This window comes from Pygocentrus nattereri, chromosome 22 (assembly GCF_015220715.1).
Source record: "Pygocentrus nattereri isolate fPygNat1 chromosome 22, fPygNat1.pri, whole genome shotgun sequence".
Classification (NCBI taxonomy): domain Eukaryota; kingdom Metazoa; phylum Chordata; class Actinopteri; order Characiformes; family Serrasalmidae; genus Pygocentrus; species Pygocentrus nattereri.
In genome coordinates this window covers 17,880,305-17,943,167 of record NC_051232.1, presented here as the reverse complement: position 1 = coordinate 17,943,167, position 62,863 = coordinate 17,880,305, and the positions used below count along the sequence as shown (strand labels likewise).

Below are 62,863 nucleotides of genomic sequence, written 5' to 3'. Positions count from 1 at the left end.
CGAAATCTGGGTGTAATTTTTGACACAACACTGTCGTTCGAACCCCACATAAAAAATGTCTGTAAAACAGCCTTTTTTCATTTAAAGAACATTTCCAGAATTCGCCCATTTCTGTCCTCTGCTGCTGCTGAGATCATTACTCATGCATTCGTGACCTCTAGATTAGACTATTGTAATGCAGTGTTGCATGGTCTCCCTACCCGGCTTTTAAACAGACTGCAGTATGTGCAAAACTCTGCTGCTAGGGTGTTGACCCATAAAAGATCTTGGGAACATATTACACCAGTATTGAGGGATCTCCACTGGCTTCCAGTCCAGTTTAGAATACAGTATAAAATACTGGTAACTGTTTTTAAATCTCTCCATGATCTTGCCCCCACTTATTTGGGTAATCTACTTCAGATGTATGTTCCAACTCGCACTTTACGCTCCTCTTACTCTCATCTCCTAATTGTGCCTTCTACAAAATTCCGTACTCTAGGTGATAGAGCGTTTGGTGTTGCTGGCCCAAAACTCTGGAATGGGCTTCCACTACAGCTCCGTACATCATCATCTCTATCATGTTTTAAAGCCGGTCTTAAAACCTATCTCTTCCAGCTAGCATTTGAGTGAGAATTTCTCTCGAACTTCTATTTATTTTAGTTAAGTCTTTTATTATTGTTTTATTTTTATTGTTGTTATTTTATTTATTATTTTTTTTCCTAGTTTATTTTATATATTGTTATAAATCTTAATTAATTATCTGTTTTACTTCTTTTGTATTGTACAGTGTCCTTGGGTCTCTTGAAAGGCGCTTTATAAAATAAAAGTATTATTATTATTATTATATTATTATAGAATGTGACTGTTTCATCCCCTGCATTGTAGCCATGTGCTTTTGTTTTGTTTTGGTTCCTTTGCTCTGCCCTTTTCTGATTAGTATTCCCACCTGTTTGTAGTTTCTGTCTCCTCCCTCTTACAGGCATTCCCTATTGTGTCTAGATATGTATAACCCTGTCAGTTCTTGGATGTCTAGTCTACATTATGTTGTATGCAGTTGTTATATGGCTGCCCTGTGTGCCTTGTAATTTGTTGTTTAGTTTTATTCTGTCTTTGCTCTAATTTTTTGTTTGTTAAAGTTTGCTCACAACTACATCCAGCCTTATCACTCTCCACACATGACATGTCCTTTTTACATCCTTCCTCAAATCCAACCCTTATAAAGTTATACTGCTTTGGCTATTATTTATTGTCTGTTTTACTTTATGTAGTATTTTTCTATCTCCAGCTCAGAGTGTGGAGAAAAAAAGTAGATTTTACAAGAGCTGATCTAATAGATTTTGCCATTCTTGAACTATAATAATATGACATAACAATGCCAGTCTTTGGTATTTAACTCTAAAACACTTTACTTGGACAACTCCAGCTTGTTTTTTGATTGATAGCAATGTGTGCTGCGTTCCAACTGTAAACTGAACACTAATTCTCCATACTACGTACTGATTTGTTATATTGTATCTAGTTTATTCACAAGTGCTAAAGTTGAGTGACCTCAAAAACAAACAAACAAAAAAAACCCTCAACCTGTATATCTGCACCAACCCAAAAAAACAACAACTTTTTTCTGTTTCATTTTAGTACATCTTCTAAACTCAACAGCTGCCCTAAATTGTGATGATGAATGGACCAATAGAAATGGTCCAAATGACTTTTAATAAAATTATTTTGTGTTATCTTTTATTAACAATTGTGGATATTTTTGCTTTTTCTTGTAAAGTTACTATTTTGGAGATTGTGGATTGTGTTTTTTTATTTTTTGAACAACAACAACAATATTTAGAACTGGCAGATATTTTTATTATGTGCCCTAGGGATATTAAATTTAATCACTAGCTGTTAAAAGGATGCAAAATGTTTATTTACATATAGATCCTGTATTGATGAAATTCCATACCTAGACCAAATATTAAATACTCCATCTGCTATTGAGGGGGTAAACATATGATTTTTAAATATTGGAGTATGAACTGAGGCACAAAAAAGAGCGAAAGCCTGTTTAAACTGGCTCCAAATTTTAATGGATTGTATAACAATGAGATTCTTGCTGTAATAGGAGATAGGCTTTTCCCATGGGAGCATGGAGCATAATGATGCTGACAAGGAGGTGGAGTTACAAGATGAATTTTCTAAGATTACCCACCTAGGGGTGTGAGAGACTATACTCTCCATCCATTAAAACAAATTTCTAATATTGGCTGCCCAGTAATAAATTTAAAAAATCGGGAGCGCCATACCACCCTGAGATCAAGGTTTTTGCAATATACACTAATGTATACGTGGAGTCTTTTTATTCCATATGAAGTCTGAAATTAGTGCATCCCAAGATCTAAGGAATTAACTGGTTAAGAAAATAGGAAGGCTCTGAAATAAATATAAAAATCTAGGTAGCACATTCATCTTAACTGTATTGATCCTTCCGCATAAAGAGAGGGGTAGCAAATCCCAACATTTGAAGTCCTGTTTTAAGCAGGATATCAGGGGAAGAAATTTTAGAGATCTTTGTAGTTGTGTGTAATCCATATTCCCAAGTACCTAAAGTTCTCTTTACTAATTTTGAAAGGGGTTAAACTTTAGTGAATGCCCTTGGCAGTGTCATTAACTTGCATCAGTTCAATTTTAGAAGGATTTATCTTGTAGCCCGATATTTTCAACCTAGGAAGGCTCGCCATATGATCAGAGATATAACGTAATAAGTCATCAGCATAAAGTGATAATTTATGCTCCTGGTCCCCACAATAAATACCTTTTATAAGAATATCCTGATGCAGGGCTAGTGCTAATGTTTCGAGAGCTGTATTGAACAATAAGGGGGATAATGGACAACCTTGTCGCGTGCCTCACTGTAAATGAAAGTAAGCAGACAGCTTACTCGAAAGCTTTTTTGGCATCGAGTGATAGTAAAATCTCTAGGGTGACGGATGGAGAGGGGTCATAAGAATATTAAGAAGACACCTAACGTTAAAGAAAGAGTATCTATTCTTCATAAAACCTGTTTGGTCTGTAGAGATAATGGAGGGTAGAGGCTGTTCAAGACGGAGGGCTAAAAGCTTTGCAAGAATCTTTATGTCTGTATTTAAGAGTGATATTAGACGATATGAACTGCATTGAAGAGGATTTTTGTCCTTCTTTAATATAAGCGAAATGGTTGCTTCACACATAGTAGGGGGCAGGGACTGAGAGGCAAGCGATTCCTGAAATACAGATAAAAGCAGTGGTGCAAGATGTTCTTAAAATGCTTTAAAGAATTCGGAGGGATAGCCATCTGGCCCAGGAGATCTACCGCTTTGCATACTCCTAATCGATTCTATAATTTCTTCAACCGAAATGTCTTCCTCTAAAATTTCAACTAATTCTGAGTCTATTTTGGGGATTTCTAGGTTCTGAAATGGGGTCTATGGTCTGAAATGGCTCCTTCTTGCCCTCCTTCCCTTCTCTACCCCGCTATTACCCTTTGGCCTCCTTTAAGGCCTGACTATGTTTGTTCTATGTACCACATTATGTAAATGTAATGTAATGTAATGTAATGTAATGTAAAATGACTATGGATTGATATTCACAGTCTCTTACCATAGGGAGAAGCGTTTTTTAAAACAGGAAAATAATCTATTCGTGAAAACACCTTATGAACTGGAGAAAAGAAAGAGTAAGCTCTAGAATTAGGATTGTGGAAACGTCATTTATCTGCTATACCATATGTATTAAGAATGAGTTTCACTGATCGAGCAGATTTTGACCTATATGTTACAACAGAAGAACAACGGTCTAAATTTGGAGAGAGTATGCAATTTAAATCCCCCCCTAGTATGAGAAGATGTGTATCCATATTTGGTAGTCGGGAAAAAATTGGTAAAAAAAGTATTATCACCAAAATTTGGGGCATAGATGTTAGCTAAAATAACTGGGAATCCATACAACTGACCAACTAAAACAACTTAACGCCCTGCGGAGTCCGGTTCTATGCTTGACACTACAAATGGTATATTCTTGTTGATCAATATAGCCACCCCTCTCGCCTTACAACCAAAATTTGAATGGTAGGTTTGCCCTATCCACCCTCCCCCCAACCTGACCTGATCGACAGTACGAAGATGAGTCTCTTTGAGAAAAGCAGTATGGGCTTTGAGATATTTAAGATCTCTGAGCACCTTCTTACGCTTCACTGGATGATTTAGAGATTTAACATTCCAGCTTATAAAGTTAACCAAACAACCTGTAGGTATTCTTAAGCTATTTGTATCTCCCATTGGGCATAATAAAGAATAACAGTAAAATATATGATAGTAAATTTGTAAAATAAACAGTTGTAAGTACAGGTCTGATAGGTAGGGAACGACTCAGTGTCCAGCCTGTTGGCTCCTGCCAAACCTTCTACAATCAAAGAGACAAGAAGAGCCCAGAGGTTGAAAGGCGCATTTTGGCATATTAGCGTTTGTTGGAGTCAATGAAATATGTAAGGGCTACATCATAGACACAGAGATTTGTACTACCTGAATGTAGTCCGTACGATCATCGCTGACTGAAATAGAAAACGCATGAATCGAGGCATTCAGAACAAAATGCGTCAAGTTGCAGTGATGCCTTTCACTTAAGTCATCACCTTTTCAGGATCCAGAAATTCCTTCACGTCACCGTTGAATGAAATGCGGAGCCGAGCTGGGAATATTATGCCATAGCGAACATCACGCTGGCCTCAAAGGAGATTCTGAACATCGTTGAATGCCTTGGCCTCGGCGACCTTTGTGGTGTAGTCTGGGAAGATCGGTTCTCCCTTGTAGCGAAGCGGCCCGCTCTCCCGAACTCGGCGCAGCACATGAACACAGTCCTGGTAGTAGTGGAGTTTGGTGATAACAACCCATGGTTTTCCATTTGGCTTTCTCAGAGTTAGGACCCTGTACGAGTGGTTAACAAGAATGTCTTTTTCCAGATGCAACACTTCTTTCAGAAGATTAGAGACGTAGTTAGCATGAGCTGGATTCTTCCACGATTCCCACGATACGGATATTGCATCTCCGCATTCTCCCCTCCAAATCCTCGCACTTCTCCTTCAGTTCAGCCATCTCAGTTTTGAGTCCCGCTGCTGTAGTCCGCAGCTCAATTACCTCACTGGACCATGAAGACAGGCCCTCTTCCATGTCGCTGACGGTGTGCTTCATGGCATCCATTTCAGTATGAATAGCCGCTGTGGTGTTTACAATTTCAGTCTTAACTTCTTTCAGCTCATTTTTCAGAGAGATGAGTTCTTCAGCGTGTGCACTGTTTAGCTCTGACTTGATAATGTCCATTTTCAGTGAGGCAAGGACGTCTGCTCTCAGGGCCACGGTGTCCATCGTTGACCCAGGCTGTGGACTAGGTGGCATTACCCCGCAGTCCGCAGCACTTTGTGGCTGGCGTTTTAGGCCTGCTACTTGCGGTCCTGTTATACTTGTATTTACGAAGACTGGTGGCCATAGGTGTAACATTTGTAACTCTGACTAGCTCCGAGGTGTTCTTACATGCAACGACGTACAGCTTATACCGTACTTATGAAAATAATGTGCAATAAAACAAAAGTAAGTGAAGTAAGGCAGGGGCCACGTTCTACGCATCCTACTGGATTGCTGGCTCCACTGCACCCCCGATCAAGCTGGAATTTGACTTAAAGTCAAACTGAAATCATATTTTTTGCCTTGTTATTTCCTGGTCATGTTAATCATGATTCATCATACCATTTAAAAAACAGCATTCTTGATTTTTTTGCATCATTTCTGATTGTAGTGTAGTGAATTTTGTCCTTGAAAATGTTTTCTGAGTTTTGATTATATCACCAAGAACAGAAAAAGAAAAAGAATGTTCGGTCTCAATGGTCATCATCCATCGACACACTCAGTGAGCTCAGAGCCCCTCCATGCCCAGGAACATGTCACTGTGAGAAAGAAAAATGGGTTTCTGATTCACATTGAATTTAATGACACAGCATTTGATACAATTGTCATCTGTAATAAGTACTATTAAAAGAACACTGCAAATCCGTGAAGCGCTCCATATTTATTAGGGGCAGTCGTGGGCTTGAGGTTAGGGAACCAGCACAACAAGGCACCTAACCCCCGGGTGCCGTGGATAGGGCTGCCCACTGTTCCAGGCAAGTGTGCTCACTGCCCACTAGTGTGTGTGTTCACTAGTGTGCATGTATGTGGGTGTTTCACTGCACGATTGGGTTAAATGCAGAGGTCTAATTTCACAGTGTGCAAACAAAGTTGGCAAAATGGTTCTAATTTTCAAAATTTTTTTATTGACTGCCTTCCTACCCTGACAAAACCTAGATGATCAAGATTAGTGCATAGGAAACACCTTATAGTGTACTTAATATACAACTGTGACACAGCAATAGACTTTTGGGACATGTGCACAGGACCTGAGTATCAGCTCAGCCATACAAACTACATTTTCAGGTTATTCCTTATGATTCATGTTCTCATGTTTTGGTCTCTTTGTTTCTTTTTTTGTCTCTTTCAAGGCCTCTTGGTGGATCCTCCAATCCATTGCTGAGCTCTATGGTTCTGGCACTGATGCTGTCCTTTCTGAGTCTGTATTACTGCACCATTACACATCCATCTGTATAAACACAAGCAACGACACCTGCAGAATCACTAAATTTACTAATGGTATCATGGGCTACATTAGTCATCTTTAGTTTTCCAGGGCAAACATGTTCTCTTGTTATGAGATCAAAGGAGGGGCAACATGTTCAACTTTTAGCGCTGGACTGTGAATTCCACCACTAATAAGGATATGCCCCCTCCAAAACCCACCTCCAAATTCCTCTAGTCTGTGCTTTGGAGATATTTTTGAAAATACATGCTTTTCTTTGTACAGCTATGATATGTGTCTTATGCCCTGTCAATGTTTATTTGAAGTTCCATCAACGAATTTTAAGGTGGCCTGACAACTAACTTTAAGTTACAATACCATTATTACAGTGCTTTTTTGAAAGAGAGGAAACCCACACCAGCAGGATCTCGCTGATCCATGCACGTGAATGTCAATGCATGAGTTCAATTAAATGTTTGCTGATAAAAATGAAACCTTACTCCTGGTATCTTATATAAAAAAAAAAACTTTGACACATTTTAGTTTTTTGCCACAGTATTTGAAAATAAGTATTTTTTCATAGGCTTCCTTTTTATGTTTTTTTTTTTGGAAAGGCCTTGCATAGTTTGTTACTGTTCACTGAATCCAATTTTAGTTGTTTGGCTACACTAATTACCTGAATGGCCAATGAAACAATCAGTATAATGCTTAACTACTGATAAAGTCAATAAATTGATAGTGAGCACTTTCCATGAACAGAGGTTTTTTTTGCCTTAAAACCCTTTAAAAGTTTAACTTTGTTCTTTGATGTATTAATTAAAGGAAGTGCTAAGCCTTCAGAAAATATCATTTTCCCATCTCAGGTTGTTAAAACAGGTATTACATCAGCTGTTTTTTGGGGTTTTTTTTTTTTAATATTGAACATTTTTTGCAGTGCTGCAACACAACTTTTAGCGATATGTAATTTAATAGGCTGTGTCTCCTGAACCCATTTCTTTTTAGCAAGAAATAAATAACTGTTTAAATTGCTTTTAGAACATTTCAAATAAATAATAAAAATTTAAAGTTTTCATGTTGTCTAAATTTGTTGTACACATTGCTTCAAAGCCTGCAGAAAAAAGTGCATTTTTCTGTATTAGGAATTTGAGCTCATGACTCTTAATTAATGACCAAATTGACACTTCTTGTAACGAACCCTAGAAAATGTTTTAAGATTATTTTCACCCAAGATAACTGAATACCAGGGTTGAATCCTGGGGAAACAGATTGAACATAGGTATGATATTCCACATTAACTTGATAGTAAGACAGTAAAAGATGTATATACAAATTATTCAAAATATATCCGATGGGAAACTTGTTTTTAATTTAAAAATTGTTTTAAGTCTTTCTTCAAGAAACACATCTGATGCACAAAGACGAGTTGAAAATAAAAAGAAGATGGAAAGGAAATATTTTTTCTGCCCCTTTTAACTCCCAGGCAAGAGGGGTCATGATATTGATTCATGAATCTATCCCACTGCAGGTGAATAAGCTCATTAAAGACAATTTGGGCGATATATTATCGCCCATGGAACTCTACTTAGGGAGGAATTAGTTTTGGTAAATATTTATGCCCCAAATGTAGATGATCCCATTTTTTTTCAGAATCTGTTTCTGACCTTATCTACGTTCTCTGGAAGTTATATAATAGCAGGTGACTTTAACTGTACCTTAGACCCAGTGAGAGACAAGAGCTCAGGTGTAGACCAATCACACGCACAAAGTAGGGGGGTAATACACCATTTTATGAAAGAATTAAATCTAATAGATATTTGGAGAGAAATCAACCCCAAAGATGTAAAATTTTCCTGTTACTCTAGCACTCACAAGTCCTATTCACGGATTGATTTCTTTCTATTGTCAACAAATTTAAAGTACAAAATTAAAGAATGCTCTTATGAAGCAATTTTAATTTCAGATCACGCCCCCAATTTTTTAGTATATCAAGAGATTAAATTGATGCGGCATACCTCAAGATGGCAATTCAAACGAAAATGGCTGGAAGAACCTGGCTTTGTCTCCTACCTGGATGAGCAAATAAAATTATATTTTGAAACAAACACAACAGAAACATCTGCTAGTATAAGATGGGAAGCCTTTAAAGCATTTATTAGGGGTCAGATAATTAGTATCACAAGTACGAAAGCTAACCAGACATATCAGAGGGTGAAAACACTGGAAGCAAAAATAAAACAGTTAGAACAGTATTATTACCAATCAGGTTCCCCTGACGTGCATCAAAATTTACTACTGTTGAGAGCACAGTATAATGAAATATCGGCATCCAAAGCAATGACAAGCCTATTACGACTCAAACAAACTTTTTATGATCAGGGGGAAAAAGCAGGAAAGGTACTTGCTTGGCATATTAAACAGTTACAGAATGGAAGGAGTATTACTTCTTTACAAAATAAACAAGGAGAGGAAATTGTAGACCCAGTGGAAATAAATGAAACATTCAGGATATTTTATGAAGAACTCTATAGGTCAGAAACTCCTCATGACAATCCAAAACTAAGAGAATTTCTAGATAAAATGCATTTACCCTCAATACCAGAAGTACTTAAAATGGATTTAGAGCAAGTTATAACCTTGGAGGAAATATCCTCAGCAATTGATAGTATAAGTGTAGGAAAAACACCAGGACCAGATGGTCTACCTATTGAAATCTATAAAAAGTTTAAGAAAAGATTGCAGACTCCTCTTTTAGAAATGTTTAAGGAATCATTTATTGAGGGAATTCTTCCACCCTCTCTAAGAGGAGCTTTGATTACCTTGTTGCCAAAACCTGGTAAACTAAATAATAAATGTGAGAATTTGAGGCCAATTAGCCTTCTGAATGCAGATGCAAAGGTGTTATGCAAGATTTTAGCTAGAAGGATTGAGGAAACAATACCAGTGGTAATAGGAAAGGATCAGAACGGGTTTGTTCAGGGCAGACAGGGCTTCCACAATGTCAGAAGAGTGTTAAACATACTTTATTACCAAAAGGATGCACCAGATACAGCTTTGCTTTCACTGGACGCTGAAAAAGCCTTTGACCGCGTGGAGTGGCCCTACTTATTTGAAATTCTTGAACGTTTTGGGCTGGGTGAAAATTTTTGCAAATGGATAAATTTGCTCTATACAGAACCATATGCAGAAATACTGACTAATGGAATTGTTTCAAAAGCTATTCAGGTGAAGCGGGGGTGTAGACAGGGGGATCCTCTGTCTCCACTATTGTTTATCATGGCAATAGAACCATTTGCAATTGCAGTAAGGAATCATATCAACATTTCTGGAATAAATATAGGAGATCAGGAACACCACCTAGCATTATATGCAGATGATGTCATTCTTTTTCTTAGGGATTTGGGGAAGTCTATCCCTGCCTTGTTGGATTTGATTAACACATTCGGGAAGATCTCGGGTTATAAAATAAATAAATCTAAAACTTCTATAATGCTATTAAATCATGCAGAAAGAAAAAATCCACCTGAGGTGACCCTCCAATTCAATAATGTGGTCTGTTTCACATATTTAGGCATTAAAATTGTACCAAATCTTGAGAATATTGTAGTAACTAACTACAAACCTTTGTTACAGGAAATTTCAAATTCACTAGACAGATGGATATCAATACCAATGTCACTAATAGGGAAAATTAATGTTATTAAAATGAATATACTGCCTAAACTGTTGTATTTGTTTCAAAATGTGCCATTACCACCACCAAATAACTTCTTTTCGTATTTAAAGACCCTTTTTACGCGTTTTCTATGGAACAACAGACGTTCCAGGTTGCGCATGTCATTGATGTACTTACCCTATGATAGAGGGGGGCTTAGGTGTCCCAATATCCTCTGGTACTATTGGGCAGCACAGCTAAGGGGATTGATGTTCTACTTTACAGAAAAAGATGCTCCCTTGTGGAGAGAGATGGAAGGCCATCATTTGGGCCTACGCCTTCCCATTTACCTTTACTCGGCTTCTGGCAAAAATCTTAAAAAAAGCACTAAGAATCCCATAGTTAGAAATACGATTGTTGTATGGCATCAAGTAAAAAAATATTTGGGAGAAAGTGACTCTCTCTCTTTGTTTAGTCCGATATGGGGCAATGAATCATTTCCATCAGGGAGGTATAATGGGGGGTTTAAAATCTGGGCTAAAAAAGGAATAGAAGCAATAGCAGATTTATATAATACCGACAGTGAATTGCTTATGTCATTTGAACAAATAGCCGATAAATATAGTATATCACGTAACCATTTTTTCAAATATTTACAAGTGAGAAACTTTATTAAAACACAACAAAATCAGTCACTTTCTATTCCTGTTTTGTCCAAAATAGAAAAATTAATGGTTAAGAATTGTTTGGGGAGAGGTATCATTTCCAACATATATAACCTTTTAATGGGTGAATCCTCAGAATCATCGATAGAGAGATTGGAGGCATGGAGAAGGGACCTACAGGAGGACATCTCCGTTGAGGATTGGAAGAAGGCATGCAATAGAGCTCACTCACAAACAATAAACTCGCGTCTTAAATTAATACAATATAATTGGCTGCTACGTACATATATAACTCCAGAAAGGCTCAATACATTCAATAGTGCTATACCTGATGTGTGTATCAAGTGTGGTAAAGAAAAAGGGACACTCTTTCACTGTCTGTGGCAGTGTGTCTATATAAGACGATACTGGGAAGCAGTGAGGGACTGTATCCAGGACATCCTGCGTATACAGATACCATGGGACCCAAAGCTCTTCCTATTGGGTATATATCCAATGAATTACAAAATCAGGAAAAGACATCAACAGTTTCTAGAAATTGATATATTATTAGCTAAAAGAGTTATTGCTGTATCATGGAAAAGAACAAGTGTGCCAGGTATAGATAAATGGTTAGGTGAATTATCTACAACTCTGCCCTTAGAAAAAATTTCTTATGCTATCAAAGGTAAATACTCGTCCTTTTATAGTATTTGGGGTCCATTCGTCAAATATCTAGAGAATACTGATTTAACTCAAATGTTGTAAGAACATAAAATATAAATAATCCTCTGCAACTTAAAATATATAACACCATTTGTTTTTCCCCATCCAATGCTCAGAAGTAATACAAGTAAACAATGATTTGATAACTTTAATACTCTTACAATACCCTCAACTTATCTACAATTATTTTAAATTTCATGTATATGTGCATGTATGTGTATGGGAATGCGTGCGGTATGTGTATGTATATGTATGTACATGCATATGTAGGTGAATTACGTTTTAATATTTTTTTTATTTATTAATTTACTCTTACTTTATTTTTTTATTATTTTATTTTTTAATCAAAACGTCTTCTTTAAAATCTTTAAATCAACCCATTTTCATTTCATTTTCATTTTAAAATAATTGGAGGTTGAAAATGAGTAACAGCGATGCAAATATAGCCTAAAATAAGGCCCATTGATGAGTAGTTAGCTTGCCAAACTAATAATTTGTAAATGAAAAAATAAATCTACTTTTGTTTAACAGTAATTCTGTTAATGGGGTTGAATGGTTTTATTCATGCAGCTAAATCAACTTTTTTGTGTTTTCATTGTGTTATGTGTATTTTGGGTTTTTTGTGTGTCTCTCTCTACTGGCCTCTCCTTTCACAGCTGCTTTGCCATCAGTCATGTGAGGAGGACCAATCAGAGGTCTGGCTGGTATAGTTGGGGAGGAGCATAAGCCTCAAAGGGAGGCCTTCAAGCTGGCTGAAGAGAGAGGGGCCTGATTGCATGCGTGATGTGTTTTAGCTTGTTTCTGGGGTGAAATCTCATGTTGGGTGTGTGCTTTTGTTTTAGGTATTTCACCAGTAGTTCCTTTAACTTTTTTTACAGGAGTTTGTCTTTTGTGCTGAGGGAAGTGCTTTAGTTTTGCCATTTACCTGCAAACTTTTGTTTTACAAGAGGTTACTTGATTATTTGTACCACCTGGGGTTTCATGTAGGAGGGGAGCACCTATACATTCTCACATCGCCACTTGCACTTTTGGTTACTGGCCAGGGAAATGTAGAGAAGTTAGCTCTTGTTTCCTTCTGTAGGTGAGCTAAGGACACAGTGTAGGTGAGCTAAGGACACAGTGTAGGTGAGCTAAGGACACAGTGTATGTGAGTGTGGTTAGGTTTTGTTTTGTTCTTTAGTGCCATCCACAGTTTGATTCTTCCACTGTGGTACTAGATATCATACTACAGCATTTTCACTGTTGTTTTTTTTCAATAAAATATTGGTTGGTTCCTTGAGACTTTAACCCATCGTTCAGTGTTTTAAGGCCACATGTTACTGCTCCCACAGCACCCTTGACAAAACGGCCAGAGGGGGTCAGAACATTTGAGAGAATAGAATAAGAATGTTTACTTGTCTGATGATCATTCTGCAGAACATGATGCAAATTCCAGTTTGTCATAAAAAAAAGTTTTCCATTTTTGATGAGGGAGTCAGGCTTCAGGGACACGTGCAAAACTGATATTTATTGTTGGCTTAAAATAAATGAATATGGAAAAGTCCTTTTAACATGAAAATGTTTGTAACTAAGCCAAATAAAATTGTAATTTAATTTCTTAGAGAAATTCAAGGTCAGTCAAATTGGATGGCCCAAAATCACCACAAAAAAGCGGAATACAGACATTTGTGTTTCTGTGATCATTTAAATGCTAATTTTAATCATCTTAATCTAAAGTAAGGTATGAATATCCTATAGCCTGATGGACATTTGATGCCACAGAATAACCCTTCAGGGTTTTACAGGATGTCTCCTCCCATCCCATGACTATCCCTAATACACAAAGATTCTTCTGCTCATCACCAAGCCTTGGCATGTTGCTAGGCTCTTTTCAATGGCAAAAGAGAGCAATACAATGAAAATAACTCATTTAAGATCACAGACCTCTCCCAGGCCAACATCACAGCGTCACTGGCCAGAAGGGATTATCAGCACCTCTACTTCCTCTGCAAACTGAGAAAAGCCAGATCCCCAGCCCCCGTCATGTGCACTGTGTCCTGCCGCAAGACACTCCAACGCATCGTGAGAGCAGCTGAGAAGATCGTTGGCACCTCCCCTCCCCTCTATCCAAGAGATATACAGCTCTCCCTACTTTGCTCTTGCTTACAGATTTGCAGAAAATTGTGGCACTTTAGGGTGACTGAGTCTCCAAAGCTACAATTAAGTTCCAAAAAGAGACTTTTCTTTCATTTAACCACAGTTGCCTGCATTTTGCTGCACAGGACTGGAATGTTCACTGAAACCTGATCCTATGGCCAGATGAAAATAGAGGTTTGTAGTGAAAATCACTCAAGGTGGAATTGAAGTAAAACTATAATGTTGCACACAACTAAAGTGAATGTATTTCTTTATTACATGCAGGCTAAACGAATGTGGTGGCTGTAAGTCCAAATAAAGCCTTTTTCTATGTAATACTGATATGGTAAACAACTTCCTTCCTATAATGTAAAACATTATAGTAGTAGCTTATCTACTACAGTTAAGGCTGCAATATTATTTGATCATTATTTTGGATCAGACCTTTTAAACATTGTATACACTTTCTTCGACACACCTGCTGTGTTGGTCCACCTTGTAGATGCAAAGTTAGAGGCGACAGCTCATCTTGACCAAAGGGCTGTTTGATTTTTGGGTGATGGACTACTCTCAAATTCTCTAAACAGTCTAAACACTGCTATGCATGAGACATTCAAACCAGCTCCACACACGTTTACATTCATTGCGTTTAGCAGACACTCTTTTTGAGAGCGAATATATAAAAGTGCTTTGCTGTCCACTCAAAGAATGTATCCTGGCTAGTACAAAGAGTTTAGAGTCCAAACTACCCTAGAGCTCAGACGCTGCCTGAAACAACAGCCAGCTAAATCAAATGACCTGACCCTTAAAAATGCACTGTTTTACACATTATTGCAAAGTAGCCCAGCCCTGTATCTTTTTTCATACACACTAGTCTAAATCCTCAGCTGTTTCTACTTGTTCCATCGAATGATCAGTGACGTGGATCATAACAGCTGTTCGATTGCCCTTTCTGAATTACCCCTTCATTGAGTATTGTGAGCAAGAGCAACATAAGATTTGACATGATTGTTGTGTAGTGGCTAGTTTCACATTACCAATTAAATATAAATGACAATTTGAAATTAAAAAAAACAGCATGATAGACAGAAAATGTTGATATATTTTATTCAGCTCATGGTATTTCCATGTATTTACATATACAAATGGTTAACTGGAGATACAAGTGTATGGCGTGGTTCATCCTCCCATCCTCCCTCATTTTGTCTCCAACCATAAGGGTTTCACATCAGAGTATGTCCAAGAGTTAATGACGACCCTCCCTCTAGTCAATAACAGCTAATTCTAATAGCTATTAACATCAAAACTGATTTTTATAGTAGATCCATGGATGGATTTATTGACTCAGACAGGACTTTTTCAGCCTTCTTCATGTTCCTATTCAACCTTTATAGATTGAGGTAATTCACATTTCCCACCATGTTGCACTCATTTCTTGATAAATCAACAGTAAGATCAAATCTTAAACTTGCATTTTAGACAGGATATATAATGAAAAGCATTTGACTGTACGCAACAGCAGAATAACCTAAAACCTTCCTCAAGTAAAATTACTCTTATTTCAATAACTTCCAAAACCTAACTTTCCCCCTACTGTTACATGAACCTGACCTTCCATGCAGCTGGCTTGGAGGAGGGGACAAAAATGCAGGATCTCACAAATGCACACATATTTGCAATCAAAAATATCATTTACATGAAGTAAATAGCCTGAAAACACAGTAAACATGCTTTTCGTAAAAGTGCAGCTTTAATAACCGACTTGGCAAACTGCTAAAAACAATGTAATTCATTTTTACATGGACATTTTCCAAACGTTCTCCCTTGGAATATTGTGTCTTTAAAACTGATATATGTAAGTGAGCTGTTCTGACTGGCAGCTTTGTATTGTTCCTGATTCCAAAGGCTAAAACACATGTAAAGGCACTGGTTTTCCTGACATCATAAAAACAACAAGTTAAAAATGAGCTGGTTTTGCAGCTTAGTTTGTTTATATGGCCTGTATGGACTGCGAAGAGAACTGTCCGTTTTTAAGCATAATTAATAATTAATTAATCAAAAATGTTGTTTTTCTACATTGTAGGCCCTTTGAAAGAAAAGTAACTAAAACTTCCCAGCACTGAGATTTCAGAGAAAGGGATATTTTTCAGCCTCTGTTCCATATCATCTCTAATAGAGTGACTCCATACTGGTGGCTTTAAAGACAAATAATAATGAGCCAGGATCAAATACAATTTTTCTACTAAAATTGTTCCTGAAACAGGAGAAATGAGGCAAATTTTGTGACTGGAAATCATTAAATGTGCTGTTTTTCTATAAAGAGTTTAATAACAATTTTGAGTGAGAACACACATTATTTGAAGTTATTTGAGCAACACCAAAATAATTTCATACAATCACTCTTGGACATTCATTTATACTAGGGTTCTAAACTACAGAGAGGTTATTTGTGGGGAAATAATTCCTAGAAAACAACAGCTTTACGTGTTCATACTATAACAGTGTTTAATGTCACTTAGGATGGTAGCTGAACCAAAATGTATTTTTGAAAGAAAAGTCGTTGCCAGCTTGTTGAGCGCCTCGTTGAGCGCCTCGTTGAGCGCCTCGTTGAGCGCCTCGTTGAGCGCCTCGTTGAGCGCCTCGTTGAGCACCTCGTTGAGCGCCTCGTTGAGCGCCTTGTTGAGCGCCACGAGATGCTGCGGGCACTTTCTTGATGTGCTCACATAGCTTCACATTTGAGCCATGAAAAACCCAAAATCCAGGGTAGACAGGCTCAGTGAATGTGGTCTGGACTCTGTAGAGCAGAGTCATCTCATCAGTAACATTATAAAAGGCCAGAATTCCTGCTTGTTTATCAAGATACACACCCACTCTGGAAGGGACTGGGTGTGGAATGACTGTCTTCTTATCGTCATGCCAGTAGGAACATTGAGAGGGTGTACAGCACAAACTCCATGAATAATCATGTGTCCAAAACCACCTTCAGGACTGCATGTTTCCAATGTCCATTCTTTAATGTAAGTGACTGCTATATACACCATTTGGCCGCCCCACTCAGCTTCCCAGTAGCACCTTCCTGTAACTTGTCCACAGACAGCCTGCAAGTGCTTTAAATATTTGTCAAAACCTGGATATCCTTGCTCTGTTTCACAGTATGTTATCTGGCTCTTGCCCTCTGAGAGCTGGAGGTTGTTGTGTATTGTTGAGTCATCCACAGTTAGCTGACATGAATCTGATGGGATTATCAACACAACAGATGAGTGTCTTTTAATGCTGCCTCCACAAATCAGGATATGTCATTGAATATAGTGAATCCAGGTTCATGTGAACCTGAACATGAAAATCATGTGAGTCATCAACATCCAGTAAGAGCTAGAGAAGCTTTTTCAAACACTACATGACAGTAACTTCGCAACTTTAATTTTCCATTTGTTGATTTTTCCATAGTTCACCCCTGAGCACTGAAGGCATGCTTTAGTGATAAAGATCGCATGACAGGATCTTGGAAAAAAAACCTTTTGATTTTATTATGAGAGCCGTCATTGTAACTACTTGTCAATTAAAAGCTGAGTTTGAACAAGTGGACTACAGTCCTAACAATCCTAACTCCAAGATAAACAAATGCTGTTAAATAGCTATTCAATTTGCATCATTTCTGCCAGCATGCAAGTCAAATCAAGTTACTCACATTGAAGAAAATCCTCTCTGATCACTGGAAAAGACGTCTGAACAACAGGACCTGTTTTCACTATGTAGAGAGAAAAGAGCAGTCAAACTATGACCGAGTGTGACAACAAGAGTAACAAATAAATAATAGTGAAATGATCCCAGTAAAGGACATTTTCTGTTCTAAACTCACCTGATCTGGATATTTTGCCTGACATTGTCATGCAGAATGTGCTGTTGTCTCGCTTTGATCCATTAATGTCTTTGCTGAAGACTATTAAGAAACAAAGATTTGATGTAAATGTCTAGAATTAATCTCACTGCATGGTGTAGAGCAGCATAGCATGGCAGCAATAGATTCTACCCTACACCTCAAAATATTAACCTTAAAGGAATGTTTCATCAAAAAAATCAGATGTTCTTAATTCTCCACTTACCTCTGACATGTTTGATGCCTGAAGGTTGTCTTATTTAGTTTTTCATATATAGAATAATTAAACAATAAAATATATATAAATATATATCCAAATAGATATCATCCAAAAAGTTTGGGGGAGCTACATCCTTCTTGTAGCTCCAGAGCAAAACTAAAAAAGTAAATATCTGACATCAGTCCTGTTTTTGAAATGACTGTTCAGGGTGAGTGAAAAATTGGGCAAATTATTATTGATGAAACATTACTTCAAACCAGGGGGACCCAATCCTAGTCCTGGAGATCTACCATCCTGCAGAGTGTAGCCCCAACCATAATCTAACACATCTGATAAATTAGAGCCACATGTGTTAGAACTTTCCATAATGGTAGCTCTTCAGGGCCAGGATTGAACACCCCTGCTTTATGGAAATGGTGATATGGTAAAATGAAAATGACATTAATTTCTGTAGTTTTGTGTTATATTATTTTGTGAATTGTGTCTTTCAGCTGTTATGTGGGTTCACCTTGATTGACTGTATTGCTTTCCTTAGGTCATTCTGTCTAGTCTCCATTTCTTGAGCTCTTTGGTGAAGCTGCGCCTGCATGATTCTAAGTCTTAACTGTGAATAACACATAGAAATATTCCAGTAAATTTCAGGTAAAGTTAAATAATTGCATTCAAATTCAAAGAGCTCATTAATCATCCCATAATATCTGTTAATACATTTATATAGTTTATTCACATCATACACCTATTTTATTCAGGGTCTTTTACCTGCACTGGCAGACATGGTAATTTACCTAATTATGAGACTAGTCAATTTACAACTACCAAATACAGACATGCAAACTCTTAAGCAGTTATTAATGGGACAGTTCAGAAACCAGCCCTTTGTACAGTGCTCAAAAGATTTGTCCCCAACAGAAAAATGTGCTGATTTTAAATGATGCGCAAACTCTGAGAATGAAACACAAGGAAACAAATAATTGTTGTACAACAGTTTTGCCCAATCCTGGTGCTGGACATTTACCACCCTGGAGAATTCAGATCCAACACACCTGCCTCTAATATTCCTGTGCCTCTGAAGGCCTTAATTAACTGTTTCATGCGGGGTTAGAGTGGGATGGAGCTAAACTATGCAGGGTGGTCGATCTCCTCGACCAGGATTGGGTACCCCTGTTGAAATGATGCAGTTTATGGAGTTCAACAACCATGCCAATACAAATCACGCCAAATAAAATGTCCAGGTATTTAAGATTAAAAGACCCTTCCCATAATAGAGAACTTTCGCTTCCACATTTAACCCATCTGTGCAGTAAAACCCCACATCCACACTAGTGAATGCACACACACTATGTGAGCACACTTGTCCAGAGCGGTGGGCGGCCCTATGTGCTGGGGAGTAACTGTGGATTAGGTGCCTTGCTCAAGGGCACTTCAGTCATGTACTCTCAGCTCAGGGGATTGAGCCAGCACCTTCTGGTCTCAGGGCTGGTTCTGTTACCTTGCCCATGACTGCCCCAACAATTAAAAATGCTATTGCTTACCACACCACGGCCAAAAGGTCAATGTGTGTAAAATTCATGACATTTAAGACAACTTTAAACTGTTTATTATTTATATGCTGACTTAATAAGGCGTGAGGTGCTTGGATCCCTATAATTGCTTCTTATGATCTAATTTGCAGATAATCACAGAGCTCTTATAGCAGTTTCAACGGTCTACAGAAATCACCGTGGTCTACACCTGTTTCAGACAAAAACAAATTGGCAGCTGATTGTCGTGGTTGCAAACCATGACAATGTACATATACACTAGTAACCTTTATGTACTTACTGTAATAAAGCTATTGAAGACAGATATCATGTGTGAAAATGAAACCAGCTGCTCAAGGACTTTCAGTTCTGTTAAAATTCCTTTTATCAATATCTTTAATATCAATATCGTTAATATTATCCAGTAGCACTACAGAAACTTTTTCAATCTACACGATGCATGTGAGTGACATATTCATCATTCAGAACTTTCACCGAAAGGCCACAATTTTGCTTATGAATCAATGATGCGCTTGGATTTGGTGAGTGAGGGGGGCACTTAAGGGGCCAAGATTTCTTCTGGGGCCTGTGCCTCAGTGGGCCCAACCCTGATCCACTCCTGCCACTTGAACTTGAGTAAACTGTCACAGTAAACTTTAATTCTGCCATGTAGAAGCAGTGCTGTATCTGGCTGTATCTATGGGGAAAAAACTGTCGCAGAGGAAGTTCATTGCCAGAATATTTAGACATATCATTTTTCTGCATTTAGTTTATTTCTTTTTATATAACCTATAATCATTTATTAACAAATGTATAGCAACAATAGCTTATAAAGCATGTTTCCATTTTTCTAGGTAGCATGCATTAGCAAAAACACTGAATCAAAGGAGGTTTCATATTAATTTTAATAGTTTTAGGAATATAGTTTCATGAAATTGACACACACTGGCACCAGAGGACATTTGTGTGTTAAAATTCAGTCCTACATTTGAAAGTGAAAGTAAATTGGTGCTTTCCTCTGTACATGTACACATCATATATGGTAGCGTTAGGACTCTTACCTGTCTTAATGATCTTTCCCTTTTAACTGTGCTGGTCTCATGGCCCTTACAATGAAACATTGCACACTCATGGCACAATAAACACTGCTCAGTGCGGCAAAAAACCTCCTTGAGTTTGTTATGATCCAGGCAAACCCTGTCTGTAAGTTTTCCTGCCGCATCGATCACTTTGTGTTTATTTCCTGGGTTCAGCTCATTGTGAAGTCTGAAGTGAGTCCCGCAGTAAGAGGCGAGGCACACCAGGCAGGTCTTGACTGCTTTGTGTTTCTGCCAAACGCAGACGTCACACTCCACATCTCCAGGGCCAGCGAGGCTTTCCTCAGCAACGTTTGCCTTCTTCAGCTTCTCCACCATTGCAGCCAACATGGGGTTTCGACCCAAAACTGGCCTTGGGGTGAAGTTCTCTCTGCACAAAGGACAGCTGTAGACTCCTCTCTGATCATCCTGATCCCACTTTGTCTTGATGCAGGACATGCAGAAACTGTGTCCACAGTTAACAGAGATCGGATCCCTCAGCAGATCCAGGCAGATAGGACAGTTAAACTGATCCAGATCCACAGATACTCTAGCCTCTGCCATTTCACTCCACTCTCTGATAGTGACTGCGCAGTACTGAGCTTTTACTTTCATTTCTTCGCAAGGAACTGTTTGCCAAACTGAGGTGGGGGTGAGGTGGAGGACTTTGACAGTGTTATTAATTCAGCCTGTGAGTCACTGATTGAAATGTTTAGAATATTTTAGTCAGGATTTGAAAAGTGTAGGTAGCAATATCACCTAGTATTAGAGTCAAAAATTGTAGTATTTGGGTCAAGGCAGAGACCTGGAGTGTCAAGACTGAGACCAGATCTGAGACCAGATTAAGATTTTCCTGAGTAGAAAATAAAACTGATACCAGCTTCCTTCTCTGATATTTCATTCCCACCATCAAGCAAAAATAAAAACACCTGATCAGACATATGATTTCATTCTGTTTGCATTTACATAATTTATTTGGTAAATGCGTTTTAAGCATAATTTATCACATTTCCTTTAATCTGCAACAATTTATCCACCTCTCCTTTGTTATTTGCATCAAGTCTTTTTAAAATTTGATATGCATTTAAACACTGATGAAGAGAATCTGTAAAATACAGGTAACACTTTCTATGAATGCTATGTTTGTAAGCATCTCTTAACACATTTATTATGTTATAATGCATTCATAAGGCATTATAAACATGGTTATAATCTTAATAAATAAAATTACACTGGATTACACTTTATAGCCATGTTCATTATACATTATGTATTGTTCATATAATGCATTATAAGTAGTGTTAATAACATGTTATACTGTCAGTGCCAAAGAAGTCAGTCCCAGCTTAGAGAGTGTAAAGACAAATACAAAGTTTATTTACAGCCTGAGATTTCCAGTATTATATTTCTCACCATTGTTGCTGTTAGTTCTCTTCAGGGCTTCAGTCCTGAACATTCAGATGCACCAAACAGGCTGTTCAGCCTAGAATTAATGCTACAGTGTGTTTTTCTTACCCAGCGCTCTCACTTTAAATAGTATATTACCTGACAGGAATATCTGTAAAATTACAGTAATTTCTTTGAAATACTGCCTTTTTCCTTAATGCAACAGTATCATAAGTTCAACTATTTATTCTGTCTTACAACATTTTACCATTTACCAATAGTAACAATAAACCCATATAAAGGTGATCATTTGATTTTGTGAATTTGCATTCTATTTCTGTAAATTAAAACCGGCAGTCTTAAAAAAAGTGCATGTATGCTTTTTTTTTTTTTTTTTGCAACTATTTTTAAAACGTATAAAATAGTGACTGTGCCCTACAGTGATTTTACTTAGAGTGTTGTTAAGCCTGACAATCTTGAAAAAACTGCACAGAGAAGCATAGCTGATCACCAGCATGGTATCCCAGCATAAACACTTTATAAACAACTTAGACTAGTGTGGATTTTTTTTCAGCAGGGAAGGTGGTGCAAAACACCCTTAATACAAGGCAGAGGTGTTAACCACTACACTAACCAACCACTATATATATATGACACTACTAATAAAACTTCACTTCAAATCAGCAAAATGGATGTTAATTGAAGTGCTCATGCCCTGCAATGGACTGGCAATCTGTCCAGAGTGTATCCTGCTTTCTGCCCGATGACCACTGGAATAGGCATCAGCAGCCCCCGTGGCCCAGAAGGAGAAGCGGCTTAGAAGATGTATGTATGTATGTATGTGTGTGTGTGTGTGTGTGTGTGTGTGTGTGTGTGTGTGTGTGTGTGTGTGTGAAGTGTTCATTCATTGGCCCGAAAAAGGGAAACACTAACCCTTTTTAATGTTTACTTCCTTATGTTATTTTTTGTTTTTGTTTGCTACTTTGTTTTTTCTTGAGTTACATTCCTCCTTCATGCTACTCCATGAGATTGAAATGGCTTTACAACTAAAACTGTAAATAAGTTTAGTGGATTTTTATGACCCTCAGTCAAAAAGGACTAATCTAATCCTATTTACTTCAAATCTTTTCCCTCACTAATGTCTTAATTTGCATATGTTTTTATTTAATTTTTAAAATTTGTTTATTTGACTAACAAGTAGTTACACAGTATGAAAAAAAGTAAAGCAGAAAACAGAAAAATGCTGCATTTTGTCCTTATAATAATTCTTGCATTCCTTGTTGTCAGGAAATGTATTGTGCACAGAATACCTTGGAGAGGTGCCCAACGTGTATCCGGACTTACTGGTCATCAGATTCTAGAATAGATCTCAACATTTCCCATCAAACTGGCCAGCAAATCTGCTTCTCTGGAATATGCTGCTTCTGCTGATTCTGTACAAATTCCTGGTTCTCTGTCACTGGTGTCGCTGATGGTTCCGACATCATGTTGTCATTTTGTTGTAACTTTCAAGGTTTTTCTTTCAGTTGGCATGCTGGTAAATCACTTTGACAGTCAGGATGCTTTTTCTCTCTTTTTTGTCCATCAAAGCACGACAACTGCATGACAAATGTGCATTTTAAACTGTTTGTGCACTGCACTGCTGCAACTTAAAGTGTGCTCCCGTATTAATAAAAATAACATTTTCCCCCAGCCATCCATAACAGCAGTAGCAGACCCACATGCACTAAGGGCAGTTTTATGTTTTGAGTATATTTTTTGCTGCCAGAAGTATGCGCAATACTCCTGAGGTATTCGTTATTCATGACTGGCATGAAAGGCATCACAGAAATGTTCTGTTTCGGTCTGTGCAGTGTTTTGTATTGTTTTCAATGTAATACAGGTCCAACAAAACTTACTAATCACTGCTTTTTGTTTTCATTAGCATGTCACATACTGTCCCTACATTTTTTAGAATTGGGTTTGTGTATTTACAGCATGCTATAGCCTACAAAGTTAGTCAAAAAAGTGTAAAAATGAATGTAAAAATGTAGTGTAAAAATGTAAAAACCCCCCAGCTGGCAAGCCAGGGGCAACAATGGCAAGGAAAAACTCCCTCAGAACTGAGGAAGAAACCTTGGGAGGAACCAGGCTCACCAGGGGGGACCCATCCTCCTCTGGTCAATCTACCTACAAGTGATTATATTACTAATATTAATAGTAGTAGTATTGGTATTAGGAATAACTAGGAGTCTATGAGAACATCAGCGTAGGGTGGGCAGCTCATCCAAGGTAGGTGGTGGTAGCTGGGGCGTGGGCAGCTGGTCTGAAGTGGGTAGCAGGAGGGCTCGACAGTCAGTCGTCCTTCAGTGTCCGGCTGGACATATGGGTGATTGTATACTCAGAAAAAAAAGCAGGGAGAGGGAATTAGTTTTATTCTATCCGTTTGTACATAAACAGGTGATGTAAACATTTACAGAGTGTGGCTAACGACTCCGGCAGATCTGACTATGACAGCTTAACTAAAAGGAGAGAACCAGAAGGAAACACAGACATGGCAGCACTCTGAAACAGTTCGGCATCCCTCCGCTCCACAGTCCACAAACCTGAGTGACCGCATGCGAGCATTGGGACGACAGCACCAGCGTCTCAGTTTACTATAATTCCCTGTGTCCATGGACCCCTGGATCTGCTGCCTTTATCTAAGGGGGAACATCACCTACCAAAAGCTAAACTGAACAAGTGAGTTTTCAGCCTAGCTTTAAAGATTGAGACTGTGTCTGAGTCCCGAACAGTTTCTGGAAGATCATTTCAGAGTTTGGGGGCTTTATAAGAAAAGGCTCTTCCCCCAGCTGCAGCCTTATGAATTCTGGGAACTATTAATAAGCGAGCACTCTGGGATCTGAGTAGTCGTGATGGCTCATAATGGGAAATAACGTCTTGTAAGTACTCAGGATTGAGCCCATGTAGGGCTTTATATGTCAATAAAATAATTTTATAATCAATATGGAATTTAACAGGCAGCCAATGAAGTGATGATAGCACTGGACTGATATCATCAAATTTTCTAGTTTTAGTGAGGACCCTGGCTGCGGCGTTTTGGACTAGTTGGAGTTTGCTTAAATTCCTGCTCGTACATCGTGACAGTAGTGCGTTACAGTAGTCTAGCCTAGAAGTAATAAAGGCATGTACTAGTGTTTCTGCATCACACAGGGACAGGGCATTTCTTATCTTGACAATGTTGTGAAGATGAAGAAAAGCTGTCCGAATGATAAATCTGAATCAATTATGACGGCAAGATTTTTTGCTGCTGATCCAGGTGTGGCTGGAAAGTCAGTGAGATTTAAGATTAAATCTGATCATTTATTTCTTGCCAATTTTGGACCCAGAAGGAGAACCTCTGTTTTGTTACTGTTTAGTGGGAGGAAGTTCCGTGACATCTAGCATTTCAAATCTTTTACACAGTCCTCTATTTACTTTAATCTGTATTTGTCATCAGGCTTGGCTGATATGTACAGTTGAGTATCGTCTGTGTAACAATGAAAGTTAATACCATGGTTACTTATAATTGTGCCTAACGGTAACATGTATAGAGTAAATAATAACGGTCCTAAAATAGAGCCTTGTGGAACTCCAAATCTTACTTTTGAATAATTGAAAGATAAATTGTTTACACTAACGAGCTGATAACGTTCTGATAGGTAAGATTGGAACCATGATAGGGCTGTCACTGTGACTCCAACCATGTTTTCTAACCTTTCTAGGAGAATATTGTGGTCTATTTTATCGAAAGCTGCGCTGAGGTCAAGTAGCACTAACAGGGATACATAGCCTTTATCAGAGGCAAGAAGAAGATCATTAGTTATCTTAACTAGAGCCGTCTCAGTGCTGTGATGTGGCCTGAATCCAGATTGAAATTTTATATATATATGGTTCTTGTGTAGATATGAACTAAGTTGTTGGGCCACAGCCTTTTCTAAGATCTTTGATATAAATGTTAAGTTAGAAACAGGCCTGTAATTAGACAAAACGGCAACATCAAGATTTGGTTTCTTGATCAGGGGTTTGATAACTGCTAGTTTAAAAGCTTTGGGTACATGGCCCCCAGACTAAGGGACGAGTTTACTATAGTTAAAATAGGGTTTATAATAACTGGCAGTACTTCTTTGAGTAACTTTGAGGGAATTGCATCGAGTGTGCAGGTTGTACAATTTACAAAAGAGATAATCTTCTCTAGTTCTAGCTGTGGGAGTGGGTAAAAAGTTTACAGCCTCTTTTTTACAACTGTGTTTTGTTTTATATCAGTCAGAAGACAGCCAAGTTGGATTTAATACTGTGGGTTGAATTTGTTGTCTAATATTTTCAATTTTATTATTAAAGAAGTCCATAAAAACTTCACTGGTGAGAGTTGCTGGGACTTCTGGTTCAGTACCTGCCTGATTTTTTGTGATTTGGGAAATCACACTAAACAGAACTCTAGGATTGTATTTATTATTCTCGATCAGCGAGGCCAGATACACTGAGTGAGCTGTAGTGAGAGCAATTCTATACTCTATAAGGCTGTCCTTCCAGGCAGAGTGGAACACTTCCAGCTTGGTTTGTCGCCATTTCCGCTCTAGTTGGTCACAGTCAGAGGCCTATATAGCAAATAGATAGCAATTTATTGCACAAACTCTAGAACCCAAACATAACAACTTTTAAAACAGGAATACTTTCAGAATGAAGCTCACAATGGTTGTGTAAAACCAAAACCATGTTTACAAGCCTTTCTGCGGTTCGTTTTGGTGCCATGGGCAACCTCTTTGGTTACTTGTTTTCTTCGCAATTATGTCATGTTGTTCACTGGAGCCAGTCAAACACTATTTCCACAAGAAATATTCTGAGGCCTGAACCGTGAGACACCATATTGTGCTTATATAGCCCAACCCTAGTCAGTTCACATCTTAAGCCCCACAAATTCCCAGTCAGTAAGAGATATTGAATTATCCTCTCATGTCTGCCTTTATAGGCTTGCTCAATTATTCTTATCATTTCAGGCATGAAAAAAAGCTCTTCTATATCATTCCTCTTCTGAAAGGATTGTAAACTGTAAGAAAAACTTAAGCTCAAAGATGTTGCTATCAGGAAGCTCAATCTGTGATGAACATATGACATGAAAATCAGTTCAGAGAAGCTCATACTCTATGCTATTTGTGCATGTTCTTTCTTGATATTAGCCCCACCTTAATTTACTCACATTTTTGGTCATTGATGAATCAGCCCAACAGAATGGCAGTGGCTGCCTGGGAAATTTCCTGTGTTATTTCCTTTAGCAGGTCAGAGGAAGACCCTTGCAGGGAGTTTCAGCTGATCTCCAGTCTCGATAAGAACAGAGCTTTCCCCTGAAGGGTGGGCACTCCTGCAGACGCTGTGCTGCACACATTGTAACCAGAGCTTTCTGTGAAGTTTGATCTTATAGGCTTGATCTGGTAAGTGTCTAAAAAAATACGATATTCTGTTTATAGTCTTTTACTGATACAGCAAGCTTGTGGCCAGTTCTGGTTGATAGTCCAAGTTGTTCTCCTATTGTTTCAGTTGTTTGGAAATCATTGAGTATTTTTTGCATTGTTTTTTCATAGAAACCTTTTTTTTAATCAAATTGACTTTGTAATAGAAACTATTAGTGACAGCATTTGTGCAAGAAAGCCATTCTCTGAGATACGTTTGACATGATTATGGTATATTCATAATGTTGTCTTATCTCACTTTCTGTGTTTAACAGCTCTTCTATGCAAGTATTTCCTGTGTTCATTTTGGCACGGCAAAGGCGAGCGGGATAACTGACAGAATGGAATGTTGGAGTGTGAATCCTTTTCTCCTGATACTCCTTGCTGGGCTCTTACATACTGTAAGCTTTTTATTTCCGCTTCACAAGTTTAAAGCTGCATTCATAACACTCCGCAGCTGTTTTTGTTAACTGAGGATTCCAGTGATGTTCTTCGTTGCTTCATTGTGATTTTGCTGTTACGCTCATTCAAAAAATGAAATTCTACGTTTATTTTAAAATTATACTTCAAGTAGTTCCCCAAAACTCTTAATAGCTTCTCAGATAACATGGTAGAGGCAGAGCCATGGCTAAACCTATACGTATTCATCACAGTCAAATGGGTAAAGAATATTTATTAGTTAGAAAGTAATTAGAATTTTAATTGGTTTTCTGTGAATGCTGTTATTGAATTGTGGCCAATCAAATTCTTATGCTCTCTCTGCCAAGATCTACTTTTCTCAGCCCTCCAAAAACTGCCCAACAACCACTGTTATTTTCTATTTCCTCAAACCTTTGGTTTATTATTAGCACACCAGTGTTTAAATTTGAAGTCCAGCTGTGGTTAAAAGATATAAATGGGATGTTTAAAAAGTGAGGTTTTTTCATGTTGAGTTTTGTCATTTTGTTACTTGCAATGCTCTTCTGCCACAAAAGCCAAAAGTAGCTTTGCGAAAATGTCAAAGAAAACATCTAATGTTACTTCAGTGTGTTAGAGGTAAGACGTGAATGGACCGCCTACGTATTTCTGCCTACACCACTGTAATATGTCCTCAGAGAATTCAAATAAATCACAAGAAAGTTATTTGAGTAAAGTTTAATGATCTAATTCTAGACATTACATATTGTAATATATACACTCACTGGCCACTTTATTAGGTACAACAATTACTTGTTAACACAAATAGCTAATTAGCCAATCACGTGGCTGCATTTTTCACGCACAACCATCTCTAGGGTTTACAGAGAACGGTCCGAAAAAGAGAAAATATCCAGTGAGCGGTCAGTTGTGTGGACTAAAATGCCTTGTTGGTGTGAGAGGTCAGAGGAGAATCGGCAGACTGGTTCCAGATGATAGAAAGGCATCAGTAACTCAAATAACCAACCAAAATCTCTGAGGAATGTTTCCAACACCTTCCTGAAAGAATGCCATGAAGATTTAAGGTAGTTCTGAAAGCAAAAGGGGGTGCACCTAATAATAGCAAGGTGTACCTAATAAAGTGGCCGGTGAGTATACATATATATTTAAATATCTAATTATCTAGACTTTTTATACCATTTTTATGTACTAGACCTACAATTAACGTAATCACTTATTTTGATTTACATAATGTAGCTATGCTGTCAGAAAAAGAGGGTTTTTTCTCACAAAATGTAAATACTCCCCTACAAAGATACCACATGGTTCTTAAGGCCCAATACATTATATTAAATTAGTTTACACTATATTCATTTTCCAAACAGAAATAGGAATTTTTGCACCTTTTCATAACTTTTAAAAAAGTTAGATTAGAGGATTTGTGGATAAGGTACAAATGTTTTGTTCCGTGCAGCATGCAGAAAAACATTTTGTAATGTAGGTTGTGATTTGTGTAAATCTTAAGTAGTGCAGCTTTAAGTAGAACAATAAAACTCCAATAACTTCCATGTTCCATGCATAAACTGCAGTGGAAAAATGGTACAATTGATGTTAAATAACTACCCTGTGACAGCCTCTAAACCCTGAAACACAGAAACATAGTTGGAAAAAGATTTACTTGGACGTAATAATTTAAAAAATCTAAGTCAAATGTTTCTAAATTATAACCAATATAAATATTAACAGAGCCTTATAAATGAAAACATCATAGTCGCAGGCTGGTTAAATACCATCAGTTTGAGACAACCAGAAATGGAGACATTCCTCAGGGCACTTTCTCCTTCCTGTGCGGGCCTATACAACTTTTTTCTTCAGTTCACTCTGTTTTAACATGTGTAAACATTCCTGTATTCGGGCCTACAACAAACAGCTGAAATGGTCCGGCAAACACAGGTCCGTTTCCAGCCGAACCCTGTTTTGTTCACTGCTGGTGGGATGCATTTTATGATGAATTGGGGCAATTTATCTGTCGAGCCTACTTTCTTCCTTCCTCTAGCAGCATGTTGGTGCTGTACTGTCAGTAAAATTTGCCTGTTTTAACGTCTAACGTCTAGCTGATAAAAACAACAGGCGAGCCATAAAACAATAGTGAAGATTTTCATGAACTGCTGTGCTTATAATTTAACCAGATGGGCCTTGGGTTCGAAAAGGTTGAGAACCCCTGATCTACACCACGGCAATGAATACTGCTTAAAATGAATAGCCTGTTTGTTTGATTAGAAATGATCTCACAAATATAATCATTTTAAAAATTTCATCACATTAGATTAAGGTAGGCTTCAGCTATTCCTATCCGTTTATTGTAGTAAAGATTCTTGGTAATGACTGTACTGCAGTTCCAGTTGAGATCTTTTCAATATTTTCTTCTGCATTGTTAAGCTTGTTGTCTGTTTCATAGGTCACAGCAGTAGAGATAAAGCTGGACATGGCTCCCGATGCTGTAGATGCCACCTTCTCAGAGTGTCGTGACAAAATGATGCAGAACGTTACAGCACCAGGCGGCCTGCTGCAGGAAGAGCTTGAGGCTTCTAAGGATTTTGCAGACATGTGGAGGAGTCACAGTGTAACTTGTGAGAAGCAAATTTATGGAGGGCGAGCACATCACTTGGCTGCACTGCAGGCTTATGGGAATTCTAGAGTTCAGTTCCGAAAAATGTTTAACAGACTTGTTCAGACCAAAGGCAGCAACTCCACAACATACATCAACGAATTTCCCTTCAAGTCTCTTCACTTCCTGCTAACAGATGCCTTACGACTTCTTAACCCTGGCAAAACATGCTCCACCGTGTACTTTGGCACAAAAAAACAATATACAGCAGAAAACGGGACAGAGGTGCGTTTTGGGAGGTTCATTGCTGCCAGTATCGATATGAGCCATGAAACTGAAGCTGCTGAGTCAGAAGAAGGCACACTGTTTAAAATCAGCTCCTGTTCTGTGGTAAATGTTGAGAACTACACGTGCAATTCTGAGGAAATTGAGCAGCTTATTTCCCCAACTGAGGTCTTCAGAGTGCAGAACATCGAGGCTGATTCAACTGAAGATGTTGACTATAAAATAATAACTTTAACACATTCACGCTTTCTGAGCAATCATGACTGCTACCTTTTTCCAAGGTAAGTCAAGGATATGAATTATTTAGTCAAATATACTTAATGAGTTAATTACAGTATTAGGTTATTTCATGTTACTACAGTGACCAAAATTCATTATTTTTTCATTTACAGCATATTTCAGTCAGTAATGTAGTTTAGAGATTGACTATAACTACCAGATTAACTGAAGGTTTAACATTAAACTCATAACTATGTGACTAACATAGTTTTATAGAGGTTTTAACAGATGGGTTATAATTAACAACAAAGTTCTAAGCTAGGGTTGAGGAGTTAACGGCAGTACTCGATTTGTTTAAAAAAGAGGGTGTTTGACAAGAAGAACTCCTTTGTTGTGTGGCATGGCAGTCAAACCCTGGTTAATTATATCATCTTCATGATTGTGTATTTTATTTTATATTACTATGCCATTTTACTCCAGCTCAAAGTGAGGGAATAGAAAAAAAAATTGACAAGAGCTACTTCACCAGAGTCAGTGGCAGTTTTTGAACTATAAAAATGTGACAATATAAAACAATAATGCCAGTCTTTTGTATTTAACTCTAAAACACATTCTTTCTCTGAATAATACATTTCAGCATTAATCTATGACTTTGACATGCAGTTGGACTTCAAATGCCTATTTTCTTTTTGTCTTGTTAACATCTTGTGCTGTGTTCAACTGTAAACTAAACACTAGCTCTCCAAGCTATGTACTGTACCAGCCTTTGAGTACATAGTCTAGTACATTCACAAGCGCTATAGCTGAGTAACCTCAAAAACAAACCCCCCAACAAAGCAACTGCCAAATCAGCATTGTCCAAAAAATTTTCAATAAAATTATTTTAGACATTTTTTGCTTTTTCCTGTAAAGTTAAGGTTTCAGACATTTTTTTGAGCATCACCAAATTGCTTGTGCAAAAAATATTGTACAACATTATGTTATAAAAATTATAGGAAGTTATGCCATGTACCCATCCCCTGGGCCCTGATGACAGCTGTGAGAGCTGGCAGGAAGGCTGGTCCTGAAATCACAATGGTTGTGAGTCGGTGGTGTTTGGGATTCAGGCCCCACCTTCCCATCCACTCTCGCGGCTGTCATCAGGGCCCAGGGGAGGGGTACAAGGCATAACTCCCTATAATTTTTTTTTATATAATGTTGTACAATATTTTTTTTGCTCAAGCAACTTGGTGACTCTCAGGAATATATGCAAAAAACACACTCTTTCCCCATGGGCTACACCCTCCCCCATCTAACTGAATTGGTTTTACAGTTCTCTTAGGGACAGTTTTGCCTAGAGCAATGTCTCTCTCTCTCTGAAGTTAATGTCAAAGCCCATTCACCTTTCAAATTCAGACTCAGATTCAGCAGTGACAAGAGGGCAGTCTTCTCCTTCCATCAAGCAGCTGCCTTTAATGCTGTCAGGTCTGAAGATCTCAACTTCTGTCTTATTTGAAACATCATTTGATGGTCTGTTTGCAATGCCCTTTGCAAGAGGTGCTGCCTGCACATCTTATATAATGTATACATTCTTTGACACTCCAGGTTTAAGAATGATTTTATGGACTCTTGGGATTCTTCACTTTGTAGTGTTCTGCTTAGCCTCTTGCTCTGGGTACATGTCTTCCTTTGCACAGAAGGCATCCAAACCATGTGGCCTTACAGACTGGCCAATAGGCAAAAGGTCCTCATGGGCAAAAGGCACCCTCTACCAGCTATGCCCCTCAGGTCTCATCCAGTATCCTGGCAAGTGAGGCAGTTTTCCATCAGTACAAGGGTTATAGGACCCTATCGACTCTAATGCTTGTACTTCACTTTCTGGCTCAAATTCTGCAGCAGAACATGGTCTCCCACATCCCAACCCTTCTAGGTGTTCCTGATACAAGACGGCTGTCTATCTGTCATGAGCCTATTTGTTCTGTTGATGTACCTTGTTGGCAGCCTCAGTAGCCAGCTGTTCTGCTCCCTGCAGATCCATTTTTAACGTCCTTACATATTGCATGTGATCTTTTACTGCAGCACCATTAGAGGACATTTCAAAACTAAGATTTATGGGAAGTCTGGCCTCTCATTCAAACATTAAATAATGCGTAGAGTAGCCAGTGGCCAGAGTTAATTTTTACAGGTAAGCCTTAGTGTATCGTGTGGGGCAGTCATGGGCTGGAGGTTAGGGAATCAGCCTTGTGACCGGAAGGTCGCCAGTTCGATCCCCAGAGCCGACAGCACGTGACTGAGGTGTCCTTGTGTCCTTGTGTCCTTGTGCAAGACACCTAACCCCCCAACTGCTCTCTGGGCACTGTGGATAGGGCTGCCCACCGCTCTGGGTAAGTGTGCTCACTTCCCCCTAGTGTGTGTGTGTGCACTCACTAGTGTGTATGTGGTGTTTCACTTCACAGATGGGTTAAATGTGGAGCTGAAATTTCCCTGTTGTGGGACTAATAAGGGTCTTTAAAAAAAGAAAGTACTACTCTCCCAGGGTCTTAGCTATAGTGAGGACTGTCTGACCCCAGGTCAAGAAGGCCTGGACATAACACATGATGTGATCTGTAACTGCTAATACACACAATGTATATCAGATCTCTCTGGTTATTGCTGATGAGCTGTTTTGCAAAGAGTTTTATGAACCACAGACTGCCCACAGTGTTCTGCAATTCTGCTGCCATTTTGGGACAGTAGAACATACTTCTCAGAAAGTCACTAGTTCTTCCCACTCCCACATGGCCCATCTTGTCATGCAAGGAGTGCAAGGCAGTCTTCTGAACTCAGCAGGCAACACAAGCAGATACACCTCTTCTCTTGAAGGTTTCTTACTAGTCCGGCACAGCAGTCCATCACTCATCCCATCTGTCACTTCATTAGCAGCATTTGAGGGTTTGACTTACCTTCTGGACATCCATCCCCCTTCATGAACTGCATTACTATGCCTTTAACCACATCCTCCTTCTGGGCTTGAATCAACTCTGCTTTTGACGTCAAATCCAATGAGTTCACTGCTTGGCGTGTTGGGTAGGTATAGACATGTGGAATACACATGGGTGTGGCACCTTGTTGCTTCACATACCTAATAGGCAAGTTATCTAGTCCTTCACTACCCAGATAGCTCTCATCCCTGTCGGCAGTATACTCTACCACTCTTTAATGTCTTTGTCCCCTGCCAGGTTACGCAAGAACAAATCAGAATCCATGTTGATCTTGCAGGGCCAATACTGTGTGTTAAAATCATAACTGGCTGGTGCTTCAAGCCAGCAATGCCCAGTGGCATTTAGCCTGGCGGTGGCCCATTAAGGAAGCCTGGAAACTGTTCATAACTGTCCACTTCCGTGCCAAAAACTGGAGCTTTAGGTAATGCTTTACTGAGTTACTCAGCTTCCTGTGGGAAAGGATTACAGATTGTAACCCTTCTAGGTGTTCCTGATATGGGATAGCCTCAAGCCTATTTAAGCATAACCAGGGGCGTTGCTTGGGTATGTAAAGATCCGGGGCTCTGCCCAATTAATTATATATATATATATATATATATATATATATATATATATATATATATATATATTTTTTTTTTTTTTTTTTTTTTTTAACAATACGTACCCTGATATATAATGTTTAACACTATAATATGGAGTTATATATTTTTATTCAACAGATTTAAAATTTAACAAAGGGTGCACAAATTCTGCAGAATGACTGTTGGTGACCTAAAGATACTGAGCTTTTACTAAAGGACATGGACCAGGTATATTCCATCAGTAAATCCATTCCTCAATAAAGTATGCAAAACAGTATGTAAACAATGGATTTCATGCAACTGTGTAATAATGTAAACAATTCACGTGTTTCTAAATTGTTCTTTTACCTTTTATGACACATTGAAACAAATTATTGAAAGAAATATTAATAATTATTAGTGCTAAGGGGTCTACACAATTAACACTCTTTAAGAATTACTTATTATCTATCCTGTATGTTTTTGCACAGTCTTTCTTCTCCTAACCTGTTCTTTCTTTAGATCAGTCCAGTCCTGATCAGTTCAGTTCATTTCAGGTCTCTCCACGTTTCCTCCCTCTCCACCCTCTCTTCTACCCTGTTAAATAGTAATTCAGGAAAGCATGCTTAAAATAAAGCTGGAAACAATATTTTAAATACAAAAGACTGTGCTAAAACAAACTACATCTGGCATTATTTTGCTAGTCTTCGTACTAAAAACATGTGTATTTTATTAATAATGTGTTTATTAGGCATTGTTTTCCATACCGCTTGTATTGTCTTCTCCCATCTCCTCTCCTCTCCTGTTGTCTGTTAGCTAACTAATTCCGAAGCTGACTAGTGACAAGCTGCATTTTATTAAGCACACAGTGGGTTTGATCTGTGTGTTTTGATTCGGAGACGTGTGTTTTTAACCAGCTATCAGAGCTCCACAAACAATGTCCTCACAGTTTACATAGTTAACTACCGTTACCTTTCTCCTTGAAAAAACGCCGTATATCCATTTTCACCGTCAGCTACCTGCAACCTGCTGCCAAAAATGGCTAGAGCACATGTGCGCTCCCCACGGGGGTGGGGGTGGGCTCTCCTCCGCGCCCGCAAAACCAGCAAGCTGATTGGCTGTTTCTCCTGAAAGGCGGGACTTTATCCTTGAAGCGGCACTATGATTGGCGTTAAGAGATTTCCTATTCTCACAGCAGCATTGGCCTCCTCATTAATAGTACAGCTGAGCGAAAAGGTTCGGGGCTACTGGATAATCATTCGGCGCTGAAGCCCCGGAAGCCCACCCCAGGCGACGCCCCTGAACATAACAATTACCGAATTTACCTAAATTAGGCTTCCCCTACATCACTCTGTTGTTTTATACCCAGAAAACACAGACTGAATGGAAAATTATATATATAAAATGAACTGCATGTAAAGAAGGCAAAGAAATATGCATTCCAACTTCAGATGCTGTTCAATTATACCCTCAGATAATTAGCCAAGAAAATTAGAGATAGAAATAACAGGGGGGAAAAGTAAAAATGGGTACCTTTTTTGTTCTTTTTGTTGTTGTTGAGACAAGACTAGTAATTGAAGTGGACTTAACCTAAAGTGGCTACTTTGCTACTTTGCTTGCACACAAAAAGTAAGACTCAGTCAGTGCTGTGGGAACCAGGGGAAATCTGAGAATTCCAGTTAGCTCAGAGTGCTATCTGGGTGACGGTGTAGGTGAATGGCAACAGCTGATGAGTCCTGCTGTTCTGTTCATGAAATGAGAAAAACTCCAGTTAAACTTGCTGAACTTGCATTGTTAGATTAATTAGCCCACACGGCTAACTGACAGCTCTCAGTATGAGACAAATTAGCTACTTTGAGTTGAAGTAGAAAATCCGTTCGGCCTCACTGGTGTTAAGCTTCTTAGTTTGACAAGCTAAAACCACCCTAAAGACAATAATAAAACTACAATGTGTTTCATATTATAAAATTATATACAAAGCTCATTACTTCCCTCTCTCTCTGTCATGCTTACAGCTCTCCGACCCCTCTCCCGACAGCTCGTGAGACATTAAGCAACATATGAGTGCAAATTGAAATAAAATTGGCAACTTTCTGAACAAAATACAGCTTTGAAGCCCTAAGCATCACCACATGATTTTAACAATATTATTACATAGTTTTAAAACATAAAAATATAGGTAGTATTTGTAAAATACACACACACACACACACACACATTTCCCAAAGGGCAAATAACATATTTCACGTGAAGAGCCATCATCCATCGAAACACTGAGCTACCTCCAAGCCTCTCTGTGATGCCCAGAAACATGTACCTGTGAAAATGAATTTCTGATTTTTGTTGACTTTAAATAAAGCTGCACTTTGATCCGAGAGCTGCCTCTAATAAGTGCAACCATACAAAAAAGGCTTTTTCTGTTGTTGCCTGCCAAAACTTAGATGATCAACATAGGACCTTATGGTGTGTTTACACATAGAAATAGACTTGAGCACAGAAGCTGAGTATCAGCTCAAAATCTTTGAGGCCAAGCAAAATGCATTTTTTGGCTATCCTTTATGGTTCATGTCTCTTTTGTTCTCTTTTTTTGTCTCTTTCAAGGCCTGCTGGTGGATCCTCCAGTCCACTGCTGAGCTCCATGGTTCTGGCACTGATGGCATCCTTTCTGAGTCTATACTACTGCACCATTACACAGTGACTCACACATCCATCTGTACAAACACAAGCAGCAACAACACCTGCAGAATTAGGCTACATTATAATATAGTCATCTTTAGTCTCACAGGGCCAGACATGTATTCTCGTTTGTCAGATCATGAGCCACTCCCAAATTCCTGTAATCTGAAGTACAACTGATAACACAAGCGAGCAAATCTAATTAGCGAAACACAATTAGCCAAATGACCACACTGACAACATACATCTAGGGACCTTTCAGCAATGCGAACTCGCATTACAATTGCAGACTAATGATGGGTTAGATGTCAGTTGGACAATGATGATGAACAGACCCATACCCCCTATTTTGAGTTCCGCCTTCACGAGGTGTTGGACTGTTTTTGAAATTTCACAATCAGTTTATTCTGACCTTGTTAAACTTACATTCCCACCTATATTTAACCCAAAAATTCTCATTGTTGTCCCAACCGTTGGTTGCCATGGTCTCTTGTACAGTAAGCAAATGCCATAGCAGTACCCTGTCCTTTACTGACTATTGGTTATAGAGTGTATACAAAATCAATTTGACCACAAATTGATTTGATATTAGCAAAATCTGATGTGTTCCTATTCTAGAGAGTAATTGCAGGTCTATAATTGTGACCTCTGTGTAGTGCATCATATTCTGTGCAGTCAGTATGACAAGAAAACTGTGGTGTTCCGTCTATTTGTGGTGAAAACATGGCCAATGTTCTTCCATCTCAAGTAGGAACAAATATCTAGGAACCAAAAAAGATGCACACTGTTTCACTGTCGCGAGTATAAATCATGTATCACCCTGCCTAATTCCCATTGATGACTACCAAAATTTTCCTTCTAATTTTGCATAAAATGAAACTTTGCTTACCTGTATTGCATCATTGACTCCATAAGTTTCCAACGTTCATGCTGTATCCTGTCACTGGAAATTACAAGCTCTTACTGAGAATGAATGAGCCTCTTTTTAGTATACAGACTAAGGAATAAGTGATTCTCCTAGTCCTGGAGAATCCCATATTTGGCACAGTGTGTGCACAGTGTGACACCCAAGACTTAAGCCTAAAATTTAGCATTAATTCTTTCACCCAGTGGCCCACATCTGTCAAGTTTAAGTGATCCATTGTGTGTTTTGGCATGTAGTGTTTCTCTTATAAGATGTTAAACATGACTTAATTTCTTTTGTTGCTTATTTGCCTCAGCAGAAAGAGAGAACTAGTGAAGAGGACAAACGTTACTTTTATAGATTTTATAGATTTTATACCATATATGAACATTGTGTCTAGCTATTCATATTGTAGAATAGCTAATAGCTAATAGTAGTATAGAAAGTATCTCATCAAATAATGCTCTAGTTGGCTGCCAATCTTTCTTTAAGTACAGTAGCAATATGTTCTCTGGAGTGATGAACCTTGTTTTATTATTTGGCAGATGCCAGAAGAGCACTATCTATCAGCATGCAAATTGCCGACAGTAAAGTTTGGTGGAGGAGTTTTAATGGTCTAGAGCTGTTTTTCAGGGTTAGGTCTCAGCCCCTTAGTTCCAGTGAAGGGTAATGTTAATGCTACAACATACAAAGACAAAATGTACACAATTATATGGTTCCAACAGTTTGTGGAAGGTCCTTTCCTTTTCCAGTATGACTGTGACCCAGTGTAGATGTAACGCCATGGAACGATGATGAGGTGGACGCATATGCTGAGATAAGCGACATGGGCAAATCCATACTCTGGGTTAAAACAGTCCAGGGTCAAGGAGCCAACACGGGGGTATCGAGGGACAGATATAACTTAAATGAACACAGACGGGAAACATCACGGAGGCCAGAATAAACAAAACACCACAGGATTGAACAAAGACCATAAGATAACACAATACACCACAAGAGAATACAAAGACCAGCAACAAACTAGGTCAAACACAGGGCTTAAATACAACAGGTTAACAAGACACAGGTGGCTAACCAGACACAGGTGGAAGTAATCAAGGGCAGGGTCTGAAAACAAGGGGGCAGGACCAGGAAGAACTCAATGAAAACAAAAGCACATGGACAGGACTGGGAGGAGCTAATCGTGACAGTAGAAAGCAAGGTCAATTAAGATGTGATCAATTTAGTGTGGAGCATCTCAGACAATACTAGACAGCAGACTGTTCTTCATGTATTATTTCAATACTTAAAAGATTCAGACCTTCTTAATGACACATAATGAACTCTTCCTCTTTTTCTTATATTACCAATGGAAGCTGTTGTAATGAGTGTTTGTTGTTTTCTGATTTTACATTTTAAATTCTGATTGATGACTGATGATATGATGTTTGTCTTGTGGACAGACTAATCCAGAGCGCAAAATATTTCCAAAGTAAGATCCTCAGATTTCAGCAGTGCCTGTCTGGTTGTCTGAGTAAACATTTGCCTAGTGTAATCAAAACCATTGCTGGGATGACTGGAATGAAATAATACTTCAGGCGTAACGTGGAATGTGAAGAATGCTTTGGTTTAGGGGGTGAGTGGGAAAGCCATCAACCCTTAACAGCTGAGTGAAATCCTGCCAAAAATGTTTCTTCATTGCAGTGCAGCGCAAGAACTGATGGACATGACTTTTTTCTCGTGGTTGACAATATTTTAAAGCCAGGAAGGTTTAAAATATAAATAAGATTGCTATTAATTTATAGTAAAAAAAAAGAGCCATAATAGAAAAAGTTCTACACAACAAACACACAACACTGTCACAATGTTGTCTACTTTCTTACAACATTGCTACAACATTGTCCCAACCTCATTATTCAGTAACGTTGTCATGCGGTATTATAACTACCTGATGGCAACTTAGCAAAATTCCATGGAGTTCAATGCCCAATATAATGGAACTTGGATTCTATAAGTTTGACAATGTACTGATAACATTGTCACAATGTTGTCAGATAACACTGTCACAACTGTCAGAGGAATTACACTTCAACATTGCAACAATGCTGTGGGCACCACAACAACAGGTTCTCACAACATATCTGTGTTTGCAGGGTAAATGTAAAACAACTCCTGCATAAGTGAAGACCATGATAAAACTCGGCCTGTCATGATAACTGGATTGATAACTGCGTTTCAGTATAAAGCTATGTTTAGCAGTGTCAATGTCCTCCACAAGGGGGTGCTATTACCACTCACAGTAAGTAATGAGATGTGTTTGGACTTTTAAACACTACCCAAAAAAGAACCTAATTTTTTGTCATTTTTACCAAATTAACAATTCTGATAACTTACTAAATGAAATGCTTTAACACTATTTTCACCAAAAATTACTAAATAGCAGGGTTGACACTTGGCTAACAGGACTAAAGCGAGTAACAGGTTTGAACACAAAGATCATCTTCCCCATTAAGTTGATATTAAGAGTAGAAGAGTTTTAAAATTCATTTTAGTGAAGTATTATTGATGTTCATAATTTTTATGGATAGAATTTCTAGGCGCAGTCAGGGGATGGAGGGTGTCCGGTTTGGTGACCTCAGGGTCACATCGCTGCTGTTCGCAGATGATGTGGTCCTATTGGGGACATCAGGCCGTGAACTTCAGCTTTCACTGGATCGGTTTGCAGCCGAGTGTGAAGCGGCCGGGATGAGGATCAGTACCTCCAAATCCGAGGCCATGGTTCTCACGCGGGAAAGGGTGGAGAGCCCTCTCTGGGTCGGGGATGAGCTCTTGCCTCAAGTGGAGGAGTTTAAGTATCTCGGGGTCTTGTTCACGAGTGATGGTACAAGGGAGCGGGAGATTGACAGGCGGATTGGTGCTGGGTCAGCAGTGATGTGGGCTCTTTACCGGTCTGTTGTGGTAAAGAAAGAGCTGAGCCATAAGGCAAGGCTCTCGATTTACTGGTCGATCTATGTTCCCACCCTCACCTATGGTCATGAGCTTTGGGTAATGACCGAAAGAACGAGATCGCGAATACAAGCGGCTGAAATGAGTTTCCTCCGCAGGGTGGCTGGACTCTCCCTTAGAGATAGGGTGAGAAGTTCGGTCATCCGAGAGGGACTCGGAGTAGAGCCGCTGCTTCTTCACGTCGAGAGGAGCCAGTTGAGGTGGTTCGGGCATCTTGTTAGGATGCCTCCTGGACGCCTCCCTTGGGAGGTGTCACAGGCAAGTCCACCGGGGAGGAGACCCCGGGGAAGACCCAGGACACGCTGGCGTGACTATATCGCCCAGCTGGCCTGGGAGCGCCTCGGAATCCCTCCCAGGGAGCTAGTGGAAGTGGCTGGGGAAAGGGAGGTCTGGGCTTCATTGCTCAGGATGCTGCCCCCGCGACCCGAACCCCGGAGAAGCGGAAGATGATGGATGGATGGATGGATGGATTATTGATGTTCATATTGTCTGGTGGTTGTTCTGAAGAAAACAACAAAATCATGCAAATTCCAGCAGTTATGTCATAATAAATGTAATGTTACATTTTTTTCACAGGACAGGGGGAAGAAATTTTATTTTTTGAAAAAGATATGCCCATTTTGAATTTGATGCCAACAACATGATCCTAAAAAGTTGGGATGGGGGCATGTTTATCACAGTGTTTCATCATTTCTTCTTTTAACAACACTCTGTAAGGGTTCTGGAACTGAGGAGTTGCAGTTTTGAAAGTGAAATGTTTTCCCATTTTTTTTTATTATTGTAATGCCCTGCTGTCTGGATATCCCAGCAAAAGCCTTAACAAGCTTCAGCTAGTCCAGAACGCTGCAGCCAGAGTCCTCACAAGAACTAGGAAGTTTGAACATATTAGTCCAGTTTTATCAGCCCTGCACTGGTTACCAGTTAAATTTCGCATTGATTATAAAATTCTATTACTGACTTATAAAGCTCTAAACAGGCTCACCCCTCAGTACCTGAGTGAGCTCCTCTCCCACTATGAACCATCACGCCTACTTAGATCACAAGGTGCTGGATTACTACTGGTACCTAGAATTAATAAAGCTACATCAGGGGGGAGAGCTTTCTCATACAAAGCCCCCCAGCTCTGGAATAATCTTCCTGCCAATGTTCGGGAATCAGACACAGCCCCAATCTTTAAGTCTAGGCTAAAAACTTATTTGTACAGTCAAGCATTTGGTGACTAGTCTTCCCTGTCAGGTCTAGACCTGCTGGAGTCTACACTGCTCTGTTTTACTGTAATCTGTGGTCAGCCACTCTTTACAGTACTAACTCTGTTTTTTCTTCTCCTTTCTCTGCCGAGCTGATCAGCTGCCCATCCTGTGCGCCTGATGCTGTTGCCTCTACTGCCTTGATTGGTGCCGCTGCTCACCAGCCTTCTGGACCGGTTTGACCACCACTGAGCTTCTTGCTGTACAGCGCTGTGCAGTCCTCACCCTCAGATCTCTCTCTTTCTTTTGCCACTTTACTAGAATACTTCATACTAATAATGTTTGCTGTCCGGTGTCGACCATAGGAGGATGGGTTCCCCTTCTGAGTCTTGGTTCCTCTCAAGGTTTCTTCCTCTTTTAGGGGCCCGGACCCGGATTTTCTTTCTTCTTTTCTCTTCTCTCTGTAATACTGATTGTTCTGTAAAGCTGCTTTGTGACAACACCTGTTGTAAAAAGCGTTATATAAATAAATTTTGCTTGCTTGCTTGCATTTTTTGTTGATATAGGATTTCAGGTTTGCACTGAAATCAAGCTAAGTGGTCTTTAGCCTGGAAAACACATGATTTCCAAAGAAAAAAATTCAAATGTTGATTCATTGGACCACAGGACACTTTTCGACTTCACTCCAGTCCATTTCAAATGAGCTCTTGCCCAGAGAAGGTGGCATCATTTCTAGAACCTGCTAGTATAACTTGAGATTTAACTTGCATTTATGGATGCAGCGACAAACTGTGTTCATAGACAGTGGTTTTCAAAAGTGTTCCTGAGACCATGCAGTGATTTCCACTACAGAATCAGGTCTGTTATTAATGCAGTGCGTCCTGAGGGCCTAAAGTTCATTGACAGCAAATATTCATTTTTGGCCTTGTCCCTTGCATACAGAGATTTCTCCATCTATAAATCTTTTAATGATGTACCGTAGATGTATGTGCTTGCACAGTATTTCACAGAGTGGTGAAACCCTCCTCATCTTTACTTCGGACTCAGCCTCTCTGAGATGCTCTTTTTATACCCAATCATATTTCTGTTGCCAATCAATCACCAAGTGTTTCTAGCATTATACAACTTTCCCAGCCTTTTTTGCCCCCAACCCAACTTTTTTGGAATGTGTTTTTGGCATCAAATTCAAAATGGGCAAATATTTTTGAAAACACGCCAACATTGGATATGTTGTCTTTGTACTATTTTTAATTAAACATATGGTTTACATGATTTGCACATCATTGCATTTTGTTTTTATTTACATTTTGCACAGCACCTTAATGTTTTTAAAGGTTGTAAATTAATAGGAAAAAGTAATTCATTTAACATGGAATTGCTTGGATCTTAGCCACAAAACATTGTAATGGATGTATGGAGTTAGTGGAAGATTTTAATGAAAATATAGCCTAGAGAATTTTAATGTCAGTGAGGTGGGACATGCCAAAATCACCATATTAGATGGACACAGATATTTTATGTGCTTTTCTGATCATTTAAATGCTAGTTTTTATCATTTTATTTCAAGTTAAAGTATAGATCCCATAATTTTTCACAAAAAAAACAGCATTGACATTATTCACTATTGGTTTTGAAAAGATGAATGCGAGGACATTGTATTTCATCCCAGTGAAAGTTCCAGTGTCCCCAATATTGAATAAAACTTACTTACGTGTTTATAAGAAAGTGGTGGACAGTAACTAAGTAAATGTAATTAGTTACTGTACTTAAGTAGTTTTTTGTGTATCTGTACTTTACTGTAGTTTTTCCATTTTGGGCGACTTTTTACTTTCACTCCACTACATTTCAAAGTCAAATATCTCACTTTTTCCTCCACTATATTTTGTGAAATCTGTGGTTCCTTTTGGTTTCTGTGTGTATAAAAATGTAACATGTCAAAACAAAAGAAGCATAAAGCCAGAGCACCAATCAGGGCACAGCAGTCACTTTGTTCTGAGCTTGTTTTGACCTGTTGGTCATACCGACCCAGTGCAGCAACAGTTCAACGTCAGTGCAGCAGTGTAAAAATTTGGGAGCACATACGTCTAAATGATGAACTAACCTAACTTTGTGTAAATAGACCACAATATAGAAATATGTAGACATACGCAGTCGAGACTGACACGTTTCTTTTTTTCTGAATTCATACAAACACATTCATTTTATAGTAAATTAGTTTCGCTTAGTTTATGTTTATGAACAGAGACCTACAGATCAACACAGTAAAGGAAAACTTATTTGTGAATCTGAGTTTAAAGCCAGTTTTTATTCAACTTGTAACTAATTTACAAAGTAATCTTAAACTGAAACTTCGCTTGTTTGTAAAAGTGATTTCAGAGCCACTCGGTTCTTCCTGATGGAAACTGTTACCTTCAGTGTTTTGTGCTTATGATCATTTTAATAGACGTCAGCGTCGCTAATTAATGACATTCTATTAAAAGACTGGTTTACCAAGAGAGACGCTGGAGGACTTTCACCTAAAATGAGTTCATGAAGTGAGTCTTGCTATAAAAACGATAACAGGACATCAGAGCCAGAATTCCTCTTTTAGTACTTTTACTTTTGATACTTAAGTTCATTTGAAGGCAAATACTTTTGTACTTTTACTCAAGTTGAGGTCTCGAGTAAGGACTTCTACTTTTACTGGACTAGTATTTTACCTTGGGCATCTCTACTTTAACTCAAGTACATGATTTGTGTACTTTGTCCACCTCTGCTGAAAACAAATGAACTGTATACTTTGAGTGAATTAAATGCAAGAAAAATATGCTTCTTGCTAAATATCTCACTACATTTTTGTATATCAGCTCCCTATGAAATCTGCAGTGCAGATATGGGGGTTGTGTCCCCTTAAATCCTTTCCCCACCCTATATATGGCAAAGCCAGCTGGTTACTGGAGAACTGCCTAGACTTTTAAACTGGGCAACTGTGTACAAAATGTTCCTCTTTGTCTAGACGTGCAGCTGAATTGTCCCAGAGGCAGTAAGTTTTCTTACTTCTTACCAATATGGAATCTGTACTAGCATGTTTTCTTAGCCTGCAGCAACACTGATCTTGTGATTGTGAAATACACTGAAAAAGTTGTTCCATTTAGTTTGTAATAATGTTGCAGCACGTCATTCAGTTTTTCATTGAGCGTTTCACTTCTGGGCCAGAAAAATAGCAAAACTGCATGTATACTTACTGTAAACTGCTAAAATATACGTACTTATTATCAGCTAAGCAATCTTTCTGCTAATTAAAGCTGTTAAACGTGTTATCTGACCACAGCCACATTGCCAGTGAGTCAATCATGGCTTGTTTACCTCAGAAAACTGTGCTGCCTCCCTTCTCTTTCTCTAGTTCTTGTCTAGTGTTGCGCCCTTGTGGTCACAGTTGGAACTTACCCGTTTTGAGTCACGTACACAGTTTACAGGCCAGTTTCCTGGACAGGGATTAAACATAATCCTTTCAGTAGGGAAACTTCATTCAGAATGCTCTGCAGTGCAGGACTAGGCTTAATCTTTGTCTAGAAAATATTTCTGGCTGTGTTTAAATAGTAGAGTCCAACTGTGGCTGGCTTAACAAAGTTCTATTTACAGGTGCTAGTGTTAGTTTGGTAACTTTTTTCTCATTCTTGATTTCCATGCTCATTTTTCCTTGGAAAAGGCGAGTGGACTGATATGATGGGAGGTCAGAGTTTAAGTCTCTTTCTGCTGATGTTCCTACCTGTGCTCACCCACAATGTAAGTTCTTTGCATGAACTTTTAAGAATTTGTAAGACTTCTTTGTCTCTGGTTCTGACATGAGAAGATGAAAAACATTATTTCAATGTGTGCTCTGTTTTCTTTAAACCTGTGATGAACCCAATACAATTCATCAAAACCACAGACTAATACAACCTTCAGATTCACAAGCATGAAACAGTCTGAAGTTGTTCTCAAATCAAATAATCAATAGAGATATTAGATTTGCCACTACGTTTGTTTCAGGGTGGCATGATCTAGTCGCATCAAATTTTGGACTGCAATCCTGGTACTTTCATAAAACTCTGGTAACACTTTCTTTGGAGTGGGCCTTTGTAGAAACTCTTAACAGATTATCAGTAACACATCAACAACACATAACAACAACAACAACACATAAATTCGTTCGATCTATCATCTATATATTCATATATCTTCTTTCCTCTGGGAGAGCCTGGTCCCTACACTCAGATCCATGTGCTCCATTATAGCTTCTCTTAATTACCTAGGTCACTGCAGAGAAGAGAATCCTGGACATGGCTCCCAATGCTGTAGATGACACCTTCTCAGAGTGTCGTGACAAAATGATACAGACTATTACAGCACCAGGTGGCCTGTTGCAGAAAGAGCTCAAGGCCAGGAAGGATTTTGCAGACATGTGGAGGAGTCATGGTGGAACTTGTGAGAAGCAAATTTATGGTGCAACACCTCATCACTTGGCTGCACTTCAGGCTTATGGGAATTCTGGAGTTCAGTTCCGAAAGACGTTTAACAACATGGTTCAGACCAAAGGCAGCAATGCCACAACATACAACGATGAGTTTCCCTTCAAGTCTCTCCACTTTCTGCTAACAGATGCTTTACGACTTCTTAACCCTGGCAAAGCATGTTACACTGTGTACTTTGGCACGAGCAACCTATATACAGCAGAAACTGGGAAGGAGGTGCGTTTTGGGAGGTTTCTTCATCCTAGACTTCAGCAGAGCCTTGAAATTGAAGCAGCTGAGTCAGAAGGCAAAGGCACACTGTTCAACATCAGCTCCTGTTCTGTGGTTAATGTTGAGAACTACACGTGCACTTCTGAGGAAATTGAACAGCTTATTTCCCCAACTGAGGTCTTCAAAGTGAAGAGTATCAATCATGTTTCAACTGATGAAGCTGACTATAAAATAATAACTTTAACACATTCAGGCTTTCTGAGCAATCATGACTGCTACTACTCTACCAGGTAACTATGGCTACTATACTATGAGTGTTCTATGAGAAGGAACCAGACTAAGTAAAGACCAAATTTAACAATTTATGGCCTTTACAAGCTCAAAATCAAAATCTTTAAAGGTGTCAAATGTTAACTTGCTGCTACACCATCCACCATGTGCACAACCTTGGCACCCGAATTAGCTAGCTATTTAACGCACTAGGCTGGCTTTTACCTTTCTGAGACAAACGATCACACACTGCTGGCAACTAATAGGCTAATATACTACAACATAAACTTGTAAAGGTTAACAATAATGCATTAAAACATCACTTACTGACATTATTTCACCTGAATTTCACTTTTCAGTGCAATGAAAAAACCTTAGAGGGACAATTTCTGCTATGAATTTGGAGCTAGGCCTAAAGAAAGACTGAAATGATGCACAGACTAACATACAGCTGATTTATTAGACTAGAGGATTAACAAATAAGAAAATAAGAAAGTGTCTGTAATTAGCACTTTGACTATGCATGTTAGCTCCATTCCGAAATAAAACCAGGCAAATTACATTATTTTTCATCTGCTATCTTCAAGTTTACCACAAAAACCTTCCACATAATTTGTACTTTTAACTCTACCCCAAAGCCGAGAACATTATAGGAAACTTTTTCTGGAATAGTGTTGATATTGGAGCAAAGAAAAACTGTGATGGCTAAAAATCATATCATCACCTGTCAGACAGCCTTCCAATGCATTAATGTTATTACGCAGATAGAAGTCGGCCAGATGAGGTACACATTTAGCAATAAAGGCATTTTCAGCGTCGCAGTATGTTTGGGAAGATACTGTGTATTGTCTCACTGCTGTAGAGCAAACTTGAATCTGAACGTGTTGTAAGAAAAGCATTCTTTTACATATATTTTAGGGAATGTATTAGATCTATAGATTTCATGGTTGGAAGTGATTCCACTATGATTATAGCAATCAAAACATAGTTCAGAACTACTTAAGATGTTGTCTTACTAAGAGAACCTTTTAAGGGTACTACACAACCCATCAGAAGTCATGTAAAAAATATTAAGTTGAATTACACTGACTTATTTTTTTTCTTTCTCCCTGGCCACTCGCTGAAGCTCACCTTCTGGATCCTCTGCTCCACTGCTGACCTGCAAGATTCTGGCATTGGTGTCCCTCTTTCTTGCCATTCTTCTGCCAAAGAACCTGCTTTAAGAGTAAACATAGATTGCTTTGTAATCCCATATTGTCTTCATTAAACAAGTTATTCCTCTTAAGACCAGCTAATGTTTCCTTGACTTTCTGTTTACATTTACATTTTATATCTACAGCATTTATCACACACTCTTATCTAGATCGACAATTTGATCATTTTACACAGGTAGGTGAAGGTGATGTTAGGAGTCTTGCCCAAGGACTCTTATTGGTTTAGTATAGGATACTAACCTAGGTGACTATATCTATTTTGAGCCTACTTTTTAGTCAACTCACTAAAATGAAGCTGAAATGTCACTCTAGTTTCGTAATTATGCCTAATTTGTCTGTCACGTAAAGAAATTTGGCTTTTTAAATGCTGTTTTATGCTGAATGGGAAGAATTAGCACAAGAGCATTTACATTGATTTACATTTTATACAACCTATCACGCACAATGGGAAAATGAACGGTATTGGAAGTTTTCAAGCAGGGACATTTTTGTGTCCTGGTGTAATAACTGTCTCTTCATATATTTATGTGTATGTGTGAGTTGTGGACACCTTGAACCCTGAAGGCTACCTCAGGCTTTGTCCAGGAGTGCTAGAAATTGTATTGATATGTTTCAACATGGCCTGGAAAACACTGCTCAGCCCTTTCTTGGACATTAAACGTATCCATGGTGCTGATAACTAGGGACACTTGGCTAAGAGCTGCAGGCTACAGAGAGATCATACCTTTATTCTTCGTCCAGAGACGATGGGCCAGATTCACCAAAGTGTCTTAAGAAAGAAAATCGTCTTAAATGTGTTTTTTCTTAACTTCCTTCTTGAGTAAAATGTTGGCAAATTGTCATTCTTCAAATAACTTTCGAGTATTCTTATATATTTTTAACTCTTTTCTTAAGAATAATGAAACACATTATGGGCCTCATTCACCAATATGTGTTTTCTTAAATTTGTTCTTGAAAAAGGTTCTTAGAAAAAGTCTGTCAGATTAATAAGGTGTTCTTAAACATCTGAATTGTTCTCACCCTTGTGCTCTTGAGTGTGTGTAGATTCTGTTCTTATCTAAGAACAAATCCCTAAATAAGACTGTTAAAAAAACTGTTGAATGTTGGAATCATCATGAAAAATTGCAGTTTTTTGTAGAAGAGATTTCCTTGCAAGAACACTCAGTTGGTGTAGAGGCCCATTTTTATTTTACAGTGGAGTATATTTGCCTTTATTTTTGCAAGATGTCTCTCTTTCTCTCTCTCTGTCTCTCTCTCTCTCTCTGGAGAGCTGGAGAAGTAGGTCAGATGTCTCTCTCTCTCTCTCTCTCTCTCTCTGGAGAGCTGGAGAAGTGGGTCAGCGTGCCCCCGAATGAAGTCTTGGATGATGAAAGTGATGTGTAATAGAGCCTGGGTGAAATGTGTGAAATGTTAACCTTTAAGTTTTTTTTTCTTCTAAATATTCATCACTGTAGACTCTGTTGACCGCCCTTGTGACACAACATAAACACTGCCACCTTTTGATGTCGTGGCAGCAGTACTTAATCTCCTCTTGGGATGCATCTGGCTACGCCTGGTACGCCTGTAGGCTCCACTTTCATTAGTGAATAGTGACTGAGCGCTCTCCACCCATGAGTACATGCACACACGCACCCACACACACACACAGACACAGAGCTCCAGGCTACACGTTGCTGGCCAATCAATAAGAGGACCTCGTTTTGAAACTGAACATGAGCAGGAGACGACGGTGTAAACAGCAGCTGGTGAAGTTCATCCAGCACATCCACCAACTTGTAACAGGAACTTTAAACTCAGGTAATGTCATTTTATTCAGAACACAGGTTTGCACCTGTAATCCCTGCTGAATATAACTGGTTTTTATTCTTGGTGGTTTGATAATGTATTGTCTCGATGAGTTTCTTGATATCACAATGTAATGGCTTGACAGGTGACCTGAGCCTGATTCTAGATGCATTTGATGGTTTTCCAACAGGATCTAGAGGTGTTCTACAGGAAAACAGTGGTCTCTTATGGTAACCATTGAACCAATTTCTATTAGGACGTAAAACCATCAAGTGTCTATCTGAATGGTTCTAATGGTTTAATGATTTTTTTTTAAGTAGGGATGTCCATCTTTTCTGCTCATACCGATAGTTTAAGTCACACAATTTCTTCAAAAAGCTACTTATGCATCTCCTTAATTTTCTTTTAACCACTTAACGTTCTAGGTTTATTTCAAACAAAGGATTATTATTCAGTAACTACAGGAGCTTCAATGCCAACTAATGGAGTTCTTCTTAGGTTATAGAAAGGTGTAATTAGGGGTTAAATTCTGCTTCTCGAAATATTTGTGTTCAAATGTTACACACATTTCAAGTAATTCATGGCACTACATGGAGAAATCACTGTATGGAGAAATAAATGTTGTTTCTGAATGCATTAATGATTTAATCATTTACTGTCAGCTTAACCTGGTAGCCATTAAACACCAACGTAGGCTCAGTGACACTGATTAGGTACGGCATAACAATGGCAAAGCACATTGGGCCGACATTATTTTGGCCAGTGGGTCCAATCTTGGTTGGCGACCAATGTTAGAAGTGTGAATGTTATTCAGTATCAAAAATGTTTCTAAATGTGAGGAGATGCAGCAGTAATGATGCTTCATTTGAGTTGATACAGCAGTAATGATGCTTCATTTGAGGAGATACAGCAGTAATGATGCTTCGTTTGAGGAGATACAACAGAAATGATGCTTCGCTTGAGGAGATACAGCAGTAATGATGCTTCATTTGAGGAGATACAACAGTAATGATGCTTCATTGGAGTTGATACAGCAGTAATGATGCTTCGGTTGAGGAGATACAGCAGTAATGATGCTTCATTTGAGTTGATACAGCAGTAATGATGCTTCGGTTGAGGAGATACAGCAGTAATGATGCTTCGTTTGAGGAGATACAGCAGTAATGATGCTTCGTTTTAGGAGATACAGCAGTAATGATGCTTCGGTTGAGGAGATACAGCAGTAATGATGCTTCATGTGAGGAGCTACAGCAGTAATGATGCTTCATTTGAGGAGATACAGCAGTAATGATGCTTTGTTTGAGGAGATACAGCAGAAATGATGCTTCGGTTGAGGAGATACAGCAGAAATGATGCTTCATTTGAGTTGATACATCAGTAATGATGCTTCGTTTGAGGAGATACAGCAGAAATGATGCTTCGTTTGAGGAGATACAGCAGTAATGATGCTTCGTTTGAGGAGATACAGCAGTAATGATGCTTCGGTTGAGGAGATACAGCAGTAATGATGCTTCGTTTGAGGAGATACAGCAGTAATGATGCTTCGTTTGAGGAGATACAGCAGTAATGATGCTTCGGTTGAGGAGATACAGCAGTAATGATGCTTCATGTGAGGAGCTACAGCAGTAATGATGCTTCATTTGAGGAGATACAGCAGTAATGATGCTTCATTTGAGGAGATACAGCAGTAATGATGCTTCATGTGAGGAGATACAGCAGTAATGATGCTTCATTTGAGGAGATACAGCAGTAATGATGCTTTGTTTGAGGAGATACAGCAGAAATGATGCTTCGGTTGAGGAGATACAGCAGAAATGATGCTTCATTTGAGTTGATACATCAGTAATGATACTTCGTTTGAGGAGATACAGCAGAAATGATGCTTCATGTGAGGAGATACAGCAGTAATGATGCTTCTTTTGAGGAGATACAGCAGTAATGATGCTTCTTTTGAGGAGATACAGCAGTAATGATGCTTCATGTGAGGAGATACAGCAGTAATGATGCTTCGTTTGAGGAGATGCAGCAGTAATGATGCTTCATGTGAGGAGATGCAGCATTAATGATGCTTCTTTTGAGGAGATACAGCAGAAATGATGCTTCATGTGAGGAGATACAGCAGTAATGATGCTTCTTTTGAGGAGATACAGCAGTAATGATGCTTCATGTGAGGACATACAGCAGTAATGATGCTTCGTATGAGGAGATGCAGCAGTAATGATGCTTCATGTGAGGAGATACAGCAGTAATGATGCTTCATTTGAGGAGATACAGCAGTAATGATGCTTCATGTGAGGAGATAGAGGAGTAATGATGCTTCTTTTGAGGAGATGCAGCAGTAATGATGCTTCATTTGAGGAGATACAGCAGTAATGATGCTTCATTTGAGGAGATACAGCAGTAATGATGCTTCATTTGAGGAGATACAGCAGAAATGATGCTTCATTTGAGGATATACAGCAGTAATGATGCTTCATTTGAGGAGATACAGCAGTAATGATGCTTCTTTTGAATAGATACAGCAGTAATGATGCTTCATTTGAGGAGATACAGCAGTAATGATGCTTCATTTGAGGAGATACAGCAGTAATGATGCTTCATTTGAGGAGATACAGCAGTAATGATGCTTCATTTGAGGAGATACAGCAGAAATGATGCTTCATTTGAGGATATACAGCAGTAATGATGCTTCATTTGAGGAGATACAGCAGTAATGATGCTTCTTTTGAATAGATACAGCAGTAATGATGCTTCATTTGAGGAGATACAGCAGTAATGATGCTTCATTTGAGGAGATACAGCAGTAATGATGCTTCATTTGAGGATATATAGCAGTAATGATGCTTCGTTTGAGTTGATGCAGCAGTAATGATGCTTCATTTGAGGATATACAGCAGTAATGATGCTTCATTTGAGGAGATACAGCAGTAATGATGCTTCATGTGAGGAGATACAGCAGAAATGATGCTTCATGTGAGGAGATACAGCAGTAATGATGCTTCATGTGAGGAGATACAGCAGAAATGATGCTTCATGTGAGGAGATACAGCAGTAATGATGCTTAATTTGAGGAGATACAGCAGTAATGATGCTTCATTTGAGTTGATGCAGCAGTAATGAACACATGGGTGTCATTTTCTAGGTTTCTAATAGGTTTTTGAAAGCAAGCATTGTCGGGTTTATGATCAATCGATAGCTTTGGAAACTTGATTACTGATTGCATCTAGTTATGCTTGGAAGACTGAGACTAAAAACAGAACCCAGATGCATCCTATTTAAAATCTTATTATGATGGATGCATTGTAAAGCTAGAGAGGTAGCAATGGTAATTTTGGGCAGCTAATGTTTTGACATTTGATGTACATATTTGAGTTGAAACTGTTTGCTGCCATGAATCAAATAAATGAGGTGCTTTTCTGCTTGTCTCCTCAAACTAATTTAAAGTCCAGTGTCTAGACCTGAGACACTTCATTATGAAGGAATCACCACCACCATCTGATGTGTCCAGAATGGATCCTAGCTATAATTTCACAATCTAGTTACTGTTTCATTATTTCTTTATATTGTACTTATACTACCCTTTGATGTACTGGTGACCTGTCCAGAGTGTTTCATGCCTTCCGCCCAATGACCACTGGGATAGGTTCCAGCACCAGTTGTGACCCAGAAAGATAATCTGAAACAGGTTTAAAAAGTGCATAAGTTATAGCTGTAATTAGTGGCACTGCTATAATTGGGGCCAGAGGGCCTAGCTCCCCACACTTTTGTAACTGGCCCACCCAAAATGACTGTGGTTGTGTTGGCATAGCTACGGCCTGTTGTATAATTGCATAAATTTTATGTAAAGCCCAGAAAAAAAGAATTTTCAAAAAGAATAATTTAAAAATATGATATTTCATGCGCTGATGAAAAAATACACCCTCCAGTAGATGAAACTGTCATGGTTTATTGGCATGAAATAAGCTGAGGGAGATATTAATCTTAGACTTATATCCAGTTAATATTCATCTCATTCAAGTCAGATATTAGAATTGTTTGCATAGTTAAACTCAGTAGTGAAGACACTTTTACAATTCCTAACTTTTGCACGCTTGCATGGATCAAATGGAAGTTATTGCTTAAACTTTCCCACTGAAATCCATGGCATGTTTGGCCAGAGACATACAGTATAATATCTAATATTGTAAAAATTTGAAGTATATTAACTAAAGTCCATATAGTGTGCTGTTTTTCTCCACTGGACTTTTGGATGTTCGCTGTGGTGGCATCATTAGAAACTGGGGCAGTGGTGTTATGCTCTCTGAAGGGGACACCACTTAGCAAAGGTATCTTTAGTTACCAGGCCTGAACCAGCAGAGCAGTGAATTTTTAATCGTATGTGTTGAACTGAAGTACAGGGTCCCTCTGGTATGCTGAGTTGCTAAAATCTGGCCTGGGAAAAACGTAAAATATGATGGAATCATTTTTTTTTCTTTGCCTTTTTGATATAAGACTTTGATATGCTGTGTAAACATTGCTTCAAGTTTCAAAATGTAGCACTCAAAAAAGAAGAAATCGAACTTATTTCAAATTTTTTTGATGTCACGAAAAACACATTTAAGAACGCATGCTATTCCTTTTCAGCGTACAGCAATTTAGCCCCATCCTCTTCCGTTGAGGTTATAAAGAAACTTTGAATGAGGCACAATACACAGCAGCCAATCAGATCGGAGACAAATGTCAGTCTTAAAGGCACAGTAACAAAAACAGCCTGTTCAATTGTAACAGATAAAGAGAGGCTGTAAAATGCCATGCATAAATGAACTATGTTCATATGTAAGCTTATGTTCAAAACTCAACAAACAGCAGACTTAAATCATAAGTGGACTTCAGGGAAAAAATAGCAGAAATAGGTAGGTTATAAGGAATTCCACCATTTTTCAAAAATCCTACCTGATTCAATGCTTGAGAGTCATTCAGAACGGTTTGTTGTGAAATGCACCATTCTAGATAAATGTACAGACTCAGATTTCTTTACAGTGGTGGTGATTATAGGAACCAGGGGTCACAATGTCTACAACACAAATACAGCCATTTTATTTACTATCCAGAACCTGCACAGGTCTACTGAGTTTTACATGGAAGGTTTGAATGGTAAATCTGGAAAAAAAAAGTTTTCCTTGGGGACTATTTTGTACCTGTTTATACCTTACAACACCCTACACGTATCCATCCACCATGAAATCTTAAAAAAAAAAAAAAAAATTCTAGGCCAAAACCATATCTCAAAACGTTTGTAAGGCAAAGTCTCGGAGTTCAGGCATTTGTAACCGTTTCCCTTTCAGTGAGGGAGCCTTTAGATAAATACGTTTCTCTAGAAAACAGCATTCTGTTCACACTCTAAATGACTGCATTTACTGGATAATGGCTGAATTATTCAAATCTGCTATGCATGGACACCTTCTCAGATACACAACTACATCTGCCATTACACGCGAGCCTCTCGAAACATAAGCACATGTGGGTTGGAAAAGCCACCAGGAAACGCCAACCTCTCTTCATTATTCATTCGAAAGCCAAGCGTGTGTGTAATTAGCATTACCGGACCAGTGCTCTTAGTTTCAGGCCTTGTCCTCTGAATGCAGGTAGCTCAAGAAGACACTCTGGTTGAGTGACCACTGCACACCACTGAGTCACCTGGTATCACTCTCAGGTTGCCAGGAATGTGATCTTTGTCGTTCAGGGTCATTCTGTAGAAGGATTGTTGAGCATATGAGAAATAAAAACAATTACTGTTTATTTGTACAGTAAAAAATAATGAACAGTTCATGAGCACTTATGCACTTCAGTCATACACAGTTATTTCATTACTTACTGTAAGACATGGTCATTTTGGTGGCCTCACACACCAAAACCGACCCTGAACCAAACCTGCGAGGCCAACTCAGAGGCCAAGGACTGACACTGTTTATGCTATGCATTGATAAAATTATAAAAAATAATGGCAAGGCATTTGATTGAAGAACCAGAGCCCATCAGCTCGCCCAAGGTTTTATTACATACTTGTATAACCTAAGAATAGTAGTTACTATAGTTACTGAATACTAAGCCTTAGTATGTACTACGCCTGGTGTTTTAAGGGGTTTACAGTGACATTGATGTATGGCTTGGTTGTGATCATCTCTACTACTATATCATAGACCATGAAGATGAGGAGGAGGACGGGACCGTGGCGCGCCATCGCCGTCCTGTTGATTTGGAGCGATTACTCAATCAGAGCCGCTTCACCAAGAGAGAGCTCCAGATTCTCTACAGGGGTTTCAAAAGCGTGAGTGCCTGTTGTCTTTACTATTCCTTTTATAGCTACTGCGTCCTCATTTTGTGTTGAAATGTTAAAATGTGGTTGTTTTGCTCAGGAGTGTCCCAGCGGCCTTGTGAATGAGGATGCCTTCAAAACCATCTATGCTCGGTTCTTCCCTGGTGGAGGTGAATATTTATCTTTTAATCTGTTTTTATAAACAATACTTTTATGCATATTTATTTAAAAGAATAGTAGTGCCTGTGTGTGACATTATAGAATATTAGACATTGCAACATTTGGAACTTTTTTGTATTTTGAAAAATTGGTTTGGTACAAACAGTGACCTCTTGTGGTCCAATCTGCAAATTTGACTTTTGACCAGCAGAGGGTGCAGTTGAGTGATTCTGCAGCTACAGGCACTTCCAGGCCCTGGCATTGGATTTTTGAACAAATGTTCACATTTTCAGCTTAAAGCACATGAAACATTTTGTCATAAAACATTGTCATTGTTAAAATGTTAGTTGAACAATTAATTTTTCCTCCATATATTACATTAAACGAATGTAATATATGGAGGATATTTTGAGTTAAAATACAAGTGAAGTGAAGTGTCTTCAAAAGCTTCAAGAATTGCTACTTACAAAATGACATCTTTTGAATTGGAACATCACTGTTAAATCAAAACATTTAAACAAATATTGTTATTTATATAAACACTTATTTTCTATTACAATGTCAGGCCCAGATGTACATGTCCTTACCACACCACCTTACAATATGACCCAAAATAAAGCTTTTTTTAAAAGATAAATACACCTATTTTAATGGAAACATCCACCTTAAAATTTGTAATTCACTACAAAGACAGAAAAATTCTGTTCTGCTTCAAAATTTTCTATGAAGACAAATTCAATTCAGAATAAATTCAAATTCAAAATATTTGTAAAGACAAATTCAGATTAAAATATTATACTGTATGCTATTCTGTATAACCCATTATTTGTATTAGTGACTCTAATACCTAAAATTATTTTTTTGTTGAGGTTCATTTTCTAAAATTTCTAAAAGCTGACACTGGAGTGTCAGTAGTAGAAATACTCCTTAACTTAATGCTTCCTCACAGAACCAAAAACCGTGGAAGAGCTTTTGTTTTGTAGAGAAATCTACAATCTGAAACCAAGTTTAATATTTTCAGAATTACATACATTTGTTTGCATGTATTAAGCTTAATAATGTGTTTTGTGAGTAAATGTTGATAAAATGTTGATACTGATATGATATTGAATTTCTCTTTCAGATGTATCAAAATATGCTCATTTTCTCTTCAGTGCCTTTGATACAGATCAGAATGGCATAGTGAGTTTTGAGGTAAGCACATAGGGAAGGAAGCTGCTGTTTGTTGGATTTTCTTAGCAGTACAAACCGGAAGGAGAGATTATCTGTACATTATGTAAAATGTACTCTGCAGTACACACTGTTGTGAACTTTGCAGGAGTTCGTAAGAGGCCTGTCTGTTCTGCTGCGAGGCTCTGCCGAGGAAAAGCTGTGCTGGGCCTTCAACCTGTATGACCTCAACAAAGATGGACACGTCACTAAAGAGGTCTGTCTTTCAATTTGATTGAAAGAACAACTTGGTGAAAAATCATATTTACACAGTTTGCCCTTTACTCCAAATGTAGTCACCCAAAACGTATTTGCACTGGAGCTGAGGATAATTAAAGGAAGCACCTATCTCAACAATGCTGTGCAAACTCAAACAAAGTTCTTGAGAATTCTCTCACAAACTTGCATATGTGGTTTCTAGCGCTCCTATACAGGGGTCTCAGACCGCTGGAGCCTCATATACAGCAAATTTAGCCTGTCACGCAGGTACTACTTACCCTTAATTCTGAGACGCTTCTCATCAATGTGAATAACAGTCAAAGCGACAGCAATACACCTTACTTTACATCCACTTTTTTAGGATTGGTTTACAAAATTTGAATCTAACCAATCAAGTCACTGGTGCCAAAAATATATTTAGCAGTCCATGTGCCAGAATTAAAAGCATGGATTTGCTGTTATTGTATTGCTCGTCTGCTGTTATTAACAGCAGCTTGTGCTGCAACAGCGATGAGCATTTGTAAAAAGTCAAATGTTATAACAGGCTGTATAGCACTGATGTGCATTGAGGAATGTGTGCTCTGGTTAAATTCCCTTGTTTGGTGTGACTCATAAAAACGTGTTTCCCAAGCAGTGAACTGAAGCAAGGTTCACTTGTAAGCTGACCGAGACCCACAACTTTGCCAGAAACACCATTCATTACTTTGGTGCCGACCTGAAAACAGGTGTAATGTTCATTCCACATATCTGTTTTACATCTATAAGTCAGTGTTCCATGCAGTTTAGATGTAGCAGAGATTTTCTTTGTGATGCATCCTGGCCTCAATCAGAAAGTGTTAGGTTGTTGCTCCAGTACTTTGAAGAATGTTGGGTCTAATGCCTGCTTGTCTTTTTGGTTCTGGCAGTCTTGTCTGATAGGTAGATTTGTTTCTCCCACCATACACTGTGGCTGGATACATTTACATTTATGGCATTTGGCAGACGCTCTTATCCAGAGTGACTTACAATTTGATCATTTTACACAGGTAGGCCAAGGTGATATTAGGAGTCTTGCCCAAGGACTCTTATTGGTATAGTGTAGGGCGCTTGCCCTGGTGGGGGATTGAACCCCAATCTACAGTGTAGAAGGCAGAGGTGTTAACCGCTACACTAACCAACCACTACCCAGGATACCCAGCATGAGATACGTAAAATCATATTATATTATTATATCCCCATATTGGGGAAACACAACAACACAGAGGTGAAAAAGCCGACATTTGCTACCAAATTCCATACATGCTGACTTTATTCTGTTTGACTGAATACAGTAGTGAGGTATAAACATCCATATGGTGATTTTTTTAGTTCTCGTTATAAAATATGCTGTAGCAAGACCATATTGTCATACCATGTACATCACCATTTGGTTTTAGTTTCAGTGCAAAGTGTGGCACAAGCTAACAATGCTGCTCTAGCTCAGTTTCTCAGCCGGTTTACTCTGTGCTCAGGTGTGCAGCTGTCTGTAAAGGCTGTGTTTCGTTTAGCATGATAATCTGAGTGTTTTTGTACAGTGTGTGCATATTAATCATAGGCTTTTAATTCAAATGTACAGTGTGAGTTACCCAAGAACAAGGTTTCTAAAATCACACTATGCATGTCTGGCTTTAGAAGAACATTCAACTACAGCTCAACCAGCCAAACAAAAGAATCCAATAAGATGTGTGATTCCTGCTGTGGCTGTGCTATAGAGACTGTTGTTTAAAGAGACAGATGATCAAAGCAGATTGACAGATCAAAACTATGAAACATACTTTACCTACAGCTGTATGGTGGCATTTTTCTGGCATGGAACAAAATGCACTCTTCTCTACTGCAGCACTACTTAATAATAGGTCATTAATGTAGCATAGCTAGTAAATGCACATGATTAAATCACATAGCACTACATTTACATAGCACTCATTTACACTAGCAAGTACTCAATCCTAGGTTGGTTACTCTGTATGGTATCTGACCCAGTATCAATGCTTCAGTAACTAACATAATTCAAAAGGATATAAAGGGGTGTCTACGAATGTAGCAGTGGGCCTAAAAAGTACATTTTATGTAAAAAAGTACATTAATGTGTCTTGTCTCTTCTAGGAAATGCTGGATGTAATGAAAGCTATTTATGATATGATGGGGAAGAATATTCCTCCACTGCTGAAAGAGGAGATACCCAGGCGACATGTTGAGATTTTCTTTCAAGTAAAAATTTTTTCCTACACATAGTGTCAAAACTGAAACATATCTTTCAGATAAACAGACATTTTCACTGACAAATATGATATTGTTTGATGATATATGATATTCCCTCGACAGAAAATGGACCAGAATCAGGATGGTGTGGTTACTGTTGAAGAATTTATTGATACCTGTCAAAAAGTAAATAAATTCATTATATTTCAATCAGCATGCTACACTTTTTATGATTATAATTCATAATTGAGACTGTTTTTTTTTCCTCAGGATGAAAATATAATGAAATCTATAGGAATTTTTGAGAACACCATCTAGGAGCAGTTTCACTGCTTGGACATGACAGCCTTCGGCTCTTGAGGGTATCTGAAGCCATCCATGGACACTGTGGCCGGTCTGTCATTCATGAACTCAGCTCTGTGTCCACATTTTGGTTTGGTACTGAGCAGCCAGGAGCTTTGAGCTGTTATATACTTCACCACATTAAAGCGATAGTTTGACGAAAAATCTAAATTATTCAAATGTGCACACGTATGGACACACATCACATTTGCTCTCGCTTGATAACTAATGCTTTTTTATATACAGCAGTGTGTCATACAGTGTCAGAAACCACATAAGCAAGTCTATTTAAGAATACTTATGAACGCAACACAGTTTGAGGTGTGTGATAATTTAGGCCTGCAGTTTGCAAGACACTAATTAAAGAGCAGTGTCGTTGTAGTCAAGACCACTAGTCCAATTCAAGACTGAGACACCAGATTAAGCTTTTTTATTTTTATAAAGCAGACAAAACTTTGAAATTTGTTTGTAGTTCATATTACATTCTTTATAATTCCTTGTGGAAGCAAATAATGTTAAAACCAATACAAATCCGAGACCATTAATTTACAGTCTTAAGGCCAGAATTGAGAGCAAGATCGGACTCGAATACTACAACACTAGCTCTAATCACGCTAATATGCTCTGTAAGCACTACAATTAATTTTTAAAGAATATATTTGGAGGCATTCATTCGTTTTATTGTAAAATCCAGGTGTCCTGGGCATAGTTGCAGTTGTAGGCTATGAAGGCTCAACTGGGTCAATTAATTTGCTACTGAGATACAATTTTGCATCTCCAGTTACTTAAGAATATTAAAGACAAAAGTTTGCTCATTGTGGGTGAAGTAGGCTTAGCAATGAACATAAGCTTAAAATCATAATAATGTTTTTTCAGGGACACCTTAGAACAGGCATGTCAAACTGGGGACCTTCCGGGCCAAAGTGAGATTAACATTTATCCTCATCTAACTGAATCAGGAGTGTTTGATGAAGCAGAGTGCTGAAGTTTGCAGAGTTTTGGCCCGCAAGGACTGGATCCTGACACATGTGCCCTAGAATTTTGATGTTGAGATATTCAGGTATTTCGTGCCTTGTTTATGATGGATTACTTTTAAGAGTAGCTGCCTTTACACTTGTTAGCTACATTTGGCAAACCAGTGCATTTGACTCAGCCTTGTTCATCACGGAGGCACAAGTATATTTGATGCAGTATTGCACACAGTTTGAAATTTGGCACTGTTACGCTGTTAATGCAAAGTTTTACAATGGGGTGAAAAAGTGCACTTTGCTTACTGAAGGTGTTATAATTGCAGTAACATATTTGTGTATATTATTTATCTCAGGTTGTATCAACAATACATTTTTTCTGATATACATTCAGTAGACATATATTATGGCTATTGCTTGTTAGTATCAGTCATCATTTCGGAGTATTTCTTTATGGCATCAGACAATATTTCCGCGATGCCTTGTGATTGGAACTTGAAAAAAGAATGTAAATTTAGATAATTAAAGGCCCCATATCCTGGAATTATCTTCACTTTTTTATTGTTTTAAATAAAAGGGTATATAAACATCAAACAGTCCATATGTGCCAGCTGAAGTGCAAATTCAACCTGTTTTGGATTCATTAGTTTTGTGGTGTCGACATAACCATTGCACTTATGTATATCTGCCTACAGCAGGTTTGCCCCGCCCACTCACACTGAAGTGAAATATATTATGTCCATATAATAGGTATAATACAGGCCAGCCAGTCAGAACAGAGGCCATTTACATATAACAATCTTAAAGGCACAGTAATAAGTAACAGCCTATTCTAAGGGATTGGAAAGTGGCCATGATAAAATGCTTTTGGTACATAAAATCCATACAAAACTAGAAAGAGAGTTTGTTAAAACGTTAAAATGGTTGAAAACTGTTCATAGTTGTTAAAATGTTACCAAAATATTGTTAAGCAGAAGCTGCAGTATCTGTGATGGATGGTAATTCTTTGCTAGGTGCTACTGTTTTACTGTGTTTTAGTGCTACCTTAAAGAGAGTTCCAACTGAAATTCCTTGCCACCTTAGATTTAGTGCTATGTTGTTTGAAGTTCCACCTTAAATTCTGTGCCACTTTATATTTAGTTCTATAGTAATTGCCGTTCCACCTTAAATGTAGTGCCACCTTAAAAAGAGTTCCAATTTAAATTCGCTGCCACCTTAAATGAAATTCCACCTTAAATTCTATGCCACCTTAGGTTTATTGCTATGTTAAATTTCCACCTTAAATTCAGTGCTAACATAAATGCAGTTCCACCTTAATTTCGGTTTTAATTTTATTGCAATCTTAATTGAAGTTACACCTTAAATTCTGTGCCATGCTAATTTTAGTGCTACTTTAAAGAGAGTTCTAC

General features: G+C 38.5%; 5 protein-coding genes across 7 annotated transcripts in view; 4 read left to right on the top strand and 1 right to left on the bottom strand.

Moving 5' to 3' along the window:
• Positions 1-7,678, top strand: part of LOC108434305 (erythroblast NAD(P)(+)--arginine ADP-ribosyltransferase-like) — a 15,610-nt gene extending 7,932 nt beyond the window's left edge. Inside the window, exon 4 of the mRNA XM_017709331.2 lies at positions 6,533-7,678. Coding sequence (XP_017564820.1) covers positions 6,533-6,638 — 106 coding nt within the window. The 3' untranslated portion in view covers positions 6,639-7,678. The remainder of the gene's footprint in view (positions 1-6,532) is intronic.
• Positions 7,679-14,833: 7,155 nt separating this feature from the next.
• Positions 14,834-21,014, bottom strand: LOC108434339 (E3 ubiquitin/ISG15 ligase TRIM25-like). Of its 2 annotated transcripts, none has more exons than XM_037532680.1 (5): positions 20,422-21,014; positions 18,349-18,444; positions 17,603-17,683; positions 17,432-17,491; positions 14,834-16,975 (listed from the first exon to the last, which is right to left on the bottom strand). In XM_037532680.1, the coding sequence occupies exons 1-3, from the start codon at positions 20,998-21,000 to the stop codon at positions 17,630-17,632; spliced, it is 729 nt and encodes a 242-aa protein (XP_037388577.1). In that variant the 5' UTR covers positions 21,001-21,014; the 3' UTR covers positions 14,834-16,975; positions 17,432-17,491; positions 17,603-17,629. The 2 variants fall into 2 exon arrangements, with proteins under 2 accessions (XP_037388577.1, XP_037388578.1); XM_037532681.1 differs by having other exon boundaries at positions 14,834-16,537.
• Positions 21,015-27,110: 6,096 nt separating this feature from the next.
• LOC108434338 (ecto-ADP-ribosyltransferase 5-like) lies at positions 27,111-37,885 on the top strand. 2 transcript variants are annotated; one of them, XM_037533100.1, is made up of 5 exons: positions 27,111-27,269; positions 27,563-27,688; positions 30,142-30,857; positions 36,331-36,373; positions 36,915-37,885. In XM_037533100.1, the coding sequence occupies exons 2-5, from the start codon at positions 27,629-27,631 to the stop codon at positions 37,011-37,013; spliced, it is 918 nt and encodes a 305-aa protein (XP_037388997.1). In that variant the 5' UTR covers positions 27,111-27,269; positions 27,563-27,628; the 3' UTR covers positions 37,014-37,885. The 2 variants fall into 2 exon arrangements, with proteins under 2 accessions (XP_037388997.1, XP_017564872.1); XM_017709383.2 differs by lacking the exon at positions 36,331-36,373 and having other exon boundaries at positions 27,112-27,269; positions 36,917-37,885.
• A 6,955-nt stretch (positions 37,886-44,840) lies between these two features.
• LOC108434337 (GPI-linked NAD(P)(+)--arginine ADP-ribosyltransferase 1-like) lies at positions 44,841-48,333 on the top strand. Its single transcript, XM_017709381.2, has 4 exons — positions 44,841-45,092; positions 45,759-45,835; positions 46,345-47,063; positions 48,170-48,333. The coding sequence occupies exons 2-4, from the start codon at positions 45,773-45,775 to the stop codon at positions 48,264-48,266; spliced, it is 879 nt and encodes a 292-aa protein (XP_017564870.1). The 5' UTR covers positions 44,841-45,092; positions 45,759-45,772; the 3' UTR covers positions 48,267-48,333.
• Positions 48,334-49,898: 1,565 nt separating this feature from the next.
• Positions 49,899-62,368, top strand: si:ch211-145b13.5 (Kv channel-interacting protein 4). Its single transcript, XM_017709326.2, has 8 exons — positions 49,899-50,054; positions 56,222-56,349; positions 56,438-56,507; positions 57,620-57,690; positions 57,815-57,922; positions 60,049-60,153; positions 60,268-60,330; positions 60,415-62,368. Exons 1-8 carry the CDS (start codon positions 49,970-49,972, stop codon positions 60,460-60,462), a joined length of 678 nt encoding a protein of 225 aa, XP_017564815.1. The 5' UTR covers positions 49,899-49,969; the 3' UTR covers positions 60,463-62,368.
• The last annotated feature ends 495 nt before the right edge of the window (positions 62,369-62,863 follow it).

What these genes read in the sequence shown, in the direction of transcription:
- LOC108434337 (XM_017709381.2), top strand. Translation starts at nt 45,773, where the DNA reads ATGATGGGAGGTCAGAGTTTAAGTCTCTTTCTGCTGATGTTCCTACCT. An exon ending in TACCTGTGCTCACCCACAAT is followed by an intron (nt 45,836 to 46,344) that starts GTAAGTTCTTTG and finishes TTAATTACCTAG; the next exon opens with GTCACTGCAGAGAAGAGAAT. An exon ending in GACTGCTACTACTCTACCAG is followed by an intron (nt 47,064 to 48,169) that starts GTAACTATGGCT and finishes CACTCGCTGAAG; the next exon opens with CTCACCTTCTGGATCCTCTG.
- LOC108434339 (XM_037532680.1), bottom strand. Translation starts at nt 21,000, where the DNA reads ATGGCAGAGGCTAGAGTATCTGTGGATCTGGATCAGTTTAACTGTCCT. An exon ending in GGGAAAGATCATTAAGACAG is followed by an intron (nt 18,445 to 20,421) that starts GTAAGAGTCCTA and finishes TGTTATTCACAG; the next exon opens with TTAAGACTTAGAATCATGCA. An exon ending in AAGCAATACAGTCAATCAAG is followed by an intron (nt 17,684 to 18,348) that starts GTGAACCCACAT and finishes GTTTCTTAATAG; the next exon opens with TCTTCAGCAAAGACATTAAT.
- si:ch211-145b13.5 (XM_017709326.2), top strand. Translation starts at nt 49,970, where the DNA reads ATGAGCAGGAGACGACGGTGTAAACAGCAGCTGGTGAAGTTCATCCAG. An exon ending in TCTACAGGGGTTTCAAAAGC is followed by an intron (nt 56,350 to 56,437) that starts GTGAGTGCCTGT and finishes TGTTTTGCTCAG; the next exon opens with GAGTGTCCCAGCGGCCTTGT. An exon ending in ATGGACACGTCACTAAAGAG is followed by an intron (nt 57,923 to 60,048) that starts GTCTGTCTTTCA and finishes TGTCTCTTCTAG; the next exon opens with GAAATGCTGGATGTAATGAA.
- LOC108434338 (XM_037533100.1), top strand. Translation starts at nt 27,629, where the DNA reads ATGGAATGTTGGAGTGTGAATCCTTTTCTCCTGATACTCCTTGCTGGG. An exon ending in TTGCTGGGCTCTTACATACT is followed by an intron (nt 27,689 to 30,141) that starts GTAAGCTTTTTA and finishes TCTGTTTCATAG; the next exon opens with GTCACAGCAGTAGAGATAAA. An exon ending in CTCGTGAGACATTAAGCAAC is followed by an intron (nt 36,374 to 36,914) that starts ATATGAGTGCAA and finishes TTGTCTCTTTCA; the next exon opens with AGGCCTGCTGGTGGATCCTC.